Raw genomic sequence first — 72,089 nt, 5'->3', positions numbered from 1 at the left:
TGCTCAATTTGACGCATAATTTCAATAGAACACTGGGTGATAAAGTAGGTGTTAAGTTATATTTGTGTGTACCAAAGTAGTCTCGCCACTTCCTATTTTACTTATAGTAGTCCAACATAACACAAAGTTGTGGCGGCGAAATGTTGTTTTCCTAAACGTGTCTGGCACATACCCACGGTGATTCATTAGGCAGTCAACAATGATGATGATAGTCAGCGATGATGATAGTTAACAACATATGATGGGCTCCAGTACAGCTGGTTTGCTTTACTACGGTTTTTTTTGGGACAGTTAAAAATGGGTGCGCATAATTAAGCACTTGTGAGGTTCTTGTAGTTAATGAAGTAATAAATAGAATAAAAAGAAATAGAATAAAGACATGCACTTGTTCATTGGGGTAGTCATTGGCATCATCGAAGCTGGCAAAGTTTTAAAATGTATTCCAGTTTAATACTGGTTACACTGGGCATTCGATATCCTGACCAATTCGGAATCAAAGGGTCAAATAGAGTAGACAAAATAAAAAAACAAGTTTGTCAAAGCATCGTTGCCTTGCGAAGTGCCATTTATTACTAGCACTAATGCCAGAAATCGAACAATAGAAGAACTTTTCTAGTACACTTTATGTAACTGCCCAGTTGTCTGACAGTCTTTCACAGTGTACAAATGCCAATTGGTCTGAGAGCAATGACAGCGCAGCTGAAATATAGCTTCTCTTAATGTATCGCTCATAGGGCGCATTCACACAGGCTCTTGATAAAGGTGGCGCCACGGACTGCCGCTATTAATAATAATAATATTATAGGGTTTTACGTGCCAAAACCAGTTATGATTATGAGGCACGCCGTAGTGGCGGACTCCGGAAATTTCGACCACCTGGGGTTCTTTAACGCGCACCTAAATATAAGTACACGGGTGTTTTCGCATTTCGCCTCGCATTTCGCATTTCGCATTTCGCCATTGTGCATGATCAAAACGGACTGCCGCTAGCGAGGAGGGACTCATGGTGGCCGATGCCACCATGAGTCATGAAAATGGTAGTTATGGACATGAGAGTTATGTGGCATATGTATTTTTAATAGGGTTCGGGCACTTTCACCCATTTATTAATTTTATTTTAACTTCCTCTTTCTTTTTTTGTACGCTTCTGAGCCCTGCAGTGATTCGGGGCTTATCTTCCATAGTGGGTCGAGTCATTTCAGTAAAGACCTGCGAACAAATTAACCATCATGGATTCGGGACGTTGGAGAGCGGAGGAGTTCTCGGCACGCTTTCACCCTGACCTTACTGCGATCAGCGAACAGCCTTCGGAAGAAATCGTGCAGCGCGACGCCTTCGAACGACTCAAACGCAGCAGTGAACCCGTTAACTGGTCTACAGGAAGCGGCGTGAGCGATCAAGGGTCGTCGCATGCGAGCGAAAAATGTGTGAAGGCGAGGACACGGCGGTCAGAGAGGAGCTTCGCTGAACAAGTGCCCCAGCGCGACGGTCGATACTGGTTCCACCCCCCACCGCCATTGCCGGACAGTGGTCACTTCGACGTCAACGCCTACAGCGAGGAGCGAAGGTCACTCTCGGCATACTGCGACTTTCATTCTAGCTTACCTGAAGCGAGTTACCGGGCCTCCGACTCTAAGGACGGAGACCAGTTGGAACAGGCCACACCCATGCAACACGTGCACTCCCCAGTCCAACACCGCGGTCATCAAGATCCGTTCCCCAGGTACGTGCTCGCTACGTTCCTCACGGCGCTTGCCGTCGTATGCGCCGCAGCTGTCTTCGTCGACATAAAATGGCGAGCCCAAGACGGCAGTGATCAAAGCCCAACGGTCAGCCACGGCGATGCTCCTGCCACTGCCTCAGTTGCCGACAACCACACCGAAAAGCACCATATCGCTTCATTGAGGTCGACGACAATATCTTCAGCTACGCCCGTACCGCGGATGCTAGGGAAGAAATATTTCGCGCCTAGTAGTGTCAGCCCACTGATGGAGCGAGAAATGCCAGAGCATGGCGCGTCGGTCACGGCTTTCTCGGCGACAGACGCAGTCGAATTCACGAGCAGAAAGACAAAGGGGCACGTGATAACGCGCAGGCACCGCTTCGCATCTGGACGCCTGTACACGAACTACAGTAAGCGCTTAGTAACGACTACTCCACATGCATTTGCCTCCAAGTCTCGCCCGCATGTTCTGTCGGCTCCAATACAGAAGCCTGTAAGTAATCCTGACGAGCTCTGACTCATTAAGGTGTCTGCTTTATTACTTAAGCCCAGGGAGGTTTGCAACCCATAGAAACAAAGGAAAGGGGCTGTTTTTAAACAGGGTCACAGTATTGCAGTGTCCATGCTGCAGAACAAGCTAAGAAACCTGGAATGAGTAATATAACGAAGGCTGATAGCCTTAATTTTAAGTGCCTGGAATACAGCGGTGCGTATTAAAAAGCAGACGGGTATTGCAGATATTCTAGTTCAAATTAAAAGGACGAGATTAAGCACTACTTTACGATTACGTTGTTAGAGCGAACCGGGATAGCGAATGTAGGTTGGGAGCATTTATTTTTCTAGCCATCTTGGAGTAAACTTCTGTGAGCTTGAGTAATAAATATATATTCGGAAAGACTTGAGCATCAGCTAAACAGTGTACTTGAATTTCTTTGCGGGCTTCTAGAGAATCGATTTTAGCTGACGGTCTTCATCATGTATGCCTGCTAAAATATGGCATAAATGTGCGGAAGTTATTGCGTTTCTGGAGGTAGCTTTCGCTCTCACCGTCTATATTAAAATATATATGAAGCATTTAAAAGCTATCCTTACGCGCCCGCTGAACTGACCTTACTAATGCTTGTAAGGTCGAATCTTAGCGGGCTGCACATTGCAAGTAGCACGTTGTGAGGTTCTAATGTTTGCAGTTCGAGGAACGAAAAGGCAAAAAAGTCCGCGACGTGGCAGCAATCAATTAACTATAGTAGCATACTTGGCGCGTTGGTGGAGATGTTTTGTTTACAGATTTAACCTAAAACTACAGCAGGGTGAAAGAAAGACACGAAACGACAAGTCTGAAACGTCTCGCACAGCTTCCTTGTCCTCGGCGTACCATAGTTACGCTGATTATCATCGACTTGCCAAGGGCATTATGAAACAAATAAACGACACACATAGTCTTACTGGTTCACGCTTATTTTCTTATCTGACGACTCAGGCAAACCACAGGTGCGGCGTGGCCTTCTACACGTACTGCTCGGAGACTCGCCATGACGTCTACTACCAGCACGCAACTCGGTCGTGCGTGCCCACGCTCACAGACCACGTGCAGGTCTGCAACCATTCGCCCAATCGGTTCGCCACTCTGCAGGCCTGCCAGCAGAGCTGCATCCACAGTGAGCTGCCTTCGGAGTCATGTTTCGAGAGGACGCTGTTCGCCTGGTGCCGCAGGTACAGAACATCCTTCTCTGTGACAAACATTCAAGAGTCGCTGCACGAGTGCTCCCCAAACTGTGTGTTGCGATCCCTCTAATTGTCACGAGTTGTTTTGAAGTGGAGCCGAGAAGGAACCGGAGATCTGACACGCCTTGTTTTTGTATATCATCTCGATAATGTAGCTAATTCACTCACATTATACTGACCATGAAATCTCACATGAAGTTTGTGTCTCGTTATACTATGTATAAAATTAGTTTGGGGCATGGACAGAAGCCTTGGAAAGAGGGAAAGAGGGAGCAAGGAAATAGGGTTCGTGACACGATAAAGGTGGCGCAGCGCGGTAAGAAAGCTTAAGAAGCACTGCGATGCGATTTACGAGGTTTACGATGCCAGTGTAGTTATTCACGAAAACATTATTGACCGCCTTATTCACAAAAATATCAGGCAGAAGCCACCTCTCTTTGAATGTCGACGTTAATGTGGTTAGCATTGAAATACTGTAGCAACACAGTGCATTGCCAACGCCGAAACATGCATGCAGCCGGGTTCCTCCCTGGCGCTCGAAGGTGATGATGATGATTTATTGGCATTCCCAGATTGAGTGATTGATTGATTGATTGATTGATTGATTGATTGATTGATTGATTGATTGATTGATTGATTGGTTGATTGATTGACTGACGGATGTTATAAGCATCCCCTCTGAAACAGGGCGGTGGCTTGCGCCACCAAGCTCTCGCTATTATTTTTTCTAATGTCCTACCTATCCTTTTTTTTATGTACACAAATAATTCCGAGAATCAAACTTTCCGAACCACTATTGGGAACATTGTTTTTTGCACACCTCCGTTGTTCGTGGTCTCCCTACTTTTCTGCCACCATACATCCAATCGCCTTTCCACTAATCTCTGTCGCGGACATCTTTACTTCCCCCCGCTATCCCTGAACCTAAGGTCTCCCAGAAGGCCAGTGATGGTTAAACCGACAGCGGATCGATATCTTCACATTCTCATAAATGTGGACATACTGCGAACATTGCGCCACGTAGCAGCGCCGCTGTAAAATCCCCGCGTAGCGCAGGCTCGATTCCACCGAGCATCGGACCAGTTTAAAGGACCATTTTTCTCGTTCTAGACTGGCACATACACAGGGGCACATATCCACTTACCCAAGTTAACATCAAAGGATTCATTGAACAGCGACACACACCTGTTGGCACATACCCAGTTACCCAAGAGGTTGTTGACCGAGTGGTACATAACATACTCAGTGCTCCAAGTCGACGTCAAAAAGGGTAATTGAAGGGCGGTACATAGCCCGTGACAAATTTCCAGTGCCGCATCCCCTGTGGCCGATGTCAGCGTCAAAGAGGTTCGTTGAGGAGCGGCACATACTATGTGACCTAAGTTGGTCCGACGGTCGGTTGCGAACTTTGTTCCCTCACCACAGCAACCCAATGTGCTACCCATTCGACCTTGGACTTATCAGTGACCCAGGTTAGCCTGAAATTGGTTAGAGACACAGATAGGCAGCCCCTGGAAGGGGTGTGAAGTACTCTAAGAATGCTTATCGCATTAACAGATCTCAACTTGGAGCTCTTCGTTTCTTAACAATGAGCGTCAGGCAGCGCTGCCCTTCGAATAACGTCGGCGCTTCACTGATACCCTCCGGCGATTCCTGTTACGAGGTGTCGCTTGAGAAACAAGTCTCCACACCAGTTTCTATTATAGGCGCATGCGTTCCCGCTACTTGACACTTCAATTCAGCTCCAAAAAGTGGAGACGGGCATCACCAGCCAGCTATTGAAGTGGATTTTGAAATTCAACAACCCTTCTCAGCGATTCGCCCACGAAACTTTCTTGGCCAACAAAATCGCCCACATTGAGCATTTGCTGAGTGGCAGAGAAATCTAAATGTGTTTCTCAAGCAATCTCTCACTGCGTAACTCGAGGATTGTCGCCATTGAAAGGTAATTTCAAGGGGCGACGCTGCCTTTCACGGTGGAGTCAACGTAGTGTTGAAAGTTGAAGCCCATTTTGTGTGTAGTGGCGGTCTGGCTACGCTTCTACTTAATTGTATTGTCTTCTTCTATCTCTTGAGTTCACGATCGCGATCTGCTGCAGCGAAACTCTGCGAGACCGAAGTGAAAGGAAGAGCTAAATGCGCTATTGTCAGTCTTCACCGACGCAGCTCGTTATCGAGACAGGAAGAGTTTCGTGGCGGCAGTTACTAGCCACCGAGGTAACCACCTCACGAGCGTCACCTGTGAACACGGCATATGCCGAAGCGGCAGAGGAAGCGGCCATAGCACTGGCCCTTCACACAAACCAAGGCTACATACGGATCTGCGATTCGCAAACGGCAATTCGCAATTTTGCAAATGGGCGCATATCGCAAGAGGCGTATCACATACTCAAGCGTAATCCCATACACAGGGAGAGGCCGACGTCGATAACCGAAGGCACTTGCTATGGATCCCGGCACACACTGGACTCAGCACCCCCAACGAAGCGGCTTACCGCGTTGCTCGAGGCCTCACTCACCGAGCATCATCGGAGGAATAGCCCCCGCGGGGTACTGCAAACGTCTGGGCGTGGGAGGATCGTTTGGCCACGGTTCCACGACACACTACCAGTTACAGAGACGCGTATACCCATTCCCTCACGCTAGGTTAGACAGGGCGCAAGCAGTACACTACAGGCAATTACAAACTGATTCTTACATAAACCCAAGACTCATGCACGCCGTGTATCCAGACATGTACACTACAAACAGATGCACATCCTGTGGCGAGGTTGCCACACTTAATCACATGTTATGGGAATGTCAGGACATAACAAACAATTCGGGCAGTGCCGACACCTCCGTCTCTTCCACCGCCAGCCTCCGCTCGCGTTGGAAGACCACACTGCTCAGCTCGAACCTGACAGTACAGCTCTGGGCCGTCCAGCGAGCCGAGGAAGCCGCTTCGAGACAAGGTCTCGGAACCGCGTCCGCGGCGGGTGCCCAGACCCACTAAAAATACGCCGGACTCAAAACTTATCGATTTGATATTAAAGTTTACGTTCTTCTTCTTCTTGTGCTTCGCGGCGAGAAAGAGTCGGTTTTATACGGTATGTGTCATTGGCACTGTCTGACCTTTAGTACAAGTAGCAGTGAAATCGGGCGTAAGCTGTTTCATGGGAGTTGTGTGGGAGCAACGCGTACAAAATGCTCACATTTCCACCTCATACTACAATGTCGTCGCAGTCATAGTATAGCGTCAGTATAGCGCCGTCAAAGTTTCTTTTTTTGTATTAGTTGCTGTTTACTCTTCTCTAATATCATAACCTTGAAAAAGCACTTTTTTAGTCACTTATAATCAGAATTTCTAGTCTTTTTCTGCAGCGTTAAATAGAAAGTGCAAGTCATGCTTTCATCGCAAATTTCCTGCTTCCGCGCTCCGTCAGGATAGAAATGAGTATTTACGACCGCTTTGGACTGCCCGTTTATGGTGGCCCAGAGAACACTTGGTTACCTAACCAAGCTAGTTCCGCGAAGCATACACCATCGCATTAAATGTAATGTGAAGGCCATGTGTTCGTACCAGCGCTGTCCTACAGATTCGTGTGTCAAGCTGCACTTGTTCTTTTAGACGTGCGGCAAGTCCGTTTCCAAGTTGGGATACTCTCCCTGGCCTATACGCTATGCTCAGAACACCGACACCACATACCAACAAATCTTGGTATCACGTCGATTGCCATTTTGTGACATTTTGTACTCTCAAAAAAGACCTGCGACTGCACGGAGGTGCTTCGAAGCGGTCGAGCGAGATCATTGTAATGTAAAAAGCGCAGGTTGTACTTTAAAAAAAATTGAAGGTGGCAAGTAAATGTTCTAAGAAAATTGCTGGTAACGAGAGCATTGCTCGAATTTCCTGGCGTACACCACACATATCCTTAAAGCATAACGCAAGGATCTGCAACCAAGCCGCATAGATGTAAGAATTCCCTGCTCACAGACCACGCTTACTCAGTTTGAATCGCTATAGTTTTCACCATGAGCCTATCTTCTGCATAATATTCTTCCCATGGGGGCCTTTAAATCCCACTGATTCTTGAATTCATGCACTCCGCTCTACCGCTTGCACCTTTGAATCATGGGAAGTGAATTTCACTGAAGTGCGTTTCATCGTTTCATTGGCGTGTACACAACAATGCCTAATATCACCTATACATTGCAATGCAGGCAAGACGTGAGCGCAACCTGGTGGTCGTTCGACGGCAAGCACTGCCGGCCGTGGCACTTTCCCAAGGGCCTTTGTCCGGACTTCGCAGAGGCGGACGTCTTCGCCAGCCAACACGAATGCATGCGGCGCTGTTTCCCTCTGCGTCGCGTGTCGTTCAGAAGGCAGGCCGGTAGGAGGCGCAGCGCTCCGTGCAGAAGACCCAAGGCGGGCACTGTTTGCGACGTAGACGTGGTAAAGTTTCCCTACTTCGCGGACATTTCACCCGGCAACGGCCGCGTGCGCTGCCTGAAGTCATCGGCTTCTCATCTTCTCGACCATCGTTGTCTGGTTGGCTCCAACCGGTTTCTCTCGGAGACCGCTTGCAAGAGGACGTGCGTGGATAGCGGCCCGGGAAAGAGCCCGAAGTATATATTGGCTTGATAGGCTTTCCTTGAACACACGTTGTATCCAGCGCTACAAGTTTCGCGACACTTAACGCTTACGTGCCGTAGCCATTTCGAACCTCAGGAATAGCCTATCGATTATTATTCATAATCAGAACGTCCGATTAAAGATTTCCTGTTTAGCGCTGCAAGTAAAGCTTCTTTCAGCCAGCGTTTCATGGCGTTCTCTTTCATGGAAGCCTGTTCGGCAATACGTTGATTGTTGATCACGTAAGTGATCCTTACGTAAACTTTGTTACAGTATTAATCACTTATGGTATAATTACGATCCGATATACATATATGTATATATGTATATGTACATATATGTATATATGTATGTATTGTAGACACAATCTCTCCAATGCTATTCACTGCATGCTTAGAAGAAGTATTCAAGCTCTTAGACTGGGAAGGCTTAGGAGTGAGGATCGACGGCGAATATCTCAGCAACCTTCGGTTTGCAGATGACATTGTCCTATTCAGCAACAATGGAGACGAATTACAACAAATGATTGAGGACCTTAATCGAGAAAGTGTAAGAATTGGGTTGAAGATGAATATGCAGAAGACAAAGGTAATGTTCAATAGCCTGGCCAGGGAACAAGAATTCAGGATCGCCAGTCAGCCTCTAGAGTCTGTAAAGGAGTACGTTTATCTAGGTCAATTACTCACAGGGGACCTTGATCACGAGAAAAAAAATTCACAGAAGAATAAAATTGGGTTGGAATGCATACGGCAGGCATTGCCAAATCCTGACCGGGAGCTTAATCCGACTGTCGTTGAAAAGAAAAGTGTACAATCATTGCATTCTACCGGTGCTAACATATGGGGCAGAAACTTGGAGGTTAACAAAGAAGCTCGAGAAGAAGTTAAGGACCGCACAAAGAGCGATGGAACGAAAAATCCTTAGGACTAACGTTAAGAGACAGGAAGAGAGCGGTGTGGATCAGAGAACAAACGGGGATAGCCGATATTCTAGTTGACATTAAGCGGAAGAAATGGAGCTGGGCAGGCCATGTAATGCGTAGGATGGATAACCGGTGGACCATTAGGGTTACAGAATGAATACCAAGAGAAGGGAAGCGCAGTCGAGGTCGGCAGAAAACCAGATGCGATGATGAAGTTAGGAAATTTGCAGGCGCAAGTTGGAATACGCTAGCGCAAGACAGGGGTAATTGGAGATCGCAGGGAGAGGCCTTCGTCCTGCAGTGGACAAAAATATAGGCTGATGATGATGATACATATATGTGCTGTGAACGTCGCATGCTGCCGATGTAAGGGTCTTCAGGGACCCATTCAAGCTGCCTAGAGCAGCTTTTAGCCCTGAAAACCATCCAAAATTTTCTGGTGAAATAAACCTTGATTTGATGGAATACATGTACTTCGTCGGTACTCAGCATTTGGTGGGTTTGAATGCACATTTCAAATTCCGTATCATCCGAACTACAGTCTTCTACCTATACATGTTTAAATCTAGAAATTTCGAGAGGTGCGGACTACACATAATTTAATTTTTTTTTTAGATCGGAGGCTTGCTCTAAGAAAACGAGGCCAGACGGCACCTGCAAATTAGTCCGGAGCTAAATTACCTAGCAATATCAGCTTCGCAATGATCTTCCAATATTCAATTATTAAATTGTGCCTGGGCCACTTGATTCCGAACCTATTTAGTGGGTTATGTGCCACAGTTTCGAGGTCATCATCACTATAATAAGCAGCAGCATCAAACCCTATCTGTAGCAACTTATGGCAGTAAACCTGGCTTTGCCATGTTATTCACGGTCCAGAATGTTTCGATGTCCACATAATAACAATTCGGTGCCATTGTTGAGCCTTCAGTATCACATCTGTTAGCTTTTGTCAAGTGTACCCGTTGCAATTTGCGCAGACGCGCTCAAACCTTTTCGTACTTCCGTGTTCTTTACCGTGAGCACATTAATTGTAAGTAAAGGGCCTCTAACGTTACAATTTACCGCTACAAGGCTTTGCGCTTGCCCTCCTTTAGTGCCAGTCGTCCGACTCCAAGGAATTTCATACAAACATGTTTTCGAACAGACGCGAGAAGGTGGCAAACGTTGGTCTCTAAAATAAGATAACGCAGAAAAGGCGTGTTGCGTTTAGCCGAAGATTTGAGTTTTATCGGCCCATCGCAAGCAAAGCCCTCTCCACCACCTTATCGTTCAGTGCATGCGCAGTCCATTTACACAGCACTGGTTTTCAGTGCCAGTATGCGAAGTAAACGCAGTTGTGTGTAAACGCCTACGACGAAGCCTCTCGATTAGTCCACTAATGGCGAACAACTGCCGGGAAAAGGCGAAACGACGGCTGTTTCAAGAGCGCGACTGGAACAGTGCAAGATCGAGCTCTGTAGACAGCGGCCTGTGGGCGATTTACAATGACGTCAGCACAACCACGGATCAGTCCACGACCGATCAGTCAACGCGCGTTCCGGTGCCGACGACCGCGAGCGAAGCGCCCATTTTGAGTGAGCCACTTGTTCCGATGCCACCGCGACTAAGTCGTAGGTCGCTTCCTGCGCAAAAAACGAAATCCGCTTCCCAGCTCACCAGGGATCCATCGAAATCCCCGTCAACTCTGAAGGACAAGGTTATCGACATGTTCAGGCGCAATGGCGGCCGAGAGGAGGAAGAACTGGAGCTGTCGTCCACCTACGTGACAGGCGATCTGTGGACAGTAAGTGTAAATTTATATTTAGACATGTCGAATTGTCCATTCGCACTTCAAAGGCTTATACGAGCTACGTTAACTCACGAATCATGAGCATAAAGCATCGCGGTAGCTAAAGTACGTTAAAATTTCATACTTAAAACTCATAAAAGACAATCATGTGCACGCAAAACCCTTTATAGCATTCGCGATTTTTTTTAATTGCCTAGCCGCACTGTTTCGCGTGCACTCTGGCAAAGCATGCTAGTTATACGCTGGCAGAGTTCTTAAGACACTGATGTTTTCAAGGTATGAATTTGAGTTTTGTAATTAACCATGTCTGTTGAACGCTCTTCCGAGGGAAATTTGCAACATGAACGTTGTCATGCAAAAAAAAAAAAAAAAGCCGCCGACTCCGCGTTTAATGTAGCTCCTGTGGCTAGCTTCAGTAAATGTTCGGCGATGCGTACAATTCATTAAAGCAGCTTGGTTCAGAAGCTGATTGAACGAGCGCAGCGACAGAAGCACCATCTCGCGCGAAAGACAATCTTTGGCACCATGGAAAGCCAAAATAGAGAATACGCGTGAGCGCTTGCTACGCAGCTTCGTACCGCTTTGATGAGATGTAAATACAAGGGAACGGAATCGTTTTTAACAGCGGAGCTGACATCTAAATACACGGGAACAGAATCTTTTTTAATGCCTTTATTTCTACATTTAATAGACGGAACCTTGCGTGAAAAAAGGGGTTTCCTTTTTTTCTTTGCAGCCACTGCATTTATTTTGATTAGGCTTGTTGTATTTAAGAGAAAAGATAAAGTGGTAGTGACAGTAGAAAGTACATCTTTTACTCAGGCCGTGAATTTTTATTATTCTTGAAGATTCTGCAATTTCAGCGAACTGAGCTATTAAGTTGACATCTCCAACTTAGCAGTGAAAAACAATATGACAATTCGATAAACCGCACCTCACAATAAAGCCAATGCGGACAAAATTTATTAGTGTACACCGCTTTGAAATATACCGCTAATTTGTGAGTAGGACGTTAGCAAAACCTTCGCATACATTGTAACGAGTTCATGCAACATGTGAATTCATGCGTCACATTTGTTCGCTTTAGAAGGCCTAGCGAATACAGCTTACAGAACTGCGATATGTTTTTGTTGCAGAGTTAGGAATGTGCAAATTTGTGCTTCAATTTGCTTCATTGTTCTTAAGCTTATGAATAATGTGAAGTTGTGTAAAAAATTGCATACCCCGAAACCAATATTTCATCACTAGAGCTACTAGAACCTATGTTTCTTTCTCAACTCTAACCATTTTTATTCATATCATTCCAATGGCTATCTCATAAACACATTTCTGCGTTTCACATGCATTTGAATGAGCGGCATCGGAGTTGCTCCCGAGCTAAAGCTTCCCTAGGTGGTTTTTAAGAACCACGCCCGCAATTCTGTGTCTTCACGTGTCGGAATCAATGTGCACTTTGCAGTGTTGAAACGAGCGTATGGCAACCTAGCGGTCAAAGAGTCGTGCACCTCGATTATGGCTTGTGTACATTCGAAGCATAGCGCCAACAAATAGCAACGTCTATTGCAATCTCATACAAGCGCACCCCTCATTTCGCAGTGATCAAAAGTGTTGGCGCGCCAGCTTTCTTTTTCAAGGAAGACTTGCAAAAGAAACCCCGCGAAATTCTTTGCGCCGAGGAAGCTAGGGTTCCGGCATGCGACAGGATAACACCGCTCTCTTAGCTCGCTTTTCAAAACTTTTTATTTTTTACCACAGCGCTTCTTTGACGGCATTGTAAGAGCCCATGAGAGTAGTTTGCTGGGCCAGTTGATGTAAGATATCGTAAGCGACTGTCCTGTCAAGTCTTTTTTTCACCCGTGCCGTTAAACGGCTCATCCCTTTAAGATTGTAAGAGCATTTCTACCACAGGCTCAAATGTCCCGTTCGATTATATTCGACGCTCATTTCAGTATCGGTTAGCGGATACACTTTTCTATCGTGAAGTGCAGCACATGCGTCGTTCGAAGTCATCTTCTTTTGCTATCATTATCTGTTCTTGTGTTAAGGAAATTGCATTGTTTTGTTTTGTTTCAGCCTACCTGCCGAGCCCGGAGTGTTCAAAATCGACCCTTACCAGAACGCTTTCCAGATTTCATCAGACGCTCCTTCAGACGAAAATCCTACTGCGTACAGAAGGCTCGCTCACATTCGCCGTAGACGTTACCATGTTTAAAAGGAAAAAAAATACTGAAGAATCATGTGCACTTCGCTTCCAAGCTCAACATTTGCCAGACTGTAACACGGTGCATCGGCTACATATTACTGGTGCATATATTAGGTACTCGGAAGGTCGCATAAAAGTGTTCCTTTTCGAAGACGGTCAGTGTTCAAAACATTTCGCTACTGAGTTGAAATAATGGCAAAAGGCAATTAAGACGCTTCGTTTTGCTTAGCACACGATATTTGATGGTATGACCTATACGCATGCGGCTAGCAACCAAGAGCTGCGTGTTCTTGACCACAAGACCCACGTCTGGCAGCATCACTATGAAATACCTACTCTGCGCGAATGTATATATCTGTGTTTATTTCTATAGCACGCCAGTCAGTCCCGGTATTCTTACATACCAGCGTAGCCGACGAAGTCTAAAGAAAAGCCGGCGGATTAGTGTGAGCGTGCCGCGTGTATTGTTAATTCCGCAAGCCACGCATAAGTGTATTTATTTGTTAGACCATCGTGGGTGCTACATTTGTATTGTCACTTCTACATGGCAATGTTAAAGTGTGCTTACCTCAATAAAAGTTGCGCAAAGCCATTATCAGTTCTCGTATTTATTGAAGTAGACTCAACGTTCATTCATATAAGATTGCTCATATAAGTAACTTGATTGTGCAGAAGCTGAAGAAAACGATACATAAGAACAACACCGCTCTATTTCAGTGGCATATCTGCAGCTTGAATAACAACAAGCATATTTTGAACATTGCTGCATTGGGTATAAAATTTGTTATCGGCTGAAATACGTTGTTTTCCTTTACTCTTTTCGGTTTCTTTAGTATTCATTCTTATCATGCGTGGCTCTTTTTTTTTTTTAGTCCAACCCCCCGTGGTATCCGATAATGAGTATTCCACCAACGTGCTAGTCACCGCATTATTTATTGCTTTCATTTTCTGAACACTGGGATACCCTGAATTAAGTCTGTGTCTTGTTTACACATTACACAGCCGCTTCGCTCCTTTCTGTCATTCACAGGAGAATGCATGAGTTTACGTTTTTTTATCGTTATCTTTATCTTCGTATTCACATTTATTTTCTCCTGATTTTTAACATTCAAAATACACTGACGTACTCATGCATGGCATGCGACACTGCCCTCAATTTGATCATGATGATGGTGATGTGCCTTGGATAGTTGTAAGAAATGCACATATCTTGAAACAAAAACAGAAGAAATAAAGTTTGGGAACAAAATTATAGCGTGTAATTAAGTGTTCAACCAAATGAATGAAAATTTCGTAAAATAAATATATATATTCAGCATAAAAAGTTCTCAGTACATCTGCCTTCTCCAGAAAGTTGAAGAGACAGAATACGAGAAAAGAAAATATAAAGGCGGCATAAAAACACCTTACCTAGACGAGTACCTACAACACCCAAATGGCAGCTGTACAAACATTATATTAAAAAAGAACAAAAGCAGCGTAAAGCTCCACATCCATCGTCCGGTTAAGGCGTTGGCTTCTAAAGCCAAAGCTAGTGGCTTTGGATCCTAATACAACTACTGTGATTGATTCGTATTTAAAATTACTATTTCAGAAATTAGGTAGCCTGCACCAAAAGCCAAAGTATGTCACACACATCAAGAATTAATGTTGCATAACTGAAGCTAGACATAAGTTTCGGCTCTACATTGTTACTTGAGTCACCCTGCTTTTATGATGTCCAACGTCTTCCGATACAGCACGTTTATATTGCAACAACTTTCTTTCAATTTTCGTTGATCTTTCAGTTATTTCATGCAACGATACTTGTTTTCGTTATTTCATTTTAAGTACTACCGACACTGTTCGGGCTCCTACAGGCACAGGACATTTGCCTCGGTAAGTACTTTTTTTTTTACTCGACAAAGCAGGACAGGGAGTGGGCTTGCATAAACTTCAACGCATACTCACATGTTTCGAAAGATGTCCTAATGATCTGTTTCCCCCTGTATATACTAATAAACATGGTAATATAGACGCAGCAAAAATAAATATATTTTCTAAAGCATTACTTTACTTAGGGCTATTCGTACTTGGTTCACCTAACCTTCGCAAGCGTTGCATATATAAAAAAAGGACAGAAAAAGTAGTAAGAGGGCTGCTGTTTCCCTCGTGCGAGATTTTCTCGCCATTGTCGCTTTTAAAGGACAGAAACACGCTCGTTTTTTTTTTTTCGTTTTTTTCATCGCTATTACGTTAGGAAATGCTTTTGGCTTATGAAACCATGAAAAAATACATACAAGAACTCCAACATATATCGGATATTAGGCATAGAAGGGATAATATCGTAAAAAAAAACAATAACATGACACATCGCAGTTTTGAAAGGTGGCGCAACTCTTTCTGCCACAAAGTTATGCGACTGAAGTGCCTAAACGCTGTGTATCAGCACCGGGACATACGAATCCAGAATAATCCGCAGACGGCTAGCTATCATTTCATCTCGTGGCAACGGCAAAAGCATATCGGCGTTAAGCACACCCCCTTTTCCGAGCAATGACAGACGTCAGCCTCGCTTCGCTTCCGTGCTTCAGCTTAGACGAGAAGATACTGCAAATTCTGTGGGGTAAGACATCATTCTGGCATTTCTGCTAGGTTTATCCTATGTCTGCCCTGCGTGAAGCGTGCGAGGCACTCGGTTCAACGAAATGCGTTAGCTTGTTGGCCGGCTCAGCTATCTTTCCTTCCGTACGTCTTACACCGTGGAAGCTCTTGTTAACAGAAATACTACGTAAGGTTTTATTGAGCGTTTCACCTGTAGTGTGCTTGAGCGTAAAAAAAAAAAAGATTAATGGATAGTGTCACGGTAGGTCGCCCGACAAAAGAGGATTGAAAAAGCGTGAGCTTACGTATGGTTCAAAAAGCGAAAATCATGCTGACCTTCAAGCTGTTCGACAGTTAGAACGATGGATTATCGTGGTCATTGTTTATTTGTGAAAAACAGTGCGCGTTCGCTAGGAACTGTGGTGTCAAAGTGCGCGCCTCGTGCACTGTTCCAGATGAAGGTGTCCAGATGGAAGAGCTCCTGGAATTTTCCTTCGAACGCGTGGGAAAACTGGCTGCCGAGAGGGGCGTCGAGCTGGACGACGCCAACAAGGAGGAACTATGGCTCTACGTGCAGCGTATGAAGGTGAGTTCTGTGCACATAGGTTAACCCTCATCTCGAGAAAGGAATATAACAGCTTTTTTTTTTATTTCCGCCGTGTGTCCAGTGTCAATGCTTTAATAATTAATTATTGTATATTCATTGCGTAATAAGTGATTTACTTCCTGATTTAAAGGTTCAGTGCGCTTTAAGTGCGTGCGTTCACATCTGATTATACGCCACTGCTTTGTAAAAGTCTGTGGGCCCAGTCAAAAATTCAATTCTAGGATTTTACGTTCCAAAGAACGATCTGATTGTCATCGTGGTGGACCCTGGATTAACTGTGACCGCCGAGGGGTCTTTTAAGGTGCACCTAAATTTAAGTACACGATCTGGTTTTTTTTTCTTGTGCTCCAATTCAAACGCAACCCGCATCCTCGCACTCAGGAGCACAATGCCATACCCACTGAGCTTCCTCGGCGGATGGACCTAGTTTGGGTGTTGGTTAAACCTATAGCCCTTATTTCTTGCCAGGATATATCCTGGAAGAATAAACGTGAATTGCATTGAAAACCGTGTTTATGAAGTGCACTAGACTGGTGATCTTAAACTGATGTACCGAACCGGAGCTTTTGTTTTCGTCCCGGTTTATCGAAAAAGGTTCTGTTCCGGTTCAACTCCGGAGAGATAAATAATGGTTTAAATGAACCTAAACTGGAGTATGTTGGTTTACATAGCTAAGAATGATTACAAGGAAACAAACAGCATCAATTTATTTTGTACAGGAACTCAATAGTGCGCCTGAGTTGCATGGAAAGACTCGAAATTGTGCGCGTGCTGTTCTTCAGGCTGCAAGTAGTGCGTCAGAAACGACCTCATTTCTACCGCGCCTACTTCGGTTTACATACCAGTGTGATAAAACGCCTACCACCCATCTTGGAAACTTTTCTTCATTTTAGTGATTATATTGACACGCGTACAAATTGTTATTTTCAGCGAAGATATTTTTACTAGTAAATTTGCGTTCCAATGTTATCACTTAGCGCAAGACGCGCCTTTCTGTATCGGGAGTTTCTCGAACGTTATCGCTGGTTCTATGCGTTGTCTGTCGTCACCGAACCTTGTGTAATCTGGTGTGTAAGCCTGGCATGAACTGTGTTATACTTTATGGAAGGCACGCGGTCACCAGAGATTACGCTGGAACCTTCTAAGAGTCATGTGTAAAGGTTCACGCGCTTAACCCTCAAATCAGAATTTGGACAATTGCCGACCGCACTCGTTGCTATCTGTGTGCTTTGAGTGTACTGTGCTTATTAGAATATAGGTCGGCTATTTTTTCCCGTAAATGTTACCCATAATTAGCTATCGACCTATATTCGTGATCAAAGCTGCTAAAGGTGCCGAGCGAATGGAGTTTCAATGTGGAATAGGGCCGCCGCCGGAACCGCTGTCTCCGTACTCGCCGAGTACGCGAGCGCTCACTGAGACAGTCCAAAACCACGTCATCCGGGGCAGCACGCGCTCGCCGTGTTCGACGCAACTTTGGGGCATAAACCGCCGCGCTGCCAGAGCCGAAGTGGTGTCTTCCAGCGGAAACACACAAGTGCGTTTCTGGTTAAAGAAAGACTTGTTTATTGGTTGTTCGGTTGTTTCCCTCTGCGTCGCAAAATGGCGACGCAGAGGGACGACGCAGTACGTGACGGTTCGCATTGCTGTTGCGCGGCTATGCGACGATGTGACGTCGGCAGAGCTACACCGCTGACTTCAAGCGTCAAGTGGTACTTTTTGTAAGAACTCCAGCAACTGCGCCACTCAGCGCGAGTTCGACGTGAATGAAAAGCTGATTAGAGGTTGGAGGGAGCAGCGGGAACAACTTTTTGCGTGCAACGGGCGACGCCGTGCTTTTCGCGGCCCAGCAACTGGGAGGCGTGATGCTCTCGAGAAATAACTGAGGCTTCATGTGGGAGAGGAGCGTGCAAAGGGTCTTCAGGTGTCCTGCGAGGACATTCAGGCGAAAGTCCGGCAGTTGGCGCAGCAAGATAGGATCGGCCGGTCAACGTTTAAAGCGAGTCGGGGCTGGGTTCAAAAGTTCATGCGGGGCAACGGACTCTCCCTTCCTACGAGGACAACTTTCCTGACAGTTCTGGCGAGGATGTGGCTTCTGGTAGCCACTAGCGAGTGGCCGAGCCGAGCTTATTGTAAAGAAAGGTGGCATGCTTCCAATTTTTCCGTTTATCAAATATGGGTCGACCTATATTCGAATATTTCTTTTCTTACTCAACCTATATTTGTGCTCGTCCTATTTTCGAGTAAATACGGGTAACCTGTTTTTCAGGGCACAGGTTCACCCAATGAAGAGTTAGTTTCGTGATTCAGTTTTTGCTACTGTGTTCGTCACCGTCACTGCAACGTGACACCTGGTAGAGGTGCTTCGTAGTGTACCGGAAACCTCCTGTAAGCCGCCCAAGCCGCGAGGATATCGTCAACGCCGTCACGGACCATCGAGCTAGCCGCAGGCAGCAAAAAAATTACCGTCGGAGCATGGACTACTTCTACCCGAGACGTCCAGCAAGTTCAAAGCCCAGTCATCGACAGGGAGCCATCGACTTTTGGCGGATGATCGGCTTAAGACCCGGAAAGCCGGCTGGAGACATACGGAACGGTCGCGCCGTTCAACACCTTGAACTCTGACGCCGAGTTGTGCCATGTATACTTTTCCTTTGAAGACTCCACGAGAACCTGGTTTGAGAACTGACGGTCGACCCTAAGGACATGGGACCTGTTTCGCAACAGCTATCTGCACACTTTTACGAGCGTCGATCGTGCGCAAAGAAAGTGCAGAAGCTCCGCTAGAAGCCGGAGAGAAGGTCCCGAAGGAAAACATTGCCGTCTACACTAAAGAGATGACCAGCCTGTTCCGCGATGCCGACCCGGTCATGTCTGAAGGCAAGAAAGTTCGCTTCCACATGCGCAGTGTCAAGCAAGAGCTCTTCGCCCGATTGATTCACAACCCATCCAAGAACATAGCATAATTTTACCGGAATGCGCACTCGGCACTAAAACCGCCAAGTGATTTCGCCAAAGAGCGAAATCCAAGCACTAGGGTCCGGCGATCTCCTAGAGACCTTCAGAGCCGTTGTACGCAAGAAATTACGCAGGATGTTTCCTTCGATGCCGCCTCAAGTGGAGATCCAGAACACACTTGGAGTTCCTGAATCGCCACGTCCCCAACCGGAAGCGATGGACTACGCCGCCGTCGGCCGCCATTCATTTCCTTGCGCTTCCGCCAATTGTCGCCAATTGCAGCCACAAAAAAAAAGAAAAAAGGAAAGGACGCACAAACAGAACCCAGCAATCCATCCGTCACAGGCCACTATCAGGAAAGAATCAAGATTTTTTCTTTTTTCTGACAAGGGTACAGAGGGCCAACTGACGCAATTTTCACTTCAGCAATATTTGATAAGAGTGGCCTTCGCTTGAGCATCGATGTCTGATTCTGAACTGTCATTCCCATTGGCAAAAACTACTTTTTGGCATGATCGTGTATACGTTCGGCCGTTCTGCAGTAATACATGGACGTAGCCTGCTACAGTTATGCTGGCGGTGACATCTTGCAAGGCTCTGTTGAAAACTACGCAGGTTCTACATAACATTTCTTGCATTCTCTTTCCAGTCCTGAAAAGAGTGAAGCCTAGCTTTATAATGGCTACGTTGCTACCGAAACGTTTACGTGAGCGCATAAGCAATACACAACACACATTTTTTGCAATCTATTCAAGCTTTGGTTCAAATTAGTCATGTCTCCACCATTCTCGCGGTTCACAGATGCGTCCCGGTATCACTTTGTTCTTGCTTTTTTTCTTTGTTTTTATCTGGTTGGTGTTTTTTGTATTTTGTATTACTATCTTGATGTTACTGTATTGTTCAAGTATTTGTATTGTACTAAGTTGAATTATTGTACTGCATGATGATTACATTGTGCTCCTACTAGATGTATTCGACAATTCTAAATTTGTGAGCTATTTATTTACTCTGAAGCTTCTTACTACCTATTTGATGTTGATACTAGTTCTGGTAAAAATATTCTGCAGTTATCTCTCCCCCTATGTAATTCTCAGGTTCTGTGCCTTTGGGGTAAACAAATGAAATGAAATGATAAAGGTAATCTGGTACACGGATGCGCTACAACTCTCTTATTGCGTACAACGTCCGCAGGCCGAGCAGCCAGACTGGGTGTCGCTGTCCCACTACCAGGACCGCTCTTCGAGGCAGCTGTTCGACTCCTGTTTGGAGGACTTCACCGGTGTGGAACACTTCCATACGGCACAGCTCTCGTGGGACACATCGTCTTGGAACCAGTCATGCCATGCCTCCTTCAGCCAGGACTCATTAGACGACCACAGCGTTGCCCTGTACAGAGATAAACGGTGCGGGCAAGGGCAAGAGCGTCAAGACGAAGTCCTCCAAGCGGACGTGCAAGACGCCCAAGACGTTCAGGCTTTCCAAGTATGGTCCCGCATGCACTTCTCTAACTAGTTGAAGTTACGGGCATCGTATTAAGCGTTGTTCAATCTTTCAGCGCCGACGCTTTTGATAAAACTTGACAACGCCGCTAACTGATAACTCTTATCGATTCTGACACGTCCTTGCTTTTATTTGTGGGCGTGTGTACGTGCCATCTGAATGTGTGTCCATGCTCGTGTGCTCTTGTGCGTGCGCGTATGCGTGTTCGCGCGTGCTTGGGGGTGGGGGGCGGGAGGGGGGAAAGAGAGAGAGAGAGACTGTGGGGATGTTTATTATTGCGATAGCAATTATTTGGGCACTCCGGACGCATTTCTGCCGTCGTCGTCATCGCCGTCGTCCTCACCGTGAGGTTCCTTATAAAGTCCAAGGGCGATAACACCGTCGCCGCGCGCCGTATGCTTTATGTGCGTGCGAGGGTGCGTCGGCAATTGCGGCTCAATCTCACGCACGCAATACAGGGAAGCGGATAGGAAGCGCGGCGCTGTCTTCCAGTCGCGCGTAAAGCCCCTTGCGCGACTCTCCGAAAAGAGTAGGGAGGAGAAGGGGGGGGGGGGGGGGGGGACGCGTCCTGCTGCGGGCGGCCCGAATGGCAGCGCGCGCGCGCCTGGGCCGCAAGGCTCTGAGAGGAAGATAGGGAGGGAGGGAGGGAGGGGGGGGGGGCCGTTCTACGCCGCACGCGCCCGCCCAGCTGCTGTATCTTGAAAGCCATCTGCGGCGGGGACAGGGGCCACCGTGCGCTGTGTTTTCGCGGCTTTGTTCGCGTTGATGCGAGCGGTGGCACGAAAGTCAATTCGCTCGCTGCTGTCGCCGCGCTTACTCACTCCAACGTTTTGAGAGCGAGGTTCCGCGTTCATCAATTGAGATGCGTTCATGTTTGCTTGTGCGCGCGTGACACCATGTTTGTTCCTTTAGTTAGTGTGCCTATGTTTACAAGTTTATAGGGCCGATAAAACTAGTATCCTTACTTCGTATAGCTGTCCACTAATTTGCTATCGCAATCGATGCTTTGCCTTCCGGACGAAATTGCGCTTTTATTGAATAATCGCTTTCAAACAGGTCATACTGGTCCGATGACCTCCCATAATGTCAAAGCGACAAGTAATACTGACAGATGGAGAGTCGTAGTTTCGTATAAGATACGGAGAATCCGCAACGTTTGCATTGTAGTATCTAATTCAGTTCATGTTGTTATTCTATCTATTTGTGAAAATAGGAATAAAGTTGTAAGCGTTAAAGAGCTTATTTGTGTCTTAGACTGCACGCAGTGTCGCTCTCAAGTCGATATCTTAGCCTACTGGGTCCAGTGTCCATGATTCTAAGAATACTCTGCCTTTGGTAACGCTCACTCATTCATTATTGTTCGTCAAGCAGATGTGACCTGAGCCCGATCTCTCCCAAGCCGAGGGCGCCGGTTCGTCGCTCGCGCAGCAAGGTAGCCGCCCTGCTCAGCCGCTTAGTGCGCGAGAGGACCACGAAGGAGCCACAGGAGGATCGCTTCTTCACCCGAGGCATTTGGCCCTCCTGGCTCAACTTCAACGCGACGCCCAAGGTGAGCCGTCACGCGGAACGTTGCACTTCTGGCATGTTACATCAAACATTTTACATGTTCTGGTGCCGGTTACATCAAACGTTCTGATAGAAAATATCTTTAATAGGGCTATTTACACGGCTCTGACCTTTATGCGCCGTGCATTCGCCGCTCAGTTTCCGTTGAAGCGATAGACCGCACGTATACCTTCGCCCGCTGCGGCGTATGCTTGCTGCCAGCGTTTTGACAGTCGTTGTCTCCAGTCATTCAGTGTGATCTATTCGTGTTTGTTTGTGCGCACTCACACCACGCTTGTTCATTCAGTTAGTAATAGTCGGGCGACATTTTCCAACGCACGCTACACATGCAATGCTGCCCGGATCGGCAGTGCAGCGCTACAGGTGTGTCCCTTCGCACGCGCTGCCCACGGGAAGCGCTTCTCATCAACACCACCGTTTCACACGCGCCTTCTCGTGGTCATCGAGTCTCTCTTCATGTCGGTCTACCTACGCCGCAGCACACCTGCTTACTTAATCAGCTCATATTTACTACAATTCATATTGCTACCAACCGCTCACCTTACTTCGTATGACATTGCTGTGTTGCTATCGCATTCATTGCTTCGCCCTTAGGGCGAAACTGTGACATTTTTTTTTTACCTACACTGCCTACAGGAGTGTAGCTAGTTTAGAAAGTCTCCTTTTTTTTTTTTTTTTTTTACTTGGTGTAGAAAGGTGCAGCTCCACCCACCTACACGAAGCCATTTTTTATAGCTGTAGTGTAGCATGAAAACTACACTTTCTACACTGCGGTTTCGATGAGTGTAGACAGCAGACGACAAACAAGCAAGCTGACGGTGCAAACGCGTGGCGCCATTTTGTCTGCGACTGTCGGCGATCATGGAGGAAGGAACAAAGTTTATTTCCTTACTCCATGGCGACGATGGTGAATATTCGCTGCAAGGACGGTAACGAAGTGCTGGCGTGACCATGCGTCACAGAGAAAGGTGAGCTAATCTTCCAAGAAGATAAAAATATCTTACGGATGGTGCGGGCTGTTTCACACTCCGCACTGCGCATTCGCGATGCATCTCGCTGCAGTTTGTCTAATCGGTTGATGAAATGAAACTCGTGCATTGGCGTTTAGCTTCAGGCAAGGGCCTGAAACTGCCAGGGCCGGTATTTTGTAGCGATGCCTTTCCGGTGCCTTTTCGCGCTTTTCGCGCTTGGTCAGTGGTCATAGCGACGGTTCGCTCAGCGTTATTAACGGATCAGCCGGCCGTGAGCGGTGGATGATAAGACTAGTATAGAATAAAGCATAACGCTTCGCTACAAAATACCTGTCCAGTAACAACTGCCAGTAAGTGCGAAGTCACGCGAAGTGCGGAGTCGGGCGCTTATCGTCTGCTGATGCAGAAGGCGACGCGCGTTCTACTCTGATTGGCTACAGCCCAGCGAGCCAAGTGCAGCACATGACGCCATAGCCTCTTCCCGGCACTACACCCGTCTACACGAGCCTGCACGAAGTGTAGGTAACGAAAATAGCCCTAGTGACATTGCGTTGGAGAGAATCGGCTGCTGTAATTTTTATTTTGTATAGGCTTTCTTACTACTGCACCTGCTATATGGTCTTATTTGATTGTGTAACAGTATTGATAGACAAGTATTTTTTTACTTTGTATTTTGTACTACTGCATTCTGTATTTGTAACTTTATTCGTGTTGTCCCTCCACCTCAAATTCTCAATAAGGATGCTCTAAGGATATCAGAAATACACTGTAGAGGTTGGCCTGGCGGAAAGCCTAGCTCCAGGTGAACAGGATGAAAAGTGAAATGACACGAATAATCTCCCTAACACTGGAACAGTGTACACCTCTGCTAATACAAGCAATACTAATTGGACTAACTTGTTGAGACCAATTTGTCTCGCACGGGGTTTAAAGGTCTCTTAGCGCAGGACGACGGACGGGCTAGCGGCGCTGGTTCGTGATCCACTGGTTCTTTGGTCATGGCTGAGTGTAGATTTTAGGACGACGCTTTGGATTGCGAAAAAGTCTAAAGGGCAGATTAAGTGGGTTACGTCCGTCCACACATTTGAGCGCGCTGAAGACTTCAGCGCTCTAACGACGAGGACGACACCTGCCTAACGAACACAAACGCTCCTATCCATATCACTCTTCTTGGTTATTGCGTGGTGTAGTCAAAGTAATGGATAATCAACTGTTCCGATTCCTTACGGTGCAGTCTGCGTGCGTAAACAAAGGAGAACGCACTTCTAATGATTGTACTGTTCTAAATTGCGGCTGGCGCACAGTTTTGTCGCTGTTGCCACTGTGAAATTATCAATTTACTTTCCTACTGGCTCTGTACGAGAACAGTGGGGGCGCGCTATGAACATTTGCTTATATCACTGGAGCTGAGCTTTCGTTTGAGCTAGTAGGTCAGGCAGCACTGGTACAAGTATTGTGGTGCGAAAAAAGATGGAGAAAGGAACAGACATCGACAAGGACGGACGCCAACTACCCATTTATTTTGTTTCTGGAGGGCGACGAGCATTTATAACCGCAAACATTTTCAATACAGTGTGCGCACTCACAGCAACAGCGAAACAAAAGCTACAGCTCTCGGCAATGCGTGCGTTATATCGTGGTCAAATGCCCTAACGAAAAATACGCAACTTTATCAAGTGGAGGCAGCGGAGGCTCTGCTGACACATGTCGACCTCCGTTGCCTGATGTGGAAAACCTCAATCACTCACCCTTTAGTCCTATCAGCATTTTGCAACGAACCTCGTCTGCTAGAACATAGGGGACCACATACACACTTCGTGACATTCACAGCCATGTGTCTACTGTAGCCATTCTTAACGGGACTTGTGTGTCCAGGCGTCCTCCCACTGAAACATCGACCACTTTGGTCGATGTGTTCCTTATACCGCCGCTGAGCGGGATGACTCAAACAACGCCACGAACTCGCTCTTTAAAGTTGGTCACGTGGTTCGTTCAGCAGAGTTTGTTGTCCTTTTCTTTCATCTGGGAGCAGATCTGCAAGAATTTGCAGGGTGCAGATAAACCTACGCTCACGTTGCACCTTTTAGCCAACGTTTCTTACGTTGTGTGATAATGCAGTGGACGTAACGAATCACCAAGACGGGTGATTTTCCATGCTTCGCTCTTTGTTGCGTGTGCATTTTGAATTTTTGAATATGTTCTCGCACACGCTAGAAACCTGAGCGAAGCGATACCTTGCGCTGTGAATGCGGCCAGCTTGAGCATTAAAACTGCGCGACACGTGGTGTTCGCACGCTTGTGCCAGCGCTGTGCTCAGGCAGGTGGAAATTATATCCCTCTTGATCACCTTGAAATGAGTACTCTCCTACGTTAGCATAGCTTTCTTGGAACGTGAATTGAACACCCAGCACACGTGCGGAGTTGTCCCCGAAAATCGTAAGTCCAAAAAGGGAATGCTGTTGTCTCTAAGTGGTTTAAATGTGAAATGTAGGCCGAAAAAGAAAGGCTGTGAGAGGTTGACAATGTCAGTAACAATGCTGGCATGGCTCTGATCCAATATGCACGTAAAGAACAAGGTAGTCATTGACATATCGGTAGATTCTGAGAGCCTCGTGCTTAGCAATGCGGAATTTAATGCGTTTGTCAGAAAGCTATATCCGTCAAAAGGGGCGCTATCGATGATCACATGCATATGCCTGAGGGCTGTACACGAAATTGGCCTTCGTGACAAAAAGCTGTCAGTGGGCGATGAAACTTTAAAAGAGTTAAAAATAGAGTCGTTAGAAATACCTGTTGGGTCCGAAAAGACTATAGTCTCCGTTTGCCATGACTTTGTCACGAACAGCATCAATCAGTTGTTTGTGCGGAATGGAATAATATCAGTCAGTGGCAACAATAGAGAAAGCTGGGGGTGCGTTGTACATACTTCTCTTTAAATTTTGCACTACGTCATCGGAACTCGGCACCAAAAACGAATAGTCTACAGGGTGACTCCCTTAGTGGCGCTGTATGAAGCGTCCGACGCATATCCGAGAAAGCGTGTGTGTTTTGCAAAAAATTGCATATTTATAGGTCTGTGACGAGCATGGGTTTGGGTTTGACGGATTACACGTACTATGATTGAGTTAGCTCTCTCAAACGCGACCACTCCCGCTCGAATCGGCAGACGTACTGCAGTGCTATGCCTCTCTGAACGCCAATCGAGATGCTAAATTTAGCCCCGATTGCGTCATGCGTGGCGTGACAACGGCGCAATCTGCACGTCACGCACGCATAATCGAGTAATGGCTTCTTTTCTCTACACAATACCAAAGTAAGAGGCGTGGGTAATACGGTTGTAAAGGTAGAAGCGATAATGATATAACATGTTTTTGTTATATGTGGTTTTAGTGAGCGAACCCCGTCTGACCAATTTTAAGGACGTCTCATGTCAAAAAAAAGTGGTCATCATTAGCAACCTATCAGAAATACAGTGAGTAAAACAAAAGATGCGTCGTCACAATTCTACTGCGTGTTGCGCTAACTTTTCAAAGGTTAGCTCGCCAGAATCAGTTGATGTGGATGATTTTACACGTGTGCTACAGCTTCCAAATTATCATGTTGGCAGCTACCTTAAAGAAATACTGTGGTAACTTAATACAAAATAGAATAAAAGCAGCACAGAGGAAACTATTCAAGCCAAACTCATCTTTCGTATGTAGGCGGGACATTATCCGCCTCCGTGAGGAAGCTCAAGCCCACCTCTGAATTATTTGCTCGAATACATGTAAGTTGGAAAGATTACTTCATTAGGATGCAGATTTGGAAGAACAGGTTACATTTTGAAAGGAAGCTGTCACCCAATGTTTATGGTCGTAGTTCATTTTTCTTTTTTTTTTAAACAACTCCAAACGGGAATAGAAGTTACAAATTTCAAAAAATCGACAGGGCACGTTCACAGCTTCCAACGTATCTAAAAAATACTTGGTATAAGCTACAGAGTATAAATAACCAATCTCGATCTCATTTTTAAGAGTGAGCCAGGCAGACAATGTGATGGTGCTCTTGCATTCATTTGCAGACGGTGATATGATCCGCGCAGAGGGAGATCACAAACTTTTAAAAATTTGGCACTTCGCGACGACACCAAACATCTATGTGCACACTACTACTTCTCGTGGGTCTCGGTGCAACGCGCTGTGGTTACTCAGTTGCTATGGCGTAACGCTCCTGAAGACAAGGTGGCAGGTTCGATTCCCGTCTTCGATGACGCCGCATACTGACACGGGTGACTGCAAAAAAAAAAAGATATATACAACCGTGAACTGTGTTTTGGACACACAATAAATAGCTTAAGGTGTTCAAAATATCCCGGAGCGGCCAGCTATACGGCGCCTCTGATTGGTATAAGCTGTGAATTCAAGGCGTGAAATCGAATAATATATTGTCACAGGAAATGGTATAAGTGAAAATATATTTACAAAATATCTACAGCGAGCTGTAGCACTGCATGCCAACATGGCGGAAATACAATCTCTTCAATCGTCGTCTTCTTCACCCAAATGGTCAACGTCATATTTGTCCCATTGCGCGCAGTCTCGTAACAATATTATTGGGCCCCGATGCTACTATGGCTTGCAATGACACCATCGCTGCTGCTCAGCTTGAAAATCTGGAGCATTATAAAAAGCATTCATGATTTCTTCCTAATGCTTTAAGCTAGAATCAGTGCGGATGCTTTTAGCGCTCTTCTGCACTTAACCGTGCACGACGTTGCGTGCAAAGCGATTCACTTCATTTCAGCGCAAAGAAAGAAAAACAAACACAATGGTGATGCTGAGGGGTACGATCAAATAGACAATCAAGGCTTGACCGAAGCTTTAAACCTGTTTACAATGCAACGGCACCACAAACACCGTATGGCATATAGTTTATAAAATAGAATACTAGGCAAAAAAAATAGCATTCTTGAATAAGATGTACTACAGCACATCATTTCAGTGTACTGCCGAGTTTAGGGCTTGTGGTACCATCTGCGTTATGTCAGTGTGGACTCAATCATACCTGTTTCGCACCGATCGCGATGGCTTTTGCGCTGCTGATCACGAAGTCGCTGGTTGGATTCTCTCGCTCGCGGTGGTCGCATTCCGACGGATGTGGTATGCAAGAACGCTCGTGCACTTGGGCGTGCATTAAAGAACCCAAGGTGGTCAAAATTATTCGGCGTCCCTCATAACCCAGTGCTCATGCTGTGCTGTTTTGGGGCGTTATACCATCCAGCCCAATACAGCCGTGTTTCACATTTGCAGCAATCCAGTCCCACAAGACAAGGCAATGGACGAAGCATTGCCGCCCTCTCCGGACGCCCGAGAACGCCGTTGCTGCTGCGCTGGCTCGGTCGCAAGCGGTCACACGGATACAGGGTGTCCGCTATGCGACAGAGACCTTGATCGAGACTCACCAATAACATCCATGCCATTCAGAGTTTTCCCATCCTTGACAACGCGCACGTGTTTCATTTTGGCAGCGTCCGAACTGGCTCGCCACCAAACAAGCTTTCAATTCATTTTTTTTTCTTGCGCTAAGTACAGTAGGACGAAACAGGGATGGAACAGACACTGGAATGAAGCGGACACGAAGTGACACACGGGAGCGCAAACTACCAACTTTGTAGTTTGGTAGTTTTTCCGCTTCATTCCAGTGTCTGTTCCATCCCTGTTGCGTCCTACTGTACTTAGCGCAAGAAAAAATGAATGCACACCAACTAGCCCAATTCATAGCTCTTCTAAAAGCTCTCAATGTTTCAGTCCTCATGCGCACGCTTCTTGTTTTCTTTACCCACACCATATGCTTTGCCATGTTTTACCATGCTCACGCAGCGCTTTGAATTTGTCATTTTCTTTCATCATTTATACGCCGATTCTCGTCGATTCGCGCATATTGTGCATTTTTTGATCACTTTCATTCTCAATAAACGATGAGTCGCCCATTTTTCAAACAAACGAGTCTTTTTCTTGCGCGCTGGTCAAGAAGCTACGGCTAGCGTGTACCATGTGCAACCGGCCCAGATAATTATTTCGCGCACCACACCTTTGACTGCTACTAGAGGGGAAGTTCTATAAAGATTCATACTTTTCTACTTTTCACCATACCTTGCGCATCCTGTACCGAGAACTTCTATCATTTCTGAAATATACGACGCCGCGGCATGGGTTAGCTGACCTCGAGCAGCACCAGCGATAGCCTGGCCTCTGAATGTAAGCGATGTACGCTTGCAAAACGCATATAAAACTTAACACCAATTACATTCATGATAACATAGATTGCTCTTAAAGTGTATAAAGTGTACATATAGCAACAACGAAGCTGGCTTCAGGTAGGAATGTTCTATAATAGATCACGTGCATGCCATCAATCAGATAATTGAGAAACTTGTGGCGTACAATTAACCTCTCTACACGACTTTCATAGATTATGAAAAGGCATTTGATTCAGGAGAGATACGAGCAGTCATGGGGGCACTGCGCACTCAAGGAGTACAGGAGGCATACGTGAATATCTTTCGAAACATCTCCGAAAATTTCACAGCTACCTTGGTTCTCCACAAGAAAAGTTGAAAATTACCTGTCAAGGAATGGGTCAGGCAAGGAGACGCAATCTCTACAATGCTATTTGCTGCGTGCTTAGAAGTATTCAAGCTATTGACTGGGAAGGCAAAGGAGTGAGGATCAACGGCGAATATCTCAACCTTCGGTTCGCAGATGACATTCTCCTTTTTAGCAACACTGGGCATCAATTGCTACAAATTATTGAGGACCTTAACCGAGAAAGTTTAACAATAGGGTTGAAGATTAATGTTCAAAGTCTGGAAACAGAACAAAGAATTCATGAAACGTGTGTGTGTGTGTGTGTGTGTGTGTGTGTTTTCCTGATCTCTCTCTTTGTGTGTGCATTTTTCTTTATCTTTCTGTCTCCCCTTACCCCTTCCCCAGTGCAGGGTAGCAAACTGGATATCTACCTTCCGGTTAACCTCCCTGCCTTTCCCATCTCATTTATCTCTCTCTCTCTCTCTTTCCTATCTGTAAAAATGAACTACATTGTGTTTCAAAGGATCCAAAGATTGAACATGGCAAGTTTCGGAAGCTTTTATTCAGGCAACGCGGCTCAAATACGAAAAAATACCTTGAAATCCGTGACGTCACGCTGACATAGCGGCGCTGGGGTGTCGGCGGAAATAAAAAAAAATGAAACTTCGATCTTCATTTCGTCTTTTAATATTCCATCTGTCATCATGAAGGTAACGAAAATAGTGTTTCCAAAGAACGAGGTATCGGTCTAAACTGATTCAGTGTATCTCTTTAGTGTCCCTTTAACATGGTGATCACTGATTGGGCAACTCAACTCACTGATAGCACAAACCGCCAACTTTAGCTCTTCGCCCATTGTAGGCCGATTTATGCCGTACGCTCCACCGAGAATGAGTGTTCGTGAAAAGCCGACCGAAAGGTCGCGCCCGGTTCACCAAGCGATCACTCAACTTGCACCACGCGCATGCATTCACACTCACTCATGTACGCTCGCATTCACAGGTGCATTCACAGGTGCACGTTTTCTTTCACACCCACGCACAGTCAACCTCAGCGGCACTGGCTCGCGTTAATTCTCCTGTCTACTTCCACTCGCCGGCCCTCATTCATCTTCAAATGTACGGCGCTCGGCGATGGAAAACGCGATCTCGGACAACATGACGGCCGGAACCTTTTTCCGCCAACGGTGGGCGCTGATGAGACTGAGATGATGCATTTTTGTGTCACATTAAAGCGAGAAGCTTTTTGATGCATCGTAACTGCATTCGGCCCCCTAAACGACCACCCAGCGATCACCAGTGGCGCAACAAGCGGCGCCCGCCATGCTGTCCGAGATCGCGTTTCAATCGCCGAGTTCTGTACACTGACACTTATCGGCGTTCACTCACGTACTGGACGCTCACTCATAGCTTAGCTGCTTAGCTTAGTTGCCACGAGCGAAGAGTGGCAACGTTATTAATTACCCGTTTCGTGCAATTACCCGTCTCTGTCTCCTGTCTCTATTTCCTCTATACCGTTATATCTTTTTCTGTTTCGCGTCAGTACAAAGGTAAGCGCTGCAGCTCCTGCAATGCTTTTGCGAGGGCCAGGCGTAATTACAGCCGTCCAGAGATAATTCTGTAGACGCCCGGGAAGTTCCAGAGGGCATTGTGGCAACTGCCAGGGAGCTCCAAGAGAGTATTGTGGGGACGCCGAGGGAGCTCTCGTTGGACAAGTATCATGTACCCTCTCCCGCACCCCTGCCATATATACATCAGACACGCTCTTAACCACCCCCTGATGCAGGGGATGCAAGACGCCGCCGCCGTTTGAGAAATGGCAAATGTTTGAGAAATGGCATTCAAAGGCACAAATAATATGACCAGGGGAGACAAAATAGAAGAAACGCGCTTTAGAGAAAGAAGCAGGCCAGAGGCGAGTCAGCAGATGCGCCGCAGTTGGTTCTGCCCCAGCAGCCCTAGCCGCCATGACCCTGGCAATCTCACACATTCCGTCCGAGGGTTAGGCTCGACAAGGCGTTGATCTTCCACTTCAGGACCGGCTCCGAACACTTGCGAGTACTAGACACGCCAACTTTTGCAACACTGACTGCCAATACGCGCCCCCGCTGGCCAACGCCAGTGACGCTCCTTTCTGCGGCGTGAGCACTAACTAGCCGTGGCACGGTTGTCGATTTGCCGGTGCTCAAGAGACACCGAGCGGAAACACCTCCTCCCCCCCATTTCCTTCCTGTATCCGCGAGTGGTGCGCGTGTTAAATAAATGTGCTTGCTGAAACAGTGTGTCGTGGCGCTCATTTTACTGTCGTATTCTGTTCATGCCACACGTGCTTTGCTCCGGCAGTAGTGGTCGTACGCTGTTTTCGGTTCCCAGGAATGTTTTGCTGTGGCCGTGTATACAGCACTGTCATTCCACGAGCACCGCTACATTTTCGTGGCACTTGTTGAATGTTTGCTTGCTCGAAAATTAAACCAAGTTTGTCGTGTTTCTGGCTCGTCGTAAGTGGACGCCAAACTCCGCTTCCCAGATGTGAAGATGCGTTCTTTTCACATGAAAAATGTGCCAATATAGAGATGCTCAGCACATATCAGTAGACGCAGGTATTTAACCTGGATGAAGTCGTGTTTTTAAGGCCGCCATTTTTGCCTACAGATTAGGGCTGCACAACTCAAAATCAGCGAGGGCCCAAACTTTAGTGATAAACATTGCATCTTTCGTTTCTGTAAAGATGGTCTGGTGCCATTCACCGCTGTCCTTAGCGCCTTTTGTAATGTCACGTCTGTCCTTAAAGATCTAAAGCGGCTTTTGTTCATAGTCATCATGGGGAAACTCCTGCTCAAACACGTAAGCGCTTCCGACGAGAGACACAACTTTGAAGACATTGTTATCCACCATATTTATTATTTCCACCATAATTGTCTTTATCAAGGTTGCTGCAAAACCGAGAGAGGCACTGCTCCTTCTGCACGCCTTTTAGCTACAGCGAACATTGCCGTTCGATGCCCTGCATTGCAGAATCGCCGTTTTCGACAAGAATTGCTCTTGGAGTTCTGCCAGAAGGCTTTCGTCATGTTCTGATGCTTTATTCACGCGCATGAATACTTATATCCGACTTGAAAGAAATGTAATGCCAGTAACTAGTAAATAATATATAATTTCTATTAAAAAAGAAATTCAGAGCCATTCAACTCTGGGAAAGTGGATGATCAGCGGAGCTTTATGTGAGGCCTATACACGGCCGATGACGCGTCGTGGGCACACTGATGCTTGTGTAACATCGAATGCTGAACATTTCCAAGGGAAACGGCACAAACCGTGCACTTTCCGTCTGGCCGAGACACGTCTACGTTGAAATCGCCCACAATTACGATAGGGGTTGAGTCCGTAGGGGTGATCAAACCAAAGGTGCATACGCTTGGCGTTTGCGGCGTGATCTTCGTCCGTATTACGTGCCGCCCGCCGTCGCCACCGACATTTCCGCTTCTGTTCACAACGGTGTTCTTCGTAGGCACGCTATTTTTTAACTGTTGTTCCGCAGTCCTTACCGCACGCGGACTACACATTGCACGGGTGAAAGGAAACTGAGATAGGGTTACGTGGTTTGCCTGTAGAGCCGGTGACGTCAAATCGCAATCCATACTAAACAGCGTCTATTCCGGTTTTACTTTCTTTATTACGATATTTTTCTTATCTACAATACGTTTTGAGACTTGTCGCGATTAAACGCAGCTGGGACATACCAGGCGATACGCTTTTATCACCGTTTTTATCACCGGGATCGGCCGGTCGTGAGCTCAGGGCGGCCGCCACCTTTCCTGCCTACGCACAAAAACCACCAGAACCTAGCGTATAACAGCTGCGCTGGAAAATAAAAAATAAAAAAGAACTCAGCTTTACCCTGGAAGGCGAAAGATTAATAGCGATAGCAAGATATTGAACTACACTCAGTAAGGCTCGTAGTTTTATCGACCATTAAATTGCAGTACACATTCGCTTACTAATTAAATTAACAAGCGCGGTGTAATGCGCACAGGTAGACATGAAAAGATCTCAATCTGTCACAATGATGGCGTGCTCAAGACCACCGGCAGCGGGGAGCGAACGCTTCGTGCTGCCTATCGCTTCAATGCATCTCCGAAATTCGAGAGTGCGCCACCTGCAACACTATGCGAGCGAGAAGACAGCACATATGAAGCCACCAGCAATCTCGGCTCGCCCAACCCCGACATCCATCGCAGATTACCTCCATGAAAGGGGGCGAGGGCAGCGTATATGTGCTCAGCCGTCCACTGGAGATGTAACGTTTCCGGAAATTTTGAAGGCGTGAGAAAACCTTGAAAAAAAAAACAGCGTCCTCCCGAAAATTTTGAGAACAGTGCAAAAATACCCTAATGTTTCTTAGCAGTTAAAAAGTCGCAGTTTCGCCCGAAATGAGAAGCATCGATTGCGATAGCAAATTGGCAGAGATCCATATGAAGTAAGGATAGTACCTTTATTGGCCGTATCAACTTGTAAACATTCACTTCCTAACTAAATTAACGAGCATAGTGTCAGCGCGCACAGAAAACATGGACGCATCACACTCGATGATCGCGGACACTCGCTGTCAAAACGCAGACGTGAGGAAACGCAGAGCAGCAGCGAGCGAAGTGACATTCGTGCAGTTTTGTATCACTTCAACGCAACCTGAGCGCCGAGAACACAGCACGCACAAAGCTACGAGATGCCGACGCACCTACAGACTCTGCCCCCAATGCAGATCGCTCGCAAGATAAGGTCGCGCGACCTCGCGCAGCCCCCACATTCGCTTTCAGCCGGAGTAAAATGCCCCCCCCCTCTCTTTCCCCTCCCCCCGATGCCTCGCAACGTTGGGTGCCTCGCGCGCGGCGAAATACGACGCACTTCCTGTCTGCTTTCTTCCCTTTCGCGCGGACGAGATGGAGCCTCGTCATCGGCTCCCCTCGCACGCTTTCACTCACACATAGCGTAGGGCGCGCGGGGACGGTGTTATCGCCCTTGGACTTTATACGGAACCTCACGGCAACGACGACGGCGACGACGACAGCAGAAATTCGCCTAGAGTGTCCATATAATTGTTATCGCAATAAAAAATACAGTGCACGTTGGTGCATGCATGAAGGGTGTTTGCAAAACTTATGGTAAGATATTGTTATGAGCCAGTTGTCCGGCAGACAAAGAAGATGCTGAAGCATAGAGCCGAAGAGACGAGGAAGAGGTGAAACTGTGGTTTGCCATCTTTGTTGTTGTTGGCCAACATTTAGTCTTCTTGTACATAGTGTGAATAAACCCCCTTTTCTGTAAATCTCCCCGTAACATCTTGGTGGAAGTGCGGGGTACATCACCAGCAGCAACAATATATTGAAATAGTGTGATGGGAAGCGGACAAAAAAAGCTCACGCAACATGACTATGGTGCTGACTGCCAACTATACTATATTACAAATCATTTGCAGCATTGCCGAAGGTATACGAGGCGTACACAGGCAATAGCTTTACGCAACGGAATATATTACCGGGCGTAACCTGTCTGATTAATGGCAGAATATAGAGTTTTGTTTTTCCTTGGTATACATGATACGTTACAGCGATACGTCCCATGTTAGGACCTTTGTGCATGCGCGCCGACGCCGTATATACCGCGAATTCAGCACCCGCTGAGCAGACGACGGAGCCCAGATGAACATATTTCGAGGTGTATTCGGCCTTCGCATTTGGCTAAGGAGTCTTGCAGCTTCTCCGGTGCTGCAAACGACTTGCGAGATGGAGTATGCTAGAAGTGTGGGCGTTTTTTGTCCTCGTCCCATCGCGCTTCTACAACGTACCTTCAAGGAGAAGCAACTCGACGACATCACGTTCTTCTGGCAAGATGGTGCCATTCTCTAAGAAACAACCCCCTCTTTTCTTTTCATCGATATTTTGGCTATATATATATATATATATATATATATATATATATATCATAAGAAGCCAACAAACAGTGACACCACGGACAACATAGGGGAAATCACTTGTACTTACTAATTCAATTAAAGCAAATGATAAATTACCAGAAATTAAAGTGGATGAAAAAACAACTGTCCGCAGGTGGGGAACGAACCCAAGTCTTCGCATTACGCGTGCGATGCTCTCACCATTGAGCTACCGCGGAGCCGTCTTCCCATCCCCTTTCTGGGGTATTTATGTTTTACAACTAGAACTCACCCTGGGAGTGTTCCCTTGCTTCTCGTTCATATCTATATATATATATATATAACTTCCCAAATTTGTATCTACTCTCGACGAAGCTTTCTCTAACTCTCTCTTACAGAAGGGCTGGCTGGCGCCTACTGTCGTCTTGCACACTTCCAGAACTTACGCTTTTCGGACAGCACGTACAGCGCATTTGCTACGCATGTTGCGGGTTCGCCATTGCAATAGCAAGGTCAAACATGGGGGTGCTTTCAGACGGACGGAACGGTGAGAAAAGCGCAGCTATAAGAAAATACTTTACAATTGCAAAATATTGTTTTACCGTTTTTGTTCATTCAGTGAGAAAATTTCGATAGCGAATTGAATAAATAAAGACCAAATTCCCCTGCTTGGCGAAATTGCTCATCGAAAACTCAGGGTCGGTACGAGTCACGTCACGAGTTCAAAAATTTTGTTATCGTATTTTGGGCCTTCTGGCTTCAGATAAGTTCGCAAAACATGCTAGGCATAGTACTTCTTTAATGAAAAACAGTTAACTATACATCTATGCAAACGCTAACGAAAACCATGACCTCTTGACTAGCAACTCTTTAGATATGATGGCGGTCAGCGCACTACGCGACGCAAGTGACAAAAAAGAAGAAAAAAAATAAAAAGAATATAACGAAGACACAGCACTGTGTCCTCGTCACATTCTTGGCATTTTTGTCTTTTGTTTTGATAAGTGCGCACACCGCCATCGTGACTGAACCGTTCCAGCTTGTCCAAGCCCTTCATGGCAGCGTAACCACCCGGATTTAGTGCTTGTGTGTTTTCTGCCTTACTAAGCCTCTTCTCACGGTAAAAGGAGACATTTTGCCATTCTTTAAGTGTACTTTACGTATACAGCTTAATTTAAAATTTCTTTATTGTGCATGTAATAGTAAAAATTGTCCGCCTGATGACAAATCTCGTGAATTAAATTACTTGTCGGAACAACTTTTCAAAGTCTTGCTATCAAAAAGCGTCAATTCGGGTGGTGCCTCCCGAAAGCCCGCCACCGGAATATGACCGCAAGACTTGCATGAAAATTGAGAACCATGGGCAAGAAGGACCTTTCGTTAATATTTTCCTAGTTATAACGAAAACGAAAACCAACTACTGGTAGAATAGATTATAAATATACGGAGGAGCACATATTGGCGCACCTTTTGCGCCACCATCAACAAAAAACAGAGAGAACTACTATAGGATATATTGCACTTGTTTGGTGCCAGGAAACACAAGCGCACAGTACCAATTCAGAAGTGCTGTACAGAATTGCTACTCATTCGGCTCACGTGCGCTTTAGCATATAAACTGAGAAAACCGCAAGCTGTGTTCTGCATACCGAGCAACACGTTCATGGGTAGAATATGCAGGACGCCTGAGATGTCCTGCATATTGGAAAAGTTGGAAAGGCTCAACACGGTTTTCGACGCGGATTTAGCCCCACAACCCAGCTCAGTGAATTCACTCATGATATCCTCCAGGTCCTCGATGTAGGTGATCAAATCGACGCAATATTTATAGATTTTTCAAAATCTTTCGACACTGTGTCACACTCCAAACTGTTGAAAAAGTTCATCTGTTATTCTTAACAACCAAGCATTAGTTAACTGGATTTCTTCTTTTTTATCCAATCGGTCTCAGTACGTACTCTATAGGTCTTCTCAATCCTCCACTTGCAGTGTAACGTCTGGCGTGCCTCAAGGTTCAGTATTAGGTCCTCTTCTGTTTTTTTGTTTTTTTTTTCATAAATGAGCTGCCAAGCAATATTCCTGTTAAAATACGCATGTACGCAGATGATTGTGTTTTGTACCATACGGTTAAAACTCCTCATGATCACATTATCCTTAATGATTCATTTGCATCATTTCAATCATGGTGTGAGACTTGGCAGATGCAAATCAATTTCCGGAAAACTGTATCTATGTCATTTACCAAACGTTATTTCCCTTCTCCATTTAACTATTCGTTTAATGGCTGCCCTCTAGGAGATGTTTCACAGTATAAATATCTAGATCTTCTATTCACTCAGGATTTATCTTGGTCACATCGCATCAAACTCATGTGCAACCGTGCGCTTAGAAGGTTAGGCTACTTGCAACGCACATTACGTTCTGCCCCGCTTAGCACACGACTCCTCACTTACAAAACGCTGGTTCGTCCAATACTGGAGTATGGCTCTGTCGTATGGAACCCACACAAATTATCTGACATCAACAAAATTGAATTCGTCCAGAAGAAAGCTGTACGCTTCATTTATCGTCGCTTTGACGAGTATTTTTCACCCAGTTCCCGTCTTATTAGTCTTCAACTTACCAGTCTCTCTTCTCGTCGTCACGTTGAATCTTTGAAGTTTCTTTATACTCTAATATTAAACTCCCCACGATTCCCCCTACCTAGCAAATACATCGCACCTGCTAGACCTACAACCACCAGACATTACCATGGGTTGAATATGACCACTTTTCACCATCGTACCGATGCGTTTAAATACTTTTCTTTTCTCCGGTCTATAGAATTGTAGAATGATCTGCCTGGTTACGCAAGATATTTACCACTCGATGAATTTTTATTGTATATTACTAATCATTGATGTTCACTGCTCTTTGTTATGCTTTTTAAGTATTGTATTTCCCACTCCTGCGATAGCCCTTCGGGGCTGCAGTATGTTTAAATGAATGAATAAATAAATAAATAAATAAATAAATAAATAAATAAATAAATAAATAAATAAATAAATAAATAAATAAATAAATAAATAACATGGCATTATATGAATGCATGCTTCAGCATTTCATTCCCTGTCATTGTTGTCATGGCATGCACGCATGTCTCGTCAAACATATCCTGATACAGATCCAGTTAACGAAATGACCACGACGCCATCACCTCATGTCATTTATGTCATTCATGACAATCACGTCGTGACATGCATGTCATCATGTGATGTATGTCATTTCATTAATTCCATGCATATCCTGACATACAACTTGTTAGAAAATCTAACTGACATGAATGCCAATCTGTCATGACATGAATATCCTAAATAAGATTAGTAATGGAATGACATGCATTTCTTTAACTGGATATATTCTGGATATGCCTGTCATGTAATGCATGTCTGCCATTAATGACATGTTATGCTATATGTATGTCATAAAATTATTGGCATAAATGCTGTTTATGTTCTTATGCCAAGCCATGACATGATTCAAGCAACACACAAACAAGCAAACAAACTAACTTTATTCAGACATCACATAATGTTTAGGAGCGCGGACAAAAAGCCTTCAGCAGGCTTGACTGGGTCCGTGCCCCCTACAAATGGTACACAGCGAGAAAGAGCGCGATCTCACTACGTGGGTTACAGATTCGCAGTACGTGTGTATTAACAATAGAAATACAAAACATTGATTATTGTCTAGCACAAGTCACACAATCATAATGAAATTTGTGAGCAATGACAAATATCAGGTTGCACAGAATAAACATAAAAAACAAGAATAAGCTTACTAATGAAGTTATAAAATAGTTTTAGTAGCTCAAGATGTAGGATAAACATAAAGGGTACTAAGGAACGCAAAAAAAGAGTCACTTATCCAGAATGAATATTGCGTGTACCATAACAGATTACAGACTTATTTCAGAATCACAAGTATATTGTGCGCAAAATTTTAAACGATACTTCACAGATATCATTGAGATCTCTTGACAGTTCATTTAGTAAAGATGGCAAGCGAAATGTCAACATTTGTTTTCCATAGTTCATACGGAATGCATCAACTGTCCACTTTTCAGGTTTACGTGTAGTGTATAAAGAATGGTTTGATTGAAGTCCCGCCAAGCTATCTAATGTATTGGTTCGTCTAGATAGGTCAGATTTGTAATGTCGAGCAAGCCTGTAGGGATACAATGATTTCACATTGATAATGTTGAATTTATGAAATAATTCCGCAGAGTGCGAGTCAGGAGAAACTTTTAAGGCAATGCGAACGACTCGTTTTTGTAGTCCGAAGAAGTCTGTTTATGTTTTCGAGGGTTGTAGTGGACCATACTAGGACGTCATAACTCCTTATCGAGGCATGTAAAGAATTAGATAATAAGATATTTACCGACACTGGAAAAAATGAACAGGGATGGCGCATCAAACCAGTCGTACGAGAAAACTTCCCGATAAGGCAACTGACGTGATCATTCCATAACAAGGTTCCAGAAAAGTAGATTCCTAACGTTTAAAAAGAGCGAACTTCTAGTTCAGTGTTAGTTATGATAGTTATCATGAAGGGTGGAAGATGGAAACATTTTTGACGCGGGTGGAATATTACAGATTTACTCTTTTGAACATTGATCTCTAAATCGTTTTCAAGAGCCCAGGTATTAATTAGTGCTAATGTCATATTGGCTCTTTCACTCAACTCAACACCGGAAACCCCTGGAAAGAATAACTGCGTGTCGTCGTTGTATATGGTGTACTTTAACGTACTATCAATATTCACGAGTTCTTTAACGTACAGTATGAAAAGGGAGGGGCCAAAAATGCTCCCTTGAGGAACACCCGAAGTTAGTGGTTTGAATGAAGAGTAATGCCGGTTAAGGTCAACGAATTGTCTGCGATGTTGTAAATATGAAGAAATTAAATTATAGGGTTTTACGTGCCAAAACCAGTTCTGATTATGAGGCACGCCGTAGTGGGGAACTCCGGAAATTTGGACCACCGGGGGTTTTTTAACGAATTTAAAGACAATAATTTCCCACGGTAACCGTAGTGCTCGAGTTTCTGAAGAAGGGCGCGATGATTAATGAGACCGCGAAGGCTTTCGTGAAACCTAGGAAAATTCCCTGTACCATATCTTTATTTCAAAAATTTTCTATTATGAATTCTTTCTGAGTAAGGAGTGCGAGTTCAGTCGACATGTTTGGTTGAAAACCATACTGTGACGAAGATAGAAATTGGTGATGATAAGAGAAACATGTCCTGAATATCATGCCATATGCATGACAAGAATGACATAAATTCATGATATGCATACATGCATGCATGGCATGACATAACCATGACAAGAACTTATGCCGGCCCAGTGGTCCAAGTTGTCTGCTAACTTGGGTCCATGACTATATGCTCGAGTTCGTGATGCCGTGATGGTCGTTTCATCGGAATTCAAGCTTCGTAATCGGACTCTCGGCTCTGATTCTCGCGTGCCGTCTGCGCTCGAGCCAACCAATCTATTTCCATGATCCATTTCGATCCAGCTCCATGATCTCAAAGCGGCCGTTTCCGGAATGAGAACACTTTCAATTATATTAAAGACTTCTTATCGGACAGAACCGCTCTGGTCCGCCCACAGAATGATGAATACTTACCTTACGAAATGGGTACAAGAGGGACACCAAAACGCGCAGTGCTGTCCCCTCGTCTCTTCAATATCGCCATGACGCACCTCCCTCCCCGTCTGAATGTGGTTGAAGGCGTCCAACATGCGTTGTATGCCAACCACATCATTCTGTGGGCTACTCAGGGCAACCTATGGTACACTGAAGAAAGCCTGCAAACAGCGGCCCGCATGGTAGAATCCTATGAGGGACACTGTGGTCTTCAATGTACACCGACCAAATCGGAATTTGTCCACATTAGGGCATCTCCTAAGGACACCAGGAACAAAAATATATCTTTGCCGAGTGGACCTATCCCCGAGGCAAGAGAGATACGAATACTAGGCCTTTTCATTCACAATCAACTGAGAGTGGATACAACATTAGACAAATTACGCAAGATTGGAGATCAGGTGGGCCGAATGGTCCACAGCGTATCCAATAAGTGAGGAGGGCTCAGATGCAAGAATGCTGTGCGGCTAGCACGTGCTTTTATCACCAGTAGAATCCTCTACTCATTACCCTACCTCCATTTGCTCAAACACGAGGAGGAGAAAATAGAGGTCGTCATGCGCAAAATGATCAAGCGAGCTCTTGACCTCCCGGTTTCCACATCCAACGGGCGCCTCCTCGCCTTAGGAGTGGTAAACACCAACCGGGAGCTCAAGGAGGCTCATCCTACCAACCAATACACAAGATTAGCACAAGCACGATTCGGGCGAAATCTTTTGGCCCAACTACACATCCAACACGACGTGCATATGTACAAGAGCGGGTAAGGGTACCTTGACTATGAAGACGCGCCACCATAGTTCATCCACTCCCCACGAAAATGGACAATGATGACCATAATGGACGCCGACCGGCTAGGGCACAAGCCTTAGAAAGATACTATAGCCTGAAACACGGTGTCTATTAGACATCGCCGGTCCAAACTCACGGGGGTGGTATATATACGGCAGCAGTGGTCCACGAACAAAGGCAGATAGACGGACTCTCTTTTAGAGCACCGGGAACAACACAGGCGGAGGAGGTAGCCATTGCATTAGCGGCATCCGACTCTCGATCTAAACAAATCATAACCGACTCGCGAAGCGCATGTCGCAATTATGAGGCAGACTGGGTCACCCCCCTTGCTGAGAAAATACTGCGAAGCTGTATGAGGGACACAGTTTCCTCCCCTAAACAAATCGTATGGACACCAGGTCACCAGGGCGTAAGAGGGAATGAGGCTGCTGATGCTGATGCACCCGAGCACTCATTTCCCGGGTACCTCCTAACAACCCTAATGACCTAAAGGAAGAACTCTTGCTTCGATTTAAGATTTCAAAATATTATAAGGATAATCATCGCCTGTACCCAGCGCTTGCCAAGGGCCTGGGGAAGGCCAACGAACGCATTCTTTTGCGGCTTTTCAAAAACACGATGCTCTGCCCGGCAATCCTTAAACATGTTAACCCAATGGTCACCAGCACGTGCCACCACTGTGGGGAGGGGGAAGACACCTTCCACATGGTCTGGGCCTGCCAAAGTAATCCAGCCCTTATCCCCAACCCCAGCCCTACCCGAGAGGACTGGGAGGCAACACTGCTTGGTTGCTCAGACCTCCGGGCCAAATAGGCCTTGGTCCAGAGAGCCAGGCTGGTGGCTTCGACCAATCGGGTCCCCGACTAGGGATCCTACTCAGTATGCAGGGCCCCATTAGGGGCCCCACGCTTCTCTTCACACTGAATAATGTTTTTTGCCACCACCACCACCATCTCGTTCCTCCTAAAGGTGTTACCGGACTTTCATGGCCCTTCTCGTCGTTACCAGATAGGCTGGTTAATCAAACATCGAGGCGTGCTCTTTCCCGGTGCACATAGTTTCTAAGTACGACAACGCTGCTTCGAATCCCACTGTGGCAGCACCTCCACGACTTGGCCAAGGCGAGCTGCTGCACCCCGCCACTTGTCCGAATGCCCATAAAAGGAAACGGCCTTCAGGTTTTTCTTCAGTAACGCCGTCAAGTCACCTGTTTGTGTCTTATATGTGATACCACGTGCTGCCTTCAGTGAGAATTTAGTTTCCGCGTTTCTTACCCATCTCGTACCTTCATGCCAATCGTTTACATCAATTCGGTCGGTTCGCTGAAATCACGTAAGCGTCGTCACCGTCAGTCGTCGTCTTGAGGCTGTCGTCACACTCACGGACTCTCGCGTTAATTCCAGTTCACTGTACTCGCGTCCCACACAGAAATACTGGATTTACACAATCACATTGGTCAATCTCGTGACGCTTTGTGGAACCCCAAGCAATGCTGTATGGCCAGCTGTGCATCTACATCACACCAAATTATTTTGCATAACGTCGATTCCCACAGTGCGTGGGAGCTGCCACAGTTTGTTGTTTTTTTTTCTTCCTCGGGCCAAATAAAAATTAAAATATAACTAACTACCCACATACATTAGCGAATTACTCAGGCTTGCTAATCCACGCTCGCGTTGAGAAAAAGGTGGACGAAGAAGATCTCGTGCCGATGCGCGTGGCTGGCGTCAGGCATTCGTATCGTCGCCATCGTAGCGTTCGAATGTTGTCCGCGATCATGGTGTTCCAAGGGACCAGACTATCGTCCTTGGGGCGTCTTCCGACCAACCAGCTGCTCGTACACACAGCGACGAATCGCGGTCGACTACTTCGACGTCCAAGACCGAAGCCCATCGCCTTACGAGCACTGCTGCCGGCTGCTCACCACAGCTCGTCGTATGCTGCCCGCAGGCCTGCCTCACTTTCCCAGTATCCCGGTCGTCACCACCTTGCTGCACCTGGCCAGCTTCCCAGCCACAGTGCACGTCATGGACCACTGGTGCCGGCTGCTGGACGAGCTCGCCAACCCCGCCAAGTCCACCTGGCGGAAGGAAATGGCCATTCCTCCGGCGTAGGCAGCCGACAGCAGCCGGGGTAGCACCAGTGCAGCGTGCGCCAGCCACGGTGCGGACGGCGGTGGGGCGCCTCTCGTGTCCCGCGATGACTGGGAATTCCATCTGACTCGAGGAGGTGACGCTACCGCCTCCGCAGATCGTGGCCTCGTCTGCCACCGAGGCTGCCTGGCCACTGCAGCTGGTGCGACGACGATCGCTTGCATCCTCTGGATGGCCTGCTACGTGGACAGAGGTGAACGCTTCGTCGGCGACGATAACTTCACCCTCTTCATCAGTCGCATCATCGTGGGCACCGCCGATGTCGGCCCCCACTGTGCGGAGCCATGGCTCTTTCTCATTGTGTTCATTCAGCACTACATCAGCGCGTTCATAATCATCTTTGCCCGCCTGTACCCTTTGACCCGCGCGTGCAATCACGCACGCATTCTTGCTCGGTATAATTTATCAAATTTTATACGCATTGAAAAGAAAGGCGCTTTTCGATTCGAACTGTGAAGCGCTGAAAGAATTAAATTGTGTTGAAAATATTCCGATGCATCTTATTTTTTCAAGCTGTAACCTCGCTGCTCGCACACAAATCTTGTAGATCATGGCTGGCGCGTCAGCCAGCGTGGTTGCTCGTATAAGCATAGCAGAGAGAGGATGTCCTTCTGACGTCTCCGCGGTTTGACAGCGGCGGTATTATACCGAGCGGGCCGTGTTAGTGAACTTGACCATGAGCTGTACGTGGTAAAGTGTGCATAATGAATAAACTAAAAGCGGTAACAAAAGATAACAGCCGTTTTTACCGCACTATCATCGAAGAGTAGTTTTGCAATGATTGCTACGAAGAGGGTCATGCGAAGGACGTAAAACCGACCCCTATCCCCTGTTCCTGATCGTTGGGAGCGTGTAAATTTGCCATTGCAATTTTCAACACTAACAGCCTCGCTATTAGTGTTGACCTAGAGCATGAAGACGGCGAACTGCACAGTCTGCGTGTAGCTTTTTTTTTTTTTTCTTTGCTGTGACGGCAGTTAAGTGCACTAAATTGGATTCGAGTTGTCCGTTCCTCCGTTCATTAATCTATGTGCTGTCGATCTTATTTTGTCGTCGTTAATCCGCCTCATCATCCTGAGCGTCAGCATATTATTAGGAAAAAAACAACACAATTTACAATCTTCATTCCTGGGATTCGAACCAATGTCACTGCAATATTCTGCACTTGGAATTTGGGTACGCTAACCACTGCACACACACACTCACACACACACAAAAAGAGCGTTGGGAATCTAGCACGAGGTTTCGTACTCCACACAGGCTCTGAGAGCTGTGGTGCCTGTGCACGAATCTTGGAGCTTAGATCAAGCAAAATTATAGTGGAACGAGGATGACGTTATATCCATCGCATACAAGTTGTTCTTGGCAAGATTGTGGGTCGTTCGCATGTGTAAGTGAAATTTTTCGTTAGACAATCTCATGACAGCCGCGATGGCGGCATGAGAGAGGCGTGCTGATATTGATGATGAGCCTGAGACATTGCACATACCCGCACTAAAGTACCCACCCAGAATCAAGACGTTTGGTGGAAAACAACGTCGAAGGCATTGTCGGCATAAATGTTAACATAGATGATGACAGAATAACGCCACATAGTTTTTTTTTACATAGTAGCTCACATAATGCACAATCGCAACCCACCATGTACCCAATACTGCAGCACTGCAAACTTACAGCGAACAAATCTGTCCCTCAAATCTCGTAGGTCGCACTGCATCTACATTAGTTGTAAAATTTATGGCTCTAAAGTTGACAAATTATCAGCCAGGACTTTCAAAACGAGTCCTGATGCCTGAAAAGCAAGAAGCCTTCAGCAAAGGAACTACCTCGTCCACTGACTTAAAGATTATTTTACACAAACAGAATTTAAAGACTGATGGTAGGAAACTGTACATTTTAAAGTCATACTTCATGCTATGCCGGCGACACCCCAATCGGGTAAGGGCTTGGACTTTGTCGTACTGAACGACGGGAATAGAAAATAGTATTGCTTTCGGACAACTTCCTGAAACTTATCACACTGACCACAAGGTAGCCTCTAGCATTGTGCATTTGGGATTTGGGCGTGCTAAGCACTGCGCACGCAAAAATCAGCGTATGGCTAGCACAAGGTTTTGCACCTCACACAGACTCTGAGAGCGGTGGTGCCTGTGCGTTAATTGTGGAGCTCAGACCAAGCAATACTATATATAGCGTACGAGGGTGACATGTGCATCGCATACAAGTTCTACTCGGCAAGATGGCGGGTTGTTGGCGTGTGGAAGTGTAATTCTTCGTCAGTCACTCTCATGAAATCAGCGACGGCGGCAAGAAAGAGGCGTGCATTGCAATGATGATCAGCATCAAACATGGCACATACCTGCACTAAAGTATGGGCCCAGAATCAGGCGTGTGGCGGAAAACAACGCCAAAAGCAACGACGGCATCCATGCCAACAACGACGATGATACGACAACGCCATGTAGTTTTTTTTTTTGCATAGTACCTGACGGAATTCACAATCTAAGCCTCCGTGTATCCTATATTGCAGCGCTGCAAGTGCACAGGGAAAAGAATACTCACACAAATATATCTCGTAGGTGGCAGTGCATCATTTCATCCCTGGCATCAGTTGCAGAAGCGGCGGCCGCATTTCAGTGGGAGCGAAATGCAAAAAGCCCGTGCATTGGACGCACGTTAAAGAACCCCAGGTGGTGAAAATTAATTCCAGAGTCCACCACTACGGCGTACCTATTAATCGTAAAGTGGTTTTGGCACGTAAAAGGCCAGAATTTAATTTCCTTCGTCGCCTTCGAATGCGTAGGTGTCACTTTCAAGCGAAGCCACAGGCGTCGTTCATTATCTTTTACCTCGGGGCCGGTTGTTCATCTATAAGCTGCCGAGCGCCACAAGCACTCAGGATAATGATAACAACTACCGAGCGTGGGTGCCAGCCAATCATTTTAATGAGCGCCCACGAGGCTAGGCAACGTATCGCCCAGGCTTTATATGTATTCCTTTATGCAGTATCGTCGGAAACACTTTTCAACGCTGATAGGTAGAATTTTCGACTGACCTTCTTGTGAGTCCGTACTTCAAGTTCTCACACGGCACTGGGAACGTTTTGTAGTAATAGCTGTTATGGAGCTCATTCCGTTAGTCGTTCTGATGTCCGCCTGCCTTGGTTGCTGGAATCCCAGAGTGCTATGGCAGAATTTTCCAAAGAACTAAACAAAAAATTTCACACTGCCTAGCGAGAACTTAATCTGCGGGCCCACGAGACTGCCAGTGGGATATATTTATTTTGAAAACTCGGGCACCATACACTGGGATTCGAGCGATGGACACGGGCAGGCGCACACTAGAAGCGACTAGGAGAGTTCATGCGCACAACTTCCCATTTAACGGCTTGTTTCATGGTGTCTTTTTCTTTCTCGCCGTCGAGCCATCTTCAACAAAAAAAAAATATTTTACAAACTTTGGTGTATTACTCAAACGCGCTACTTCACGCTCGCGCCGACGAACAGATGGACGAAGATCTCGTGCCCACATGCGCGTGGCTCCCGTCAGGCTTTCTCCCCGTCGCCATCGTAGCGTTCGAATGTTGTCCGCAATCATGGTGTGCCAAGGGACCAGCCTGTCGTCCGTGGGGCGTCTTCCGACCAACCGGCTGCTCGCACACGCAGCGACGAATCGCGGTCGACTACTTCGACGTCCAAAAACGAAGTCCATCGCCTTACGAGAACTGCTGCCGGCTGCTCACCACAGCTCGTCGTATGCTGCCTGCAGGCCTGCCTCACTTGCCCAGCATCCCGGTCGTCACCACCTTGCTGCAGCTGGCCAGCTTCTCAACCACGGCGCACGTCATGGACCACTGGTGCCGGCTGCTGGACGACCTCGCCAACCCCACCAAGACCACCTGGTGGAAGGATCTGGCCATTCCTCCAGCGCAGGCGGCTGATGGCAACAGGGGTAGCACAACTGCAGCGTGTGCCTGCGATTGTGTTGACGCCGGTGAGGTGTCTCTCGAGTGGGAGTTCCCTCTTACTCGAAAAGGTGACGCCACCGCCTCCGCAGTTTGGGACCTCGTCCACCACTGAGGCTGGCTGACCACTGCAGCTTGCGTGCTGACGATGACCAAGCCGTCTGGATGGCCAGTGACGAGGAGAAAGGTGGACGCTTCGTAGCCAACGAAACTTTCATCCTCTTCATCAGTCGTGCCATCGTGGGCGCTGCCATTGTAGACGCAAACTCTGTTGCGTCGTTTGTGCCACTCACGGTATTCCTTCACCTTCCATCATTGCATTCATAATCATTCGTTTTCGTCTCTACCACTGGGCCCACGCGTGCATTCAAGCACGCCATTTTGTTCAGGATCGTTTATCTACGTTGGTGCCCAGTGAAAACAAAGGCGCGATCCATTTCTAACTGTGAAACGCCGAAGTAATTAAATGATGTTGAAAATATTCTATTGCCTTTTCATTTCACAAGCTGGAATTGCACTGCTAGTACCGAAATGTTATAGATAACCGCATACGTATCAGCAGTAGAAGTCGCGTCTGCGCACTTGCACGCAAACGCTGCCTAGCTGGGCTGCCCGCCTGACATCTGGGTGGCTTCACAGCGACGGTACTGACGAGCTGGCTAAGCTTGCGAATTACCCACGGAGTCGCCATGCTGCGTCACGTGACGCATGGCGGATTGATGATGATGATGTGGCTTTTCACTTGGTATCGGAGGGGGGGGGGGGGGGGGCGAAAGTTTTGCGCCCTAGTCGTTACGTAAAAAAAAAAAAAAAAAAAGTTGTCGCAGTTTCGCCTGAAAGGCGAAGCATCAATTGCGATAGCAAATTTGTAGAGAGCTATACGGAGTAATGATAGTAGCTTTATCAGCTGTATAAACTTGGACATGCATACAGTGTACTTATTCTAGTACACTGTAGACATGCAGCAGCACCGGCAACACGCAGAACTGTTGTCGACGCCGTCGGCATTTTGCCCGCGTTCGCACAAAATGCGTGCGGCGTTGGTGACTGTTGACGGAGCCTCTGATATAAATAGGCACTTGGTGCCGCAGCTAAACGTCCGCTCCCTTCCCTCCCCCTCCCCCCCCCCCCCCGCCACGGCCTTTCGTGCGTCAGAAGAAGGCGCGTTTGATCTACATATATGGTGATTGTAAAGGAGGACAGAGACGCCTACTTCTGCAGCCCTTAAGGGAGCACGGCACAGAACGCGCGTTTGTTCTCCGCCGAGCGTTCACTCCCCGTGAAAGCGCGCGTCCCTCGCGCCCTTTCACTCGCACATACAGCGTTCGGCGGCGCGCGGCGACGATTTCATCTCCATTCACGTCATACGGGACCTCACGGCGACGGCGACGGCGACGCCGACGGCAGAAATCTGCTTTGGAGTGTCCATATAATTGCTATCGCAATAAAAGACTGATGAAAAATATTAGTACAAAGAGAAATTGCAAGGTGCACGCTCTCAGCGCGGATCACTGGGCGCCCTGTGAGTCAGTGACACTGCAGACTGCACTCTCGTCTCTAGTGGAGGCACGGCAGCGCTATCTACATTTCGCGGGGCCAACGTCTCGATAGGAAAAAAAAACAACTTTTGCCGCTCGAGGCTTGTTGCACCAAGCTGTCTAATATCGCATTTACTACATACACAGAACAAACAACAGTACAAATGAAGCCTAAGTTATATTCGCCACAACATCGCGTCACAATTGAACACGCCTGACCCATCTGTATTTAAGCCCTCATTCTATAAATGTAGACATTACACCGGTGAGCACTGAGAGTTTTGCATGAATTCAGAGCAATGGCTTTACCCAGATGTTGAAATAAGTGCCAAATGCATGCATCCTTAGTACCAACACACTGCTGTTATTCCGGTTTCAAGATGAAATCAACACTACATTGAAATAATTCACAAGAACCCCACCTCATCCTCACAATCGGAGCACGCGTATCAGCTGTAGTTTTACTCTGGCACTGAATACATAGCTAAATAATTTTACTTAGTGAAAATGCAGTTAAAATTTAAGGTTACTGATCGAATCTTATACGGGTAATGGTGTGTATAGTACAATTACTTTTTATGGATACGTTTAAAAGAATTTGATGACAAACAGCCTGTGATTTCCCATTTTTCTATTCTAAAGACATTGTACATATTCAAATGTTTAAATTGGTGGCGTATTGGATACATAAATTTCATCAACTGGTGTATTGCCCGCGAGATGAAGTCGCGCTTCGATCGCACGACCATAACTGATGTCGCTTCTCATTGACTTGGAACCGCATTTCAGCCTCGCCTTCGCGACCATGTGAATTGACCTTCCTAAAGCGGTAACAATTGATAACCATCGCTGCTACACTCTCGTTGAAGAGGATATTGCGTAGACGACTGTTACAAAGATCACCACCTGAAGGAGGCAAATGAGCTAATACAAGTATAACACAATAATGGCATTATAAGCATCACGTCGGGCGAATTAATTCTTCATTGTAATTGCAGGCTAACATAGAAGCGACTAGGAGAGTTCATGCGCATAACAACTTCCCATTTGACTGCTTGTTTCATCGTGTCTTTTTCTTTCTCGCCGTCGAGCCAACTTCAACAAAAAAATATATATATTTTAAAACTTTGGTGTATTACTCAAACGTGCTACTCACCGCTCGCGTCGACGAAAAAGTAGACGAAGATGATCTCGTGCCGACATGCGCGTGGCTCCCGTCAGGCTTTCTCCCCGTCGCCATCGTAGCGTTCGAATGTTGTCCGCAATCATTCTGTGCCAAGGGACCAGCCTATCGTCCGTGGGGCGTCTTCCGGCCGACCGGCTGCTCGTACACGCAGCGACGAATCGCGGTCGACTATTTCGACGTCCAAGACCGAAGCCCATCGCCTTACGAGCACTGTTGCCGGCTGCTCACCACAGCTCGTCGTATGCTGCCTGCAGGCCTGCCTCACTTGCCCAGTGTCCCGGTCGTCACCACCTTGCTGCAGCTGGCCAGCTTCTCAACCACGGCGCACGTCATGGACCACTGGTGCCGGCTGCCGGACGAGCTCGCCAACCCCACCAAGACCACCTGGTGGAAGGATCTGGCCATTCCTCCAGCGCAGGCAGCTGATGGCAACAGGGGTAGCACAACTGCAGCGTGTGCCGGCGATTGTGTTGACGCCGGTGAGGTGTCTCTCGAGTGGGAGTTCCCTCTTACTCGAAAAGGTGACGCCACCGCCTCCGCAGTTTGGGACCTCGTCCACCACTGAGGCTGGCTGACCGCGGCAGCTTGCGTGCTGATGATGACCAAGCCGTCTGGATGGCCAGTGACGAGGAGAAAGGTGGACGCTTCGTCGCCAACGAAACTTTCATCCTCTTCATCAGTCGTGCCATCGTGGGCGCTGCCATTGTAGTCGCAAACTCTGTTGCGTCATTTGTGCCACTCACGGTGTTCCTTCACCTCTCCATCATTGCATTCATAATCATTCGTTTTCGTCTCTACCACTGGGCCCACGCGTGCATTCAAGCACGCCATTTTGTTCAGGATCGTTTATCTAAGTTGGTGCCCAGTGAAAACAAAGGCGCGATCCCTTTCTAACTGTGAAACGCTAAAGTAATTAAATAATGTTGAAAATATTGCATTGCCTTTTCATTTCACAATCTGGAATTGCACTGCTAGTACCCAAATGTTATAGATAACCGCCGACGTATCAGCAGTAGAAGTCTGCGCACTAGCACGCAAATGCTGCCTAGCTGGGCTGCCCGCCTGCAGCATCTGGGTGGCTTCACAGCGACGGTACTGACGAGCTGGCTAAGCTTGCGAATTGCCCACTGAGTCGCCATGCTGTGTCACGTGACGCATGGCGGCTGGATGATGATGTGGCTTTTCACTTGGTATCGGAGGGGGGGGGGGGGGGCGAAAGTTTTGCGCCCTAGTCGTTACGTAAAAAAAAAAGACTGATGGAAGATATTAGTACGAAGAGAAATTGCAAGGTGCATGCTCTCAGCGCGGATCACTGGGCGCCCTGTGAGTCGGTGACACTGCGGACTGCACTCTCGTCTTTAGTGGAGGCATGGCAGCGCCATCTACATTTCGCGGGGCCAACGTATCGATAGTGAAAAAAAAAAACAACTTTTGCCGCTCGAGGCTTGTTGCACCAAGCTGTCTAATATCGCATTTACTACATACACAGAACAAACAACAGTACAAATGAAGCCTAAGTCGCCACAACATCGCGTCACAATTGAACACGCCTGACCCATCTGTATTTATAGCCCTCATTCTATAAAGGTAGACATTACACCGGTGAGCACTGAGAGTTTTTCATGAATTCAGAGCAATGGTTTTACCCAGATTTTGAAATAAGTGCCAAATACATGTGTCCTTAGTACCAACACACTGCTGTTATTCCGGGGTCAAGATGAAATCAACACTACATTGAAATAATTCACAAGAATCCCACCTCATCCTCACAATCGGAGCACGCGTATCAGCTGTAGTTTTACTCTGGCACTGAATACATAGCTAAATCATTTTATTTAGTGAAAATGCAGTTATAATTTAAGGTTACTGATCGAATCTTATAGGGGTAATGGTGTACATAGTACAATTACTTTTTCTGGCTACGTTTAAAAGAGTTTGACGACAAACAGCCTGTGATTTCCCATTTTTCTATTCTAAGGACATTGTACTTATTCAAATGTTTAAATTGGTGGCGTATTGGATACATAAATTTCATCAACTGGTGTATTGCCCCGCGAGATGAAGTCGCGCTTCGATCGCACGACCATAACTGATGTCGCTTCTCATTGACTTGGAACCGCATTTCAGCCTCGCCTTCGCGACCATGTGAATTGATCTTCCTAAAGCAGTAACAATTGATAACCATCGCTGCTACAATCTCGTCGAAGAGGATATTGCGTAGACGACTGTTACAAAGATCACCACCTGAAGGAGGCAAATGAGCTAATACGAGTATAACACAATGACGGCATTATAAGCATCATGTCGGGCTAATTAATTCTTCATTGTAACTTGCAGGGTAACATAGAAGCAACTAGGAGAGTTGATGCGCATAACAACTTCCCATTTAACTGCTTTTTTCATCGTGTCTTTTTCTTTCTCGCCGTCGAGCCACCTTCAACAAAAAATATATATATTTTTTAAACTTTGGTGTATTACTCAAACGCGCGACTCCACGCTGCGTCGACGAAAAAGTAGACGAAGATGATCTCGTGCCGACATGCGCGTGGCTCCCGTCAGGCTTTCTCCCCGTCGCCATCGTAGCGTTCGATTGTTGTCCGCAATCATGGTGTGCCAAGGGACCAGCCTGTCGTCCGTGGGGCGTCTTCCGACCGACCGGCTGCTCGTACGCGCAGCGACGAATCGCGGTCGACTATTTCGACGTCCAAGACCGAAGTCCATCGCCTTACGAGCACTGTTGCCGGCTGCTCACCACAGCTCGTCGTATGCGGCCTGCAGGCCTGCCTCACTTGCCCAGTATCCCGGTCGTCACCACCTTGCTGCAGCTGGCCAGCTTCTCAACCACGGCGCACGTCATGGACCACTGGTGCCGGCTGCTGGACGACCTCGCCAACCCCACCAAGACCACCTGGTGGAAGGATCTGGCCATTCCTCCTGCGCGGGCGGCTGATGGCAACAGGGGTAGCACAACTGCAGCGTGTGCCGGCCATTGTGTTGACGCCGGTGAGGTCGCTCTCGAGTAGGAGTTCCCACTTACTCGAAAAGGTGACGCCACCGCCTCTGCAGTTTGGGAACTCGTCCACCACTGAGGCTGGCTGACCACTGCAGCTTGCGTGATGATGATGACCTGCGCCGTCTGGATGGCCAGTGACGAGGAGAAAGAATGACGCTTCGTCGCCGACGAAACTTTCATCCTCTTCATCAGTCGTGTCATCGTGGGCGCCGCTATTGTTGCCACAACTCTGTTGCGCAATTTTTGTCCCTGACGGTATTCGTTCACCATTCCACCATCGCATTCATAATCATTCGTTCTCACCTCTACCACCGGGCCTACGCGTGTAATCAAGCATGTAATTTTGTCCGTTATCGTTTATCTACATTCGTGCCCAGTGAAAACAAAGGCGCGATCCGTTTCTAAATGTGAGGCACTAAAGTGATTAAATTATGTTGAAAATATTCCATTGCGTCGTCATTTCACGAGCTGCAGTTGCACGAGTAACACACAAATCTTATAGATAACCGCCGACATATCGGTTTGCGCAGTTGCACGCAACCGTTGCAGAGTTGGGCGGCCCGCCTGACATCTGGGTGGTCTCACGGCGACGGTATTACCGAGCTAGCCGCGCTTGCGAATTATCCACGGGGTGGCCACGCCGTTTTACGTGACGCATGGTGCTCCCTAAATGAATTAAATTTATAGCCAACGTATATGTATGCATGTAGCGAAGCTCCCATAGAAACCCATAAGTCCTGCAATGGCGATTTGTGGAGGCACGACAGCGCCATCCACATTTTGCGTTGCCAACTTCTCGGTGAGAAAAAAAAAATCAATTGAGACCTCCTACGAGATCTCACATATTTAGACCGAGATGGCATCGCTTCTTTAAAAATCGACGATGCTGTGGCATATTTTACAGGTTTTATCATTGACGCGGCTAAACAATGCATACAATGAACTAATGGACTGGCTAATAAGCGTCGCTAGCCTTGGTGGAATGGCAAACGCCAAAAAGCACGGAAAACAACAAAAAAGCCTCAGGATTGTTTCAATTGGCTCTCCAATGCCAAAAACTTGATTATTCTTAAAGAAGCAATCTCAGGGCAGAAGAGCACGTCGACGTACTAAGAGAGAGAAGTACCTATCCTGTATAAATCCTTACACGGATGAAACGAAAGTATGCAATACGGTAAATAAATTAAAGGCCGAGAAGTACACCCACGTCCTTTATTAATATCAGGCAGATTGTGTGGGTGAACACTTTGAATGTGTTTCCATTGCATTCCATTGCAAGCAAACATTTCTGATGTTCAAACAACGAGCAGAGCGACACTTCCTTCATCGGAAATGTGCACGAAATGAAGATTACACAGCTGATTTAGCTTAGCTGAACTTAAAACTTTTCTCGCTTGCTGCAACAACTCGGCGCCAGGATGCGATCGTATCATGTATGAAATGATTAAGTACTTACATACCCAAAACAATGAAAACATGATTGTCCTTTTTTTTTAATGCCATGTGGGCGGCTGGATATATTCCGTCCTCATGGAAAGAAGCTATAATCATCCCGATACTTAAACAAGGCAAAGGTCCGTCCTTATCCAGCAGCTACAACCCGATAGCACTAACAAGCTGTATGTGCAAATCATTTGAAAAAAAAAAAAATGGTCAACCGGAGCTTAATCTGTTTACTGGAAAATAACAAAGTACTAGACCCCTTACAATGTGGTTTCCGAGAAGGTAGACCGACCGTTGGCCACGTTGTTCGCATAAAGGCAAACATCAGAGATGCGTATATACAGAAGCAGTTTTTTACTTTCGGTATTTCTAGATTTAGAGAAAGCGTACGACACGACATGACACTTCGAGATTCTGCGATATCTTTTCATGTTGGGCGTCAATGGTAATATGTTAAATACAGTGAAAAGCAACTTGTTTGACCTCACATTTAGCGTAAGAGTGGGTCATTCTTTATCTTGATCATTCACCCAGGAGAGAGAGAAACAACTGTATTGAAATAAAGATCGTGCTTGGTTTACTGTGGGTGGAGCCCCTCTTCCAGAGCCCCACTGGCTATTGCGGCGCGCCGGGCCTGGTCGAGGGTCGCCAATTGGTTTCCCAAGTCCAGTTCGGAGAGTCGCGCCTCCCACGACCAATTGCTAAGTGTGTCGTTATGTAGTGGCGAGACGGCGTCTGCCGGAGGCTGCGTGCATTGTTAAGTGATGTGTTACAGTGTCGGGGTGGAGTCGCACCATGGCCATCTGTCCCTGTGTTTGTTGGGAAACATTTTGTGGAGTCTATGCAAGTGTGAGTAGGTGTTTGTATTCGGCGCCAGGTCCCTCGCCTGTCGCCTGTTGAGCTTGGGGTTAGGTGGAGCTTTGGTTCGTCAATTCCTATTCGTTGTGCCTCAAGTATGTCTCTCGGTGTGCGGCCGGGTGTCGGAGAGGTGTCCGTTCGAGCGGTATGTATCGCGGTTCGGCCTGTCATACCTCGAGCCAGGCGATCCGCGTGTTCGTTGCCTTCCACTCCGGTGTGCGCGGGACACCAGGTTATCCCGTGGTCCATTTGGAGGCTTGGTCCCAGTTTGCGAAGGACCCCGGCCGGTAGAACTCCCCGAAGGAAGAGCCGGCAGGCGTCTTGCGAGTCTGTGAGTATATTGACACGTATACATGTTTATCTTTCACCGGTGGCCATCCCTAAAGTCACTACTACGTGACAATATAAGCCGACTGGCTCTTGGCCTCAGCTACTCGGATGGCTATGGCCGCGGATTCCGCCGTGGCGCTTGAAGTCATGCGTACGGACGCTGCTACGATCGGTCTCCCCCGGTTTGTCGCGACAGCCACACAAGTAGGAGTCGCTGTCTCACCTCTGGTAGGCCTACCTCTGGGGTATAAGCCCGCGTCAGTAAAGTATGTGTCTGCGTGCTCCTGCATTTTGCGCAGGATGGCTGCTCGGGCTTGTCGCCGTTTCACGTGGAAGTGAGGGTTCATATGATGTGGCATGGGGCTCACATGGATTCTTGCTCGTAGATCAGGTGGCATAAGTGTGGTCTCGTCTCCGCAGAACTGTGGCGTTAGGGGTATCGTAGTCGATGTTAGCACGGAGCGCCCCTGGAGTGTTGCGCTTAGTCTTTTGCGCTGGGCCATGAGTGTGGCCGCGGCGAGTTCTTCGTATGTGTTCAGTCATGCCCAGCTCGCTGAGACGGTCAGTGCTCGTGATTTCGGGCAGGCCGAGTGCCACCTTGTAGGCAATCCGGAGCAGTCGATTTGCTTGGTCGATGTCAGTTTGTCGGGCGGCTTGGAAAGGAAGAGCGTAAGTGCATGCTTCTGCTTATGACGAAGGCCTGTACTAATTTCATAGTGTCTGTCTCAGTCATTCCCTCTCTGCTACGTGCGATTCTGTTAATGAGGCTAGTAACACTGCGAACCGTGCGCTTGAGTTTGGACAGGGCGATGCCGGCACTGCCCGTTTCCTGTATATACATTCCGAGCACTCGTAGCTGCTGGACTTTTCGGCTGAGTTCTCCATCTAGAAGTAGTTGTAACGGCGGAGCTCTGTTGGCTGGGGTTCTTCGTGGTCGAATATGTATGTATTTGATTTGCTCGGTGCGCATTTCATGCCGGTATGTTTTGTGTATGATTCGACCGTGTCTAGGGCGTGCTGAAGTGTGTTTTGTCTGTCCCAGCATGAGCCTTTGGTCGCCCAGAGCGTGATAGACAGCTTTTCTGGATCATTGTGAATTAAAGCTTTTCCAGGGCCGCCCTCCCTGTCATTTTTCAAACGTAAAAGCTCGGATTATGTGTCCCGCGATAAACGACGCATGCAGAGGTTGCGTCTCGTAGCAACGAAAGATGGAGATGAAGCACACGACCAATATCAAATATGTTGCACAAACTGGAATAAATGACACGTCGCCTGAGTGTTTATACTGACCAAGCCACTCCAACCTAAATTCCACATGATATACATCAATGAACGAAATTTTTAGGTAACTTTTGACCCGTTTGTTCTTTAGCTTTTAAACGCTGGGAAAAACCGAGAAAGAACAGTTTTTCCCCCAAATTCATTGTTTTTTTTTCCGAGTCCTACACGCGAAATGTGCAGCGAGGCGAAGACGCACCCTCTCCTTTTATTTTTATATTTCTTTTACTTTATACTCAACTATAAGGGTATCAAGGGCATTTGTTCTGCTTGTAACACCAGTGGCATCTCTTCACAATAGTGCCTGCAAGCTATAAATTCTGCACTAAGAAGTTTTTGTGAAGCCCAATAGTTATACATGTTTTCGCACAGAGCGCATGGACTGGTAATCTGTAACCATTGCAGTAAAATCAACTGGCCCAAGAGAAAGTAAGCGTTCCAAACTATCAGCAAGATATATCAGGCCTGAGCGATGTCGATTTTATGGCTGGTATATGTCGGCAAGGCGGAGGTCAAAGAAATACTTTTGTGCACGACATGCCAGACTGGAGTCTGGACACCTCACATGGTCAACTGCATTGTAAAATCACGGGTTTGTTCACTTCGTTCTATTAATAGGCAAGAGATGTAAAACTTCATTCTCATAAGCCTTTTAATTGTCCGAAGTAGCGTTGCTTGTTGCTTTTTAGGAGGAATGGGATGAGAAAGGGGGGGAGAGCAAGTAAGAGCAGTTAGTGTCGTGGATCACCATCTTCTGTCACATTTTCCGGGTTGTGCTGTATTCCCCCTTCGCGTTTTTCCATGCAAGTCATCTTGGAGTATCATTGGTACAAAGGTCATCACAATCTTTCGAAGCTGGTGCTCTCGCATGCCTTTGTTTCTGCGTGCGTTGTGGTAGGAGCCTTTCGATTAAGTGTCTTAGTGTAATCTTGTACATGCATGTATCCACATGTTGCCCTTTTTATCATCCTGGGTATGTTTTCCAATTTTGGCTTTTTGCGTGGCGCTGCCGTGTGAAAAGGCTGCAGTAACTGAGCCTTGCGATAGCGACACTTCAAATTTCTGCCGTCGTCGTCGCCGTCGCCGTCAGGTTCCCTATAGATACAATCTTCGCCGCGCGCCGTATGCCCGAGCGGAAGCGTGCGGGGACGCGCGCTATCACGGAGAGCGAACGCACTCAATCTGCACTTCTACTCTGCCAACAACCGCGCTCGTCGCTCGTCCGCACCGTCTCTTATCTCCACACGGCTCTGACCTTTATGCGCCGTGCATTCGCCGCTCAGTTTCCGTTGAAGCGATAGACCGCACGTACCTTCGCCAGCTGCGGCGTATGCTTGCTGCCAGCGTTTTGACAGTCGTCGTCTGCAGTCATTCAGTGTGATCTATTCGTGTTTGTTTGTGCGCGCTCACACCACGCTTGTTCATTCAGTTAGTAATAGTCGGGCCACATTTTCCAACGCACGCTACACATGCAATGCTGCCCGGATCGGCAGTGCAGCGCTACAGGTGTGTCCCTTCGCACGCGCTGCCCACGGGAAGCGCTTCTCATCAACACCACCGTTTCACACGCGCCTTCTCGTGGTCATCGAGTCTCTCTTCATGTCGGTCTACTTACGCCGCAGCACGCCTGCTTACTTAATCAGCTCATGTTTACTACAATTCATATTGCTACCAAAGCCGCTCACCTTACTTCGTATGGCATTGCTGTGTTGCTATCGCATTCATTGCTTCGCCCTTAGGGCGAAACTGCGGCATTTTTTTCCTTGGAAAAATCCAATGTTGCCACTGTTGTGCTCGTGGCCCTGTGTGGCATCGAGTGCCTGCTGGAACTTTTGTTCAATGTCTTCAGGCGATCGTTTATATACCAACAGAGTGATGTTGAGTCGTGAACTCGAGGAAAAATATGCTCTGGAGTGGTGTGGGTGACTACACTATCTGAAGGGTGAGGTCAGGGATATGAACTTAGTCTCTTCCCCATTGATTTTGACACCCATTCTGTGATTGTGAGAAGTTGTGCATGTAATTTTGTTATGAGACCAGGATTGAGACGACCAATGCCCTTTATCAGCGCCGTGTGCGATATATTGTCGAAGGCGGCCTTTGCATTCAATCCACGATGGCCACGATGGCCCTCAGAGGGGTTGATTGTGCTACAGCAGGTTTTCTTGTTTTTTCTTTTTTGCTGCACCAAAATATTAAAAATTGAATGTGGCTGAAAGCTCAATTCTAACCAATGAGTAAAATTACTCGATGAGGCGGCCATTGCTTCTACGAGAAATCAGAATGCCTAATGAATGAATAATTAGCATAGTTACATTAATTAAACTTCCAATTACTTATAGCACAAATTGGAATTTACGAATTGCAGTTGACGGCGAGTTCGCCAGGCGTATACACTTGGAAGCGAATTCTCAGGACTACATCAGTTTCATGAAGTGTCCGACGAAATGCATTGGCGTTTCAGTTACTTAAGTGCTCAATGCAACAGCGTTTTCTTAAAGGAGTAAGTAGATCAACAGTGAATATTTACCGCAGGTTTAATAGAGCATATCTTGAAACCGGTGCCATCCTCAGAATTCGTTCCAAGTCGATATGCCTTGCAATCTCACTACCTACAATCCGTAGATTGTACTATGTGCCATAAAGTAGTTCATAAAAACGTTAATTTGTGTAAGTTTGCCATTTATTCAATTAAACTTTTGATTTCTCGTAACAGTAAAGACCACCTAATTGAGTAATTTAGCCCAAGGGTTAGAAGTGCGCTATCTGCCACAGGCAATTCTTAAACATTTGGTGCAGGTAAAAAAAATCACCCTTTATATTCTGCGTAAATGTAGTGTGTAATTAATTGCAAGTGACATCTTGTGGGCACATGTATTGGTGAAAATTATCAATATGCACAAATTGACTCATTGATCTTGCAAGCCCACTCAGGCACACGAGTAAAATTTTATTCGTGGTTTTCCTAGAACATTATTATGAATGATATGGGTAAGAATTTGCTGATCTTGGCAGAGCAGAGGGCTTCCTTGGTTTAGGCACAGTGAACTCACTATAATTTTAATATCTTAATTCGAATAAACCAATCATTCGAACTGCTGTGTTGTTCCCGGCAACGTCTTATGTCTTATGTAATTGAACGGAGAAAAACGTCCGCCAATTCAAACTCTAAAAAAAGACCGCATATCCACGAAGTGAATGATGATGAGTGGGCGAAGCACTGGGGGATCATTCGGGTAACCGTGAATCCCCCGTACATTGCCCACTCGGACGTGCAAATGAGTGCCAATACATGTGTACAGTATATAGAATGTTGTTTTATTGGTCGTATATGGTATTGAGGTGCGGACTTCGTTTTCCCTTCATTAAGACTGCCTTGTGATCAGTGCAGCAGCACAGCGATGCCGGCAAGTGGACCAGAGGCGGCGGCAAAACGCTGGAAGCGTTCTCCAAAAGCCGGAGCTTCGCGTACATATACTATACATATACATATATCTATATGTATACATTCTATATATATATATATATATATATATATATATATATATATTACATGTATACATATATTACATATAAGCACAGCATATACTGTACATGTGTACAGTATATGCTGCGCTTATATAGCCCTTGTGCACCGCAGCGCCCCTAGCGGTCTCCATGCAAACCAGAGCTACGGACGGACAACGGACGACGAGGGACAAGGCTCGGCCCAAAGGTGCTTCGCCCCTAAAACCGCGCAACGGTTATTTCGGACGAAATTTCTCGCCCCCAAGGACCATTTTTTGGACAAACCCGAGCCAAAGGCGAAGGTTTGATGCGTCGCTAGCTACCGTCATGTCGCGTGCCGTAAAAATGACGATGATGCGCGGGGAGCCCAGACCGAACCCGAGCAAGAATGCAGCGCGCGCCCTCCTTTTCCATTCGGCTTAAAAAAAAAAAAAGCGCATTGAGGAAAAAGAAAGGGGGGTTCTTCCGGCATATGTATTTCGTCGTCGCGCACTGATGGAGAAAAAGTACCGTATTTTCTCGCATATAACCCACAACCCCAATTACACCCCGCCGAAGAAAAAGAAACAGACCGCATAGCCCGTGGAAATAACTGTATTCAACAACGCTCAAATATTTGTAAAAACGTGGGCAGCTTGCACTAGTGGTGCAAGGCTGGAGTAAACAGCGGAGCTGGTGATCTACCTAACTTCTTCCAGGTTTTACTAGGCTTCACTAAGTTTTGCTAGAAAATGCGAAGTGCTGCTAGCAGGGTATTCCGAATCGGCTCGCCGCCGACGCGCAGATTCTCGCTTGGCCGCGCGACGCGCTTCAAGATGAGGATCTTCTTTGGTCGTCCCATGTCAAGGATGGCACGACACTCGCGCCTCAGCAGCGGCAGGGCGGCCACACCCACCGGCGGCGCGCCGCCGGATCGCGTGACAGACTAGACTCCTCTCCCCTTCTCGAACTATCCGGGAGCTCACGCGTGCAGATGATAGTGCGAAACGAGAAACAAGCGGTCGGGCGGGTCCGCATGGCACCAGTTTCCCGCCGCACGTCACGGAAGCGGGCCGCTCTCATTGGTCCTTTCCGCGGCACGCGGCAAACCGGAAAAAATCGGTCCAGGAGCGATGAGCGGCTGCTATCGCGGCGCGCATCTTGCCGCCGGCGGCGCGCCGCGCGCTTCACGTGGTCGCCACAGAGTCAACGAGAGTTCTGCCGGCGTCTTCTTTATCTCCCCGGTGACTTCATCGGTGTAAGATATATACTCTTTAGGTGGGGACACTTCTCCCTAGACGCGATCGACCAGATAAAGTCAAGGCGGAGAGTTCTGCCGCTGTCACGGCGGCTTCGAGCTTTATCTACCCGGTGACCTCATGGCCAAGCTGCGCCTCCACACTTGCCGGGGCGTGGCTGGTCGAAACCTGCCGAGCCGCCGCCAGAGGCGCCGGCTGTAGTCACGGACACCGCGCGCGTTCGGCGCGAACGCGGACGGCGTGGGCAGCAGCTCTGCGCGTTGCCTCGTTGGCGCTGCTACAATTTCTTTCTCTCGCTCTCATTTTCTCTCTCCCAAGCATAGCGCGCCGCGCGCATGCTCTCCTTCCCTCTCCTTAACGTCTGATGTCAAGGCAACACGTGCACGGCACGGAGAGGAGGCGAAGCACATGCCGTTCCGCGAGGTGGTTGCTAGGCAACGCGTGGTGACGTCATCGTTCAGCGAGGTTTTTTGTACACGCTCCACGTACGGACTGACGGTCAGCTTAAACAGCTACGCTGTTAAAAAGTTGTCGCAGTTTCACCTGAAAGGCGAAGCATCAATTGCGATAGCAAATTTGTAGAGAGCTATACGGAGTAATGATAGTAGCTTTATCAGCTGTATAAACTTAGACATGCAGCAGCACCGGCAACACGCAGAACTGTTGTCGACGCCGTCGGCGTTTTGCCCGCGTTCGCACGAAATACGTGCGGCGTTAGTGACTGTTGCCGGAGCCTCTGATATAAATAGGCACTTGGTGCCGCAGCTAAACGTCGCCTTCCTTCCCTCCCCCTCCCACCACGGCCTTTCGCGCGTCGGAAGAAGGCGCGTTTGCTCTCCATATATGGTGATTGTAAAGGAGGAAAGAGACGCCTACTTCTGCAGCCCTTAAGGGAGCACGGCGCAGAACGCGCGTTTGTTCTCCGCCGTGGGTTCACTCCCCGTGAAAGAGCGCGTCCCTCACGCCCTTTCACTCGCACATGCAGCGTTCGGCGGCGCGCGGCGACGATTTCATCTAAATTTCATCTCCATTGACGTCATACGTTCCCTCACGGCGACGGCGACGGCATAAATCTGCTTTGGAGTGTCCATATAATTGCTATCGCAATAAAACAGCATTCATTCGCAGATGAACGACTCGTCCAAGTAATGTCTTAGCCAGGGGCACTGTTCCCCACCTCTTGAGCGACGTTGATTATCTTCAGCTTCTGCTTCCGTCGAGCGCAGCTCATCGTCAAAATTCTGGTTCACCGGTGCCGCGGGCGCTATCGGTAACACCACCGCAATATGGCGACTCGAAAAGAGGAGGAGAATGAGTAAACATGAAAGGGGATAAGGGAACTTCAACACGTGGGGTTTAGAAGGAGATCGTGTTTGCCTAGATTCACTCGCAGATAACAAATCTTTGGATGGCGAAGAACTTTGCCTTGACCTGTGGCTTCACGGCAGGAACACGAGTACTGCCGTGAAGCCACACTAGCAGACGAAATTCGCCTCAATTGGGCACTACATTTAATAGGCTCTTCATTACTTCGAACTCAGTTTTATTCGAATATATTTCCAGTCGCCTTGGAGTTCGAATTAACGAGATTCTACTGTATGTGTAGATTCTCGTAGCAGAAATGGCTGCGGCATGCCTCAAGCTTTGTGGAATGCAGCATGTCCACTCCCTTTCATACCTTTTGATGTAGTCTTGTAGGTGTTGCTATTGTTTTGAAGGCCAATCTGACAGCTTATGATAACACTGTCGTCCCCAGGTGCTGTGCCATGTTCTAAGGTTCTGAGTGCAACAAGGAGCTCACTCATCAAGGGTGCATCAGCAGCGGTTGGTGTGGTCGGTGCACGTTGGGGGCGCTGCAATGGGTTCCTGTGTATCAGTGGGAAATAAACAGCCGGCCACATGTTCTGCCAATTATATTTTACCCATTTTCTCGGCGAGTGCCAGTTCGGCAGGGTGACGCTTCCGGTGAGGCTGTCCACGAAGCCTCCAGAAGCATGAATTTTATTGTGGAATGCTCAAATATTTCATTACTCCTAGAAATGTGCTCATTTTCAGTGCTTTTATGTTTTAACGTTTTATTTCAAGACAAGTCGCCACATACATTACATAAAATTATAGTCTGATCGTTGGCATTTTGAATGGATGTAAAGCAGTAACAACTGCTCAGACAGTTTTCGAGAAGTCTTATGTGAAACTTCAAGGCAGCACATTGAGGGACATGAGTAAAAGTAATAATTTACTAGTTTACTATAAGTACTGAGAGTGAAAAAAATCTCAAATGTACAAAATATCACCTATTTCCTAATATCCTTATTCCCAACTTTCGCAAGTCAGATCATGCAAAAATATTATGAAGATTTGTTGGTGTAGCTTTGCCAATCTGAAGACGGATAAGTTCCTATACTGTATACAGGAAGCATTGGTTTTTACTGATTGCAGCAGGCACCTGGTTCATTTTTGGCTGTAATTTTTAGGCTTGCAAAGCAATGATTGTCAGGTTGGAGAGCATGCAGAAGCCTCCTACTCCTTGATTATTGTGTTCAATCAGCTTTTCTGTGCAAGCAAGTTAGTCTAGAGTGCATTCAACTGGTGCTGGACCCTTTACGTGCTTTGTTCCAGTACAGTGCATTACAGTAATGTCTCTTGCACAATATTGCACAGTAATGAGTAAGGGCACTTGCACAGGCGGTGTTCGAAATTTAAAAGATTAGACTGCTAATCAAGCTTCAGTTGAAGGTCGGTCTGAAATCAACTGCGTGCTCTTGTGCTAGTGAAACCCCACACGACGGGATGGATCGCTCATAATAATTTGTACATATTGTACAATTTGTACATAATAATTTGTACCTTCCTACGACGCCATGCCATGATTCCTCTCCTGCCTTCCGCGACATGCTTTCGGACCGTCCTTCCCCGCATGTGTTGTCCTTAACCGCTATTGACCAGATTCCTTCTGATGACCATGGATCGCTCATATCTCACCAACTCGCTGACCCCTACTGTCGACGCATCATAGACCGCATTCAGGGAACTTCGCGCCCGCCCAACGCTCGCCTTCGTCGACAGCTCACGCAATTCAAGCTCGACAACTGCACCCTGTACCGCCATATCTATCACCCTGATGGTCAACGCTGGGTGCCTGTTCTGCCTCGCTCTCTTCGCGCTAATGTTCTTAAGGCCTATCACGACGACATGACTGCTGGTCATCTTGGTTTTCAGAAAACATACCACCGCATCAAAGGTCGCTTTTACTGGCCTGGCTTATCCACTAGTGTAGCGCGGTACGTCGCTTCCTGCGCCATTTGCCAGCTCCGAAAGCTACCAACATCAGGTCAAAGCGGAGAGCTCCAACCAGTCCCGTGTCCATCGGCACCATTCGAAGTCGTCGGTATTGATCTGTATGGTCCCCTTCCCATGACTCTCACCGGCAATCGATGGATAGTGACAGCCGTCGACCACTTGACACGTTACGCCTAACAGCTTGCGTGACTTCGGCGTCGGCTTCTGAAGTGGCTGCATTTATACTTCAAGCAATAATCCTGCGTCACGGTGCTCCTCGTGTCATCCTGAGCGACCGTGGGAAGGCTTTCCTTTCACAAATCGTAGCCGAATTGCTCCGAGCCTCCGGCACCACCCACAAGACAACCTCGAGTTACCACCCTCAAACCAACGGACTAACTGAGCGCTTTCATCGCACACTCTCCGACATGATAGCCATGTATATTCAACCAGATCACACAAACTGGGACGCAATTTTGCCATTCGTGGCTTTTGCGTACAATACCCCCGTACAACACACAACTGGTTACTCACCATTCTACCTCGTCTATGGCCGTTCGCCCTCTTATTTTCTTGACGTCTCCTTCTTCTCCGCCCCTGTCACTCCAGCTGCATCCTCATGTGAACAATTTACATCACGCCTCCTCCACTGTCGCCAGCTCGCCCGCATCAACACTGAAGCACGGCAACAGGACCGCAAGGATCTCTATGACACATCCCATCGCGCAGTGTTCTTCCGCCCGGGCGATGAAGTGCTACTCCGGACACCAGTTCGCACTCCTGGCTTGTGCGACAAGTTTCAGTTTCGGTTCATAGGACCATACAGAGTCTTGGAGCAGACTTCTCCCGTTAATTATCTCGTCCAACCTATTCTGGTTCCCACTGACCGCCGCTGTCGCACTGCCGAGATTGTCCACGTTTCTCGCATGAAGTCTTTCACCAGGCGTTCGCCGTCCCTTTAAGTTGCGGCCAGGCTGGCCGCTCGCACGCGGGGGAAATTAGTGTGGGCATTTCTCAGTTACTTCTTCGTTGGCTGCACATGTTCATCATCATATCGGCTTCTTCGTCTTCATCGCTTGTGGGGACACATCTTGAGACTGATCTGTGCCTTGAGTGTGATCGGTCCGCCACGTCTTCGCGGCGCATTAAAGGCCGTGTTAACGCTACGTCGCAATATGCTGTCGAAACGCTGATGAGTAAAAACAACCCACAGTGGGAAAAATAAAGTTGCACTTGATATTAGTCAAACACAATTACCAAAATAATACACACTGATGAGCATCTACCATAGTTTCAGACATCAGTCAAAACAGCCTAGAGGAAGGATCAGAAAATTAGACAACCCGAGAGAAGCTTCTGTGTTTTGACTGCGGCTGTCGTTTAAAAATTATGTTGTTGAGTCGACCAAAACACCAACTTTGGGTTGTTTTATTAAGGAAGTGCTAGGAGTGCTGGAGGCTTCGAGGATACCTCCAGTCGAAGCTTTATTTTCGCAGACTCCCCAGTCTGCCAAAAATGGTAAAATCTGTCAAATCAGTCATCATTTCAGATGGTGCATGACGTTGCTAGTAGAAGAATTCCAACAAAATGTTTAACGGCACATAAAAAAGCTTGTGATCAAATTGACCGATTTCTATAGGCACCGTAATGAAAGGGTTAGCCTGCCTGTTTGCATGTGCAATCCAGTTATTGTTATCTCTTTCATCTATGTGCATTCACTTCTTCTGTGATCTCTTGGGGTTTTTGAGTTGCTTTGGTGCTGGAATGTCTATTTTTGGTGATCTTAAGTTGTGGGCCCCACAGAGTGAGTAGATGCTTAGCTACTTGCTAGGGGCCTGGAGTTCACGGTATCAGGCACGTAGCCAGGATTTTTTTTTTTTTTTCGGGGGCGGGGGGGGGGGGGGGGGGGGGGCATAACATTCAGCTTTTCTCTGTTAATTTTCCCATGCTTGGTGCATAATGATACAACTATTACCTTGAGCAGGCCCTTTGTCATCCTGAAGGCGTGCACCATCATGTACTTATCTGCGGCGGGCATTTGAAGGATATGCACCTTTGTTCATAGGCGACGTGCCAGGCATAAAAGGGAGCATGGTGCCGGCTGGAGCAATTTCAGGGGGGGGGGGGGGTGAAGCCTGTCAGCACCCCCCTGGCTACGCCACTGCACTGTATTGTTGTTGGTGTGTTCCTTGTGGGTTGGGATAGCACTGTGAACCTATTCTTCACAATTGTTTGAGGATTGACTGCGCGGAAAGATTTATGGATGTCCGCCAGTTGGTGATGGCCAAATTTCCTTTAGTATATCCTCTGGGACTGCATGTGCCATCAAATTTCGGTACAGTGATTCGCATTTCTTGGACGTTACGATAGCAGCCTAATGAACTATGTCTATTTTCCAATTCAGGCTCTAGAGTTATGCATGTCTAAGTATGGCTCAAATTGTCCCTTTCCGTTGTGTTGTCTGGCCTTTTTTGGTACATATTTTTATGTTGTTTACTGGTGTAAAGCTGAACTCCTCAGTGAGGCGAAGTAGTAGTTCTTCGCTGACTCTGGCTGAAGAAAGCACAGAGGAGAATTTGCACGTGGTGAGAGGTCCGACTGTTTGACACCTTTGGACATGATGGTGTTTTATTAAATAAGCTTCCTGACGCCACCAAGGCTACAGTTGTCATCATGTAGTGGCATTCATGTCCTCCAAATTGTTCTATTCCTTACATATCTGTCTGCATTTTTCAAAAATATGACAGCCTGATAATATTGTTACCAGGTGTGGGAACACTGTACCACCCCAGTTTTCGCAAAACTTTCACTTGGCAAAATAATTCTTGCAGCTTCTGACTTTACCCTAGTCCCTTTTGACAGCCACCAAACTATCTGTGTCCTTGTGGAAAACAATACCATAAAGCTTGCAGTTTAATGAGCATACGTAGACACATGCACTAGGAGAAAAATTCACACACACACAAAGGTTATCACTGCAGAATTATAAAATCTATTTGATAGCTTGCAAAAGAATACTAATTAAATTAGTGAAGTTGTTGATGCTGCACGACAATCCTGATGCACTTTAATTGTTCTTGTTGTTTTCGTTATTAGTTGTGTTAATTTTTAGTTCCACCAAATTACAAAAGTTGCACTTCTTCCATTTGAGACCTGTAGATGTAGAAAATAATTTTTGGCAAAATAAACTAGGGTTTCATTGCACCTGCAGCAACTGCCAGAGAAGCCAAGGTGCACTGCTAAATGTACTTTTCATATTTGAAGCAAAGCTCTTTTTGTGGTATTCAACATGTTGAGATGTTATGGCCAGTGGTGGCAAGGGTTGTACTGGGGAGAGCAGTGGAGAGATACTGCACCAAGAGGAGGAAGGCGGGAGGAGAGGTAGTAATGCACGTCCATTGGTTGGTGTAAGCGATGATGTCATTGGGCGAATAAATGAAGCATCGCTAACTGGTTAGCAGAAGCAATCACATCATCAGGCTGCGGCGGTCGAGTGGACACAAAAGCTTCACTTAAAGATTGCAACAGTGCATGGGATCTGCATTGTTTTTAAAAATTCATGTTCTTTTAAAATTTTAGGCGTAACATTAAGAGAAGGAAAAGAGTGGTGTGGATCAGAGAGCAAATGGGGATAGCCGACATTGTAGTTGACAATAGGAGAAAAAAAAATGGATCTGAGCAGGCCATGTAATGCGTAGATAAAGTTAGCTGGAGTTATGAAATTAGGAAATTTGCAGGCGCAAGTTGGAATCGGCTAGCACAAGACAAGGGTAATTGAATATTGCTGTGAGAGGCCCTCAACCTGCAGTGGCAATAAAATATGCTGCTGCTGCTCCTGCTGATGATTCTTTTAAGACTTTCAGAGACTGAAACAATGCCAACAACAAAGGTTGATCCAGTATGATGCTGCTGTCGCTCTGGGACTTTGGAGAATCGGGAAAGGATTGACCGTTGTTTGTCTACCCTTTTTTCCTCCTATTTGCCCCCATGGTCCAAAAAAAGGCTTCAAACTACTTTTTTCCTGCAGTAAAGATTTATCACCATTGTTATTATAATTGCACTGGGCGAGCACTGGTGTAATACAGGGTTCTGTCCTTGGTCCTCTGTTGTATCTTATGTATATTAATTATTATTGATCTGCCTAATATGATTATTTCCTTAATTCAATTTTTTTATGACAGCATAAGTTATCAAGTTATTTGTAATAGAACTGACAGTATCGTTCTACAAGACCTTAGTGAAGCTTTGTACTGGTGTGCAAAATGGAGCATTTGACTCCCAATAAATGCAAGTTATAGCGAGTTTCACAATGTGCCAATTCTGACATTCCCAAGTGGCTGTGTTTGGCTTCTTATTATTGGCTGCGTTTTAGAAAATGTCTCATGTTGTGAATAATTAGGCATTACTATTATCTCTGATCTTTCTTGGCAAGCTCATATCAACTACATAATTAACTACACCAATCGGTCACTTGGGTATCTACGTAGAAATTCTTACAAGTCACCTTGCTCACTTAAACTTCTTTATAAAACCCTTATTCGATCAAAGCTCAAATATGCCAGCTCTGTTTGGGGTCCCGGAATTGACAGCCTCATAAATATTTTGGATTCCACCCAAAATTTCAGTGCACGCTTAATTCGTTCAGATGATTCGCACACATATAGTGTATCATCTATTAAAACAATTTCAGGCCTACTAAGCCTTCTTTCACGTTGAAAACTTTCCCATATACTTCTATTTTATAAAATCTATCTAAATGCCAAGTTAAAACATTATTTTCTTTCAGAGCCATCCTATATATCAAATAGAACCGATCACCAATATAAAGTATGTCACCTTTCTCCCTGACAAAGCTATTTCGTGACTCACTCTTTTATTCCCATACATCCAGAGAACAGAACCACCTGCCCACCTCTGTCACCACACTGACTGATGTACTTGCACTCTTAGAAGCTGTAATGTTGTTTTTTCCCTGTAACACTTGCTACCCACTACCTTCTGTAAAGCCCTTGGGCCTTAAAGGTATTCAAGTCAATAAATAAAGTATTTCCATGTGCATTATCTTATGTAGAGTATTTCTGTCGAGTCTCATCCGTTTCTTGCCGAGCGCCACCTAGAAAAATGTCAGCCTGAATTTATTGTACAACTGCATTCCCCCTTTCATACTTGGCTGTCCAACTTTTGGTGACACATATGATTAGTGTTCGAGAGCACGGATAATCGCTTTAGTTTGTCATGAAAGGCTACGTATTCACTTTTTGAATGATTAAATACCTGTGCCTTGTGTCACGTTATCCTAATATTTTTTATACAGAAGTACTGAAGATATATCAGAACACATAAAGGGGTTTCCTTGGAGTGTAGAGAACTTTACATTTTAGTGTATTGAATTACTCTTATTCTCTCCTGACACAGCAATGTTGTGTTAGTGTAGTGGCTGGGCAATAAAAGACAACATGAACAAAAAAGGAACAGGCTTCGAAATATAATTCTGAAGTGGTTATAACAGCGCACGTGTGCCACATTCATGTACATCATTGGGTTCGCTCAGAAATGTACAAAAGAAATTCATTAGGCGATATGAAGTAGTTCTGCATGCTTGTCGGAAACGTAGGGGCATGTGTATAGCACAAGCATATGGCATACAGTACTAGCTGCTGGGCTAGAGATTCTCCTGTCTGAAACAACTGTACATGATATGGCAACCATGAAACCTGGTGCAATAATCAGCTTCACCGGTCTCTGGTGACCAGAAATTTCTCAAATATTGGCTTCCTGGAACATTTCAATCCTGTAGTTTCTACAAATACAACATCAAGGTCATTCAGGTTGTGATGACCATCAGCAGGAAGATCGTCGTGGGCCAGACATATCTGGACTGGAAGCGGCAAATGTTTTATCATAAAAATTGTTGCAGCAGGAAGTTTAACTTTGTGTTTATCAGTGATCAGTGAACTAGTAAGTTTCATGGTACAGCTCCTTGATCTTATGCATTTAAATTATACTGATTTACCTAATGGGACAGAAATTCAAAACCAGTATTTTGTGCGAAATAGGACTCAATAACGCAACATGAAGCTTTTGCTCGGGACCTCCTAACTAAATACATGGGAATGAAGCTATCAATTTCCTCTGCAACTACCACACCAGTTATGGCGAGGC

The 72,089-nt window shown here is 46.6% G+C and overlaps 2 protein-coding genes across 5 annotated transcripts in view; one reads left to right on the top strand and one right to left on the bottom strand.

Annotated features, from left to right (window-relative positions):
* Window positions 1-15,409: 15,409 nt before the first annotated feature.
* LOC119462731 (uncharacterized) lies at window positions 15,410-29,137 on the top strand. The gene is made up of 5 exons (XM_037724018.2): window positions 15,410-15,582; window positions 16,016-16,146; window positions 20,317-20,607; window positions 21,997-22,174; window positions 28,451-29,137. Exons 1-4 carry the CDS (start codon window positions 15,513-15,515, stop codon window positions 22,000-22,002), a joined length of 498 nt encoding a protein of 165 aa, XP_037579946.1. The 5' UTR covers window positions 15,410-15,512; the 3' UTR covers window positions 22,003-22,174; window positions 28,451-29,137.
* Window positions 29,138-71,396: 42,259 nt separating this feature from the next.
* LOC119461528 (cytochrome b5 reductase 4) overlaps window positions 71,397-72,089 on the bottom strand; it is a 302,295-nt gene continuing 301,602 nt past the window's right edge. For all 4 annotated transcript variants that reach the window (XM_049673179.1, XM_049673178.1, XM_037722870.2 and 1 more), the window contains one exon: window positions 71,397-72,089. This exon is cut by the window's right edge and continues 1,499 nt beyond it. The gene's annotated coding sequence lies outside the window, so the exon portion shown is untranslated.

This window comes from Dermacentor silvarum, chromosome 8 (assembly GCF_013339745.2).
Source record: "Dermacentor silvarum isolate Dsil-2018 chromosome 8, BIME_Dsil_1.4, whole genome shotgun sequence".
Classification (NCBI taxonomy): domain Eukaryota; kingdom Metazoa; phylum Arthropoda; class Arachnida; order Ixodida; family Ixodidae; genus Dermacentor; species Dermacentor silvarum.
Note: the sequence above shows the minus strand (reverse complement) of the source record. Positions and strands in the feature narration are given on the sequence as shown.

Coding starts and splice junctions, on each gene's coding strand:
- LOC119462731 (XM_037724018.2), top strand. CDS start 15,513: ATGACAGACGTCAGCCTCGCTTCGCTTCCGTGCTTCAGCTTAGACGAG. Junction 15,583..16,015: donor GATACTGCAAATTCTGTGGG/GTAAGACATCAT, acceptor GCACTGTTCCAG/ATGAAGGTGTCCAGATGGAA. Junction 16,147..20,316: donor TCTACGTGCAGCGTATGAAG/GTGAGTTCTGTG, acceptor CAACGTCCGCAG/GCCGAGCAGCCAGACTGGGT.